Source organism: Ixodes scapularis, unplaced genomic scaffold (genome assembly GCF_016920785.2).
Source record: "Ixodes scapularis isolate PalLabHiFi unplaced genomic scaffold, ASM1692078v2 PGA_scaffold9__187_contigs__length_104089568, whole genome shotgun sequence".
NCBI classification, from domain to species: domain Eukaryota; kingdom Metazoa; phylum Arthropoda; class Arachnida; order Ixodida; family Ixodidae; genus Ixodes; species Ixodes scapularis.
Genome location: NW_024609884.1, coordinates 35,903,031 through 35,974,660, shown reverse-complemented (window position 1 = coordinate 35,974,660; position 71,630 = coordinate 35,903,031). Strand labels below are relative to the sequence as shown.

At 44.9% G+C, this 71,630-nt stretch overlaps 2 protein-coding genes and 2 pseudogenes across 3 annotated transcripts in view; 2 read left to right on the top strand and 2 right to left on the bottom strand.

Moving 5' to 3' along the window:
* The window catches only part of LOC8033005, a 71,300-nt gene extending 66,482 nt beyond the window's left edge, over nucleotides 1-4,818 (top strand). For both annotated transcript variants that reach the window (XM_029994934.4, XM_029994933.4), the window contains 2 exons: nucleotides 677-918; nucleotides 1,393-4,818. In XM_029994934.4, coding sequence (XP_029850794.2) covers nucleotides 677-918; nucleotides 1,393-1,548 — 398 coding nt within the window. In that variant the 3' untranslated portion in view covers nucleotides 1,549-4,818. The remainder of the gene's footprint in view (nucleotides 1-676; nucleotides 919-1,392) is intronic.
* A 15,704-nt stretch (nucleotides 4,819-20,522) lies between these two features.
* LOC121833773 lies at nucleotides 20,523-21,646 on the bottom strand (annotated as a pseudogene).
* A 1,711-nt stretch (nucleotides 21,647-23,357) lies between these two features.
* Nucleotides 23,358-56,530, top strand: LOC8033007 (protein PTHB1). Its single transcript, XM_029994932.4, has 22 exons — nucleotides 23,358-23,440; nucleotides 26,506-26,639; nucleotides 28,835-28,997; nucleotides 35,725-35,789; nucleotides 36,851-36,964; nucleotides 37,045-37,219; nucleotides 38,931-39,015; nucleotides 39,098-39,185; nucleotides 39,712-39,807; nucleotides 40,224-40,353; nucleotides 40,992-41,167; nucleotides 42,141-42,217; nucleotides 42,314-42,373; nucleotides 46,658-46,859; nucleotides 48,549-48,689; nucleotides 50,689-50,775; nucleotides 50,878-51,053; nucleotides 51,136-51,288; nucleotides 51,822-52,004; nucleotides 52,929-53,130; nucleotides 54,910-55,005; nucleotides 56,201-56,530. Exons 2-22 carry the CDS (start codon nucleotides 26,528-26,530, stop codon nucleotides 56,299-56,301), a joined length of 2,682 nt encoding a protein of 893 aa, XP_029850792.3. The 5' UTR covers nucleotides 23,358-23,440; nucleotides 26,506-26,527; the 3' UTR covers nucleotides 56,302-56,530.
* An 11,501-nt stretch (nucleotides 56,531-68,031) lies between these two features.
* Nucleotides 68,032-69,855, bottom strand: LOC115332539 (annotated as a pseudogene).
* Between the last annotated feature and the right edge of the window lie 1,775 nt (nucleotides 69,856-71,630).

Below are 71,630 nucleotides of genomic sequence, written 5' to 3'. Positions count from 1 at the left end.
TTGATGTCATATTGCTTCATACACAACTTAGTTAGGAAAATGAATGCATTTGCATGGATCCTTTGAAAATTGCTACTTTTCCTCTGGTTAGGAAAGAGTTAAAGGTTTGATCCTGGTATGAGCACATTAACCGTAACAAAACTGCTGCACTTCATTAGACTTTTCTTGCAGTGGAACCAAATCTGGGATTCCAGCTTGTTGAGGGGCACGCATAATCCATTAACAATTTTGATATTCAAGGAAATTAAGGCGCGATGGCTCGCATCATGGAGGTAGGAAGCTTCTGGAAGCGACATGACGCCATCAGAGGTGAAGCCTCTGATGGTGTGGAGTGTGGAGGCGCACGCCCCCAATGGTGACCAAGACCAAGAGATACTATTGGACGAAAAGAGGAGCTAAGTCAGTGCCAAGAGCTGTTTTGGTCACCCTCGGGGGGGCCCCCCGGAGGGTGACCAAAACAGTTGTTGGCGCCAAGTCAGCTCTCCTTTTCGTCCAATAGCATCTCTTAGTTTTTGTCATCGTTGGGGGCGTGTCCCTCCACACTTCTGGCTTCACCTCTGGTGGTGTCATGTTGCCTCCAGAAGCTTCCTACCTCCATGGCTCGCACAAACCAGGAGCATGCCCATTAAGTACCCAACGGTAGTCTCGCTGTACCGTTGCGATGCGTGTTCCCCAGGCGATGGCAGCTTGCGCCCGTCACCTGGCCAGAAGGGTGGCGGGGAGCCAGGTGTGGCATCGCGGGAGCGGCGAGAAGAAGTGCGACCACACCACTGGCAGAGCGGACCGGTCGACCGTTGGAGCGTCTCGCAAGTGGGCCAGTGGCTCGTGGTGCTGGGCCTGGAGGCACACGTGCCGAGCTTTGCTTCGCACGGAATCCACGGCGACGCCCTCCTGCAGTTGGACAGCGCACGGCTTAAGGTATCCTCCACAACGATTCTGCTGTCGGGCAGCGCTCGGTTTGAACGCAAAAGTGTGCAAACTTTCGTGTTGCCTTTGAGAGAGAGACATGCATCTTTCCCCTAATTTTTCGATTAAGCTGCAACTCATAACGTTGCATTGCACTGTAAATTTCAATAATTGTTTTTTTTTTTTTTTCTGTTTTAAGTTTTATTTTGGTGTGGGAATGGATCACCAAATTCCGTAAAAGCGGCACCTGCCGATGATCCGATTATGCTGGCTTGAAATAAATGCCACTTTTCATCGCCAAGGTTCATGAACAATGTATGTATACACCGAAAACGGAGTCCTATTTATGGTATCTGTTGGGAGAGCGCTTTCTTTTTCTTTTGTCTTTCTTGACTGAATGCAAATACCGTAGTCCCGAAAAAAAAAAAAAGGTTGTCTTTTTGGGAGTGAAGTATATACTTTTAACACAAAAGGTTTTTTTCACAGGAGCTGGGGGTGGTGGGGACAAGTGACCGGTCTTTGCTGAAGAAGAAAATCAAGGAGCTGCGTTCCCAACTGGACAAGGAACGTAAGGCGCAAGAGAAGGAACTTCGGGCACGGGAAAAGCTACAACGCAAAGCCGACAAAGCCAAGCGCAAGTGATGTAGCCACCTGGATTGGTGAAGTGAGTGTGCAGGGTGCTCCCTCCACCCGGTCAGAAACCCAGTTTTCTTTTAAATGCCTTCAGTTCATAATGAACACAACGAACGCCACGCTCGCAACCCACAAGGGGCAACTTGGAGAATAAACTCGCTTGCTCCTCATAGAGGCAAGCAATGCTCTTATGTATTTGGGTGTGATTCTGTTTAAATGCAAGTTTGAAAGCTTTCTTGCATTTTGTGTACTATGGGTTCAGTGAACAGATCATGTATGTTATTTAAACACCTATTTTGTGTTTTTTATTGCACGAGAAACGGCAGAGTGCCGCATGTAAATGCACACACATATATTTAACAAACATTCCTTTCTCTGCTGGAGCTCATGTGACATTGATGGGTTGTGTCCCGGTCCCTGTGGCAGCTAAGTGGTGTAACCTGTCTCAGTGTGATGCCGATCATTGTTTTTTCTAAGAAATTGGCAGTGTTTTCTTTTTCATTTATGTTTGTGTTGTCAGTTGCTCATTGACCTCTTGGGAGAAAGTCTTCCAGGAAGCCACTTGTTCGTGTGTGCCAGAGCAGTTTTTGTTTTCCTCCTTGCAAGCTTCATTTTAAATGTGCATTTTCATCAGGGTACCCTGCTTCATTTTGTATATTTTCACATGTGTACCTAATATTTGTTGTACCCTTGTTGGTTTTACATAGTCTGCAGTAGAACTGACAGTTGGACTAAGTTATACGCACAGATTTTATATTGTTTTTGTGCATGTTGTCTGGGATATGCACTTACCAATTGAATGGAATTTTCTACTGCATTGCACTACTTGGCATTGCCTGATACATGGGTCACTCTGTGCAGTCCTAGGATATAGTAGTGGGGATATATTTTAAACCAATTTTTTTTTTTTGGCACTAGACGTATGTATTTTACGAATTAAGAGTGTACTGGTAATGTCTGTTTTGTTGCTTTCCGTTTATTCTTGTAGACCTATGTGTGACCGGTAAAAGTGCAGAAGTTTAAACACTAAGTGAGTTCTATTTATTTCCTCTTCCAAGGTGCCTCTTGTGTGTATGAACATACAGGGCCACTGTATTTTGGAACAGGGTACTGTATTTCAGATGGTGATCATCGTGATGGTGGCTAACGTTTCTGCAAAAATAAGGCTTGATCATTTCTACTAGTTTGATGTTGCCCTACTTCACCAAATGACTGCCATAACTGAAATTGCTTGGTTGTTTTAGGAGGGCAACGAATCCAAAGAAACAAACCCGGTTCCGCAATAGAGTGACTCTAACACAGGTTTGACTTGAGTAGCTGTTTATGGCAACTATTGACCTGAAAGGATCTGCCATTCCATATGCACTGATTTTGATATTTTTAGACTAGAGATATCAGTAGTAGTGCATGAAATGTTTTACAAATGTCTAAAGATTCGTGTTTTAACATTTGCGTGACTTGTGAAGGGATTTCATGCTTTACTCTCGGAATCACAAGCTGGTCTCAACTGTGTCTGCCTGGTTTGTAGAACAGAGGAGTGCATTGTTGCACTTCTTGGTTCAACGGGGTAAAGTGTTCACTCAATAGAAACACGTTGCTCTTGTGACCAAGCAAGCAGAATTTAAACCCAACTTCCTATCTTGGGTAATACTGCAGAAACAGTTTCACATGCAGCATAGTTATGTGTATCTTCCACCTTGACACATGAACATGATGAGGAGCTAGGTAGATGTCAAAATCAACAACTAAATGAAATAAGCTGTTGTGAATGTTGTGAAAAGCAACGATGGTCAATTGAATTTAGAACACTGATAATGTGGATCATCCTTAACAAGGCCATCGGGTTTTCTACACTTTCTATTTTAAAAAATATGGGAAGTTTCCTTTCATTGGGTGTCAATGATTGATGTGAACTGTTTCAACGATTTTTTTGTTTGAGCAGATGTGAGCAAATGAGATTACCAGTTTGCCTAAGATTTTTAAGAGTATAGATAATGAAGTGACAGTGATGTATTACATTAGATCAGAATTCAGTGATGACAACAGAAGGGTGCTTGCTAACTGGAGGTTGTATTGTAGCACATGTGATGTACTAAATGTGCATTACTATATGATATTACACATTTGCTTAATTTTTAATGAAATGTGATGACATATTAGGCCGATTAGCACTTGGAACATTGTACTGTTTGCTTTTTTAAGATACTACTATAGTTTCATTTTTCATTTTTTTTTATTTTCCTAATATTGTACTTTAATAACAAGACTTTCTCAAGTTGCTCATCTGACTACTACTACCTTGTTCCAATATTGTTTGAACATAAAGCTCTGAGAGAACCCATCTCCATTACCACAATGTGCTGATGGTTGTGCGCCTGTTCTCGGGAATTTTCTTTTGCTCAAAGTGGCAGGAGAGCGGACGAACAAAAGTTAGGCATGAGACAAGTTCTTTGATAGAGTCCTTATTTTTGCTGTGTACAGTTTCCATGAACCTTTGTATGACAGTTTTGTTGACATGCTGTGATAGTTTGTGGAAACATGCTATAGACTTTTTACTTTAAAAAGTCCAGCAGGAATCGGTTACTTAACTTGACCCTTAGTGGACGATGAAGCTACAGAAAACAGTGGTGAGCGGCAACCTAATGCATTTGAGGCTGTGGTACCCATGGATGCCAAACTTGTGCAAGTGATGTAGTCCAAACTTTCTTCATTTTGTCGTATCGCAAACATTTCAGCCTCTTTTTTACAGACAGCTCTTCACATCGACTCAAGTGTTACGATGTCTTTGACATGTTTTAATTTTCTTACCTGTGAAGTTTTGTTTACTTGACTGGACAACTATTCTTAATTTGGGGTTGTAAATGTTGCAAATACATTATTTTTAGTGCTGAAGACAGAAAAAGCAAATGACAGTTTCAATGTTTGTAGTGGAGGCATTTGGGACTCCTGTCTCAAAGTGCCGCAATTGAAAACAGTGGTGTTGCATGTATGTCAGTGATAGTAGTGCACGTCTGCTTCAGGTGCTAGGTTGCTGACATAGCGGAGTGCTGGAGCAATGCAGATACTAGTAATCTCAGACAACATACCTACCAGTATGAGACTCTGTCAAGAGCCTGCATTCATCCTGGTGTCTGCAGAGCTCTTCACCGTCTCATTCTACTGTGAAGCGTGCATCGTCGATAAATTTTGTACGAACATTTTCATAGTGTAGTAAGCTATGTAGCTATGAACTCAACAACTGGTCTGAGTGTGAACAAATAAATTGTGGTTTTTATGCAATCTTCAGGTCACTTTTATTGCTTTGAACTTGCCATTTATGTGCATAATGGGATAAAAAGCTCTGTAAACATAGATGTCTCCATTTACTGAGCTGTTTATCCCTGTCATGTACAGTCGGGGACAAAAGTCCCCAAGACGTGCGAGCTGCGACTGAAACGCATTGCTCTGCCATCTGCCGGCGGGTCGCCTGGTTTCGAGATCATACAAAAGCGCATGCGCGCCCTGTGCCTGCAAGCATGTGTGTTTTCCCGCTTTTCTGCGTCGCGGCGCCTAACTCAGAATCGGGCGCGTGGTACCGCCTCGGAGATGGCGCTTACTGACATGGCACCTATGAAGCAAGGAGTCACGGCTGCTCAACTGAGCGATAAGCTTAGCTGGTTATAAAGCAAGATGCGCTGACACGGCGAAATGCGGCGCAATGCCGCAGGCGGTATCTCCAGTTTCGCAATGCGTAGCAGACGCCCGTCAGCCGCAAGCGCTATCTCCGAGGCGGTATAAAGCGCGATCCAAACCAACGCTTCTTTTTGCGCCTGTAGGTCGTGCGGCTGCGGATGTAACGCATTTCGTGAAGTTTTTGCTGTTTCCGGGCGCGCTTTCTGAGTCAGAACCGTGCGCTTTGGTTTGGACGGGCGAAACTTCGGGCGAGCGCGCACGCAGGCACGAGCGCACAAGCAAAGTGCAACTGCGACAGACTGGCCGGCCAGACGGCGAGGGAAAGAGAGAGAGAGATCGCGTTGTCATGTTGGAAGAGAATAAAAGGGAGAGAGGAGAGGGCAGCCAGACGGCGAGAAACGCGGAGCCGGAACTAGCTTGCCCTCCACCGATTGGCCGGGACACAGGAGCGCCCTACTACGTCACCGCGCGTTTTTGTGCGCGTTGAGAAGAAGTTGAAATTATCCAACTTTCTTGTGCGCGCCCGGAAGAAGCGAAGAAGCGGCGCGACGTCACTGTAGGACGCGCATGCGCTATTGTGTGATCTCGAAACCAGGCGACCTGCCGGCAGATGGCAGAGCAATGCGTGAAAAAACATCGAGGGACTTTATTTCAGTCGCAGCTCGCGCGTGCTGGGGACTTTTGTCCCCGACTGTACAATGTTTACCAGCTAGCCCAACTTGCTACCTTAGTAGTTTATTTCATCTTTGGTGGCTGAAATTTGTTCCTCTATCTCTAATGGGTGATCTTTACATATTTTTTTCTTATGCATCTTTTGTTTGCACTATTAGGGCAAAGGCAGAAAAGGTCACTCGTAATCTTGCGGCTTCCCTTCCCTGTACCATGAAACGGTACAGGGACAGGAAGCCAAAAGGTGCCTATGGCTTCCGGTGCCTGGGTAGCAAAACTAGCTGGTCAGGATAGAGACATTTTTCTTCCATGTGACTGATCTGATGTTCAGTAAACAAAATTTTTTTTTGAACTGTATGGAGGATCTTTGCAGTACCCTCAAAACTGTTAGGGAGATGGGAAGTGGAGGGAGAGATTGCCCCTCTTCCGAGATGAACGTCGGCAGGGGTTCTGTATCCTGCCAAGTCTCTAACCTAAGTAGTATTGTGGTGAGTGAAAATTATGTTGCATAGATGAGCAGCCAGGAACACCCACAAAACACGTTTTTATTCAAATTTGGGAGGCCTTCTCCTACCCTCCAGGTAGCAGACATAGCTGAAGCCTTGGAAGGCTTCCTGGTGACGATGAAGATGATAGGTTTTGAGAGGGTATATTACAGTTTTGCGAAATTGGTGGATAAAGTCGAGAAACGAGTGAAATTGCACGTATGAGTAGCAAAAGAGGGGGGGGGGGGGGGTCAGGAAAAATTGCCTCGTCTCTTGTAATTTCGGTCTATGGGAGCCTATCTGAGTGGGTCTTGTCATAGCCCATGCAAGCAGCTCCTCTCAGGTTCACAACCGACACCTTTGCCACGAGGTTCACCGAATATATTTTTTTTTTCCTTGTCCAATCGACTGAAGGTCGTCCTGGAGCTTGCTTCCTGCAAGTTCCTTCTCAACATGAATGTCTGGCGTGAAGCGACATGCTTATTACAGTTGGCAGCGAAAATCTCGCAGCATGACCGTTTTAAGTAGAGAAAGCTCACCGGCCTTTTGAAGGTTGCGGGAAAAAGCTCTCCTGCAAATCTGCAAGATGAGTATTCACTTGACTGAAGTATGTTTGGATGCCATACCTGTAAGCAAATGATGTGCACTTCACTAGATATTTTTTTAATGTTTTGTGCACGTCATGGGTAGCATGACAAAAGGAAAAATAATTTCTATAAAGAAAGTAGTAAGTGAAGAATAACCGGTGGAAACTATAACCAGAGTTGTGGTGTGCTGCTTAATTAGTTCCTTTCATGTACAGTCGTTTTCAAAAGTTTAGTGCACGCCGCGCGCGAGGGCTCGGTTCTGTGCAGCGGTGCTCTTATTGTCTGCAGTCGCTGACAGATTTTTGAGAGCGAAAGGGAACTTCGTTCTCGCTATTTTGCGCTACTTTGTTATTAAGGCGAGCGTAATCGCGATGCAAGAGCAAAATTCCCCCTTGCTCTCAAAAATCTCGCAGTCTGCGAGCGCCGCTGCACGGAGGCGAGCCGGCCCGCGTCGACATTTGCGCGGTGGGCTCTAAACTGTTGAAAAAGCTAGCGCTGGATTGCCAAGTCTTGCACTTCACCATTTATTTAAAAGGCACGGTTTCAATCGTAAGCTGTTCTGATTAATAGATAAAAACGTAAGTGTTTCTGCAGTGCTTTGCTGTGGACTACGTCAGAATGGGACATTACTTCAATCGAGACCATATTCTGCTGAATAAATTAAGACGAACCCTGTAGCTGGTAACTGAGCATCAAATCTGTGCACATTTTTATTCAGCAAAGATGCTTTGTTTCTTTGCTTCTACTGTCTTCATACTTCTTTACCTGCTACAGATGTAACATTGCCAATGAGACACCGGAACAGAGAAATGGCGTTCTGCCTTCAAACGAGGTGTGGCATATATGCTGTTGCCATGATTGGCACGGCGGACACTGAGCCTCGGTGTGCTGCTGCTTTTGTTCAGCAATGTCCTCATAAGTCGGTTCCTTTCTCTTGCAAGGCATGTCAAGACTGGAGCACTTGCAGCGGATGTCTCGCTTTTGTCGTAGAGTGGAGCCAACTGATGCAAGCTTATTTATCGGGACAATGTAAGGGTTGTATAACCCCCTCTCTGACTAGTCTTGCACGCCGGCATGATGCTCCCATCTCTCGTGCAAATAAATTACAATTACGTATGGCACCACCCCTCGTGTGATGGAGCACATGTGGAGCGACCTACGATCTGTGCATTAGCACAATGAGGACTGGAGCAAAGCCAAGTGAGACACACGGAGAGCAACCTGTGCATGCGTGCGATAAAGACAGAAGCCAAATTGCTGTGTTACAGACAGTCTTGTACGCATTACTGAAAAGAAGTAACCGATTACAGTTGCGATTACTTTATTGAAAAATGTAACTGATTACAGTAATCAATTACTGCATCACAGTCTTTTCACACGACTTTTTAATTTATTATACGAAATCAAAAATGCATGTATATGTTCAAAATGGTTACATTTTGTTTCTTTTTCGAGAGGGAATTGGGGGGGGGGGGGGGGGGGGGTCTTTCTTGTGGCTAGATCACGACCAAGATGAGGTCAGTGCAGAACACTTGCGTCTATGCCGTGGCAAACCTGGATACTAATTAGGGGTGTCGCGAACCGGCCGAGGTTCGAGTTCGACCAGGTTCTACTTTTTCGAACTTTTAGTGGAAATTTCGACGAACCTTGTACGAGGTTCGACTCGTGTGCGCATGCGCGAGAGGTTGGCCAGTTGGCTTCGGATTGGATGCTGATGGCTAAGGGATGAACCAAGGGCAGCGTTGATTCGTTATTTAAGTTAATAGTGTACAAAAAATTAAGTTATTAACTTCTTCAGTGATTAGAATTGGTTTCTTTTAATTGCAACTGTTCATAAAATAAAACAACCCTTTGCACAAAAAAAGTTCTTCAAACCTAGACATGCTTGCATCAAGGCCTGGCCACACTGTCCACAAAGTCGAACCGGTCGAATCTGGTGAAACGTTTCGAAGGTTCGTCGAACCGGTTCAACCCAGTCGAACCGGTTCGACCTAAGTTCGACCTAAAAATCCGGTTCGACAAAAGTTCGCGACACCCCTAATCCTAATAACCCGTGCACAGGAAAAGAGGCACTCGTGCCATGTCAAAACGTCGCTGAGCACTTTCACATTCTAATTCTTCTGGTATCTTTTTTTTTGTTGTTTAGGAGCCAAAAAAAGTGTCCAACGTTGGTGCAACATAGACGAATAATGCACAGGCAGACAGAGCAACCTTTCTCATAAAAAAACTCAATAATTATAGCTCTTTTGGAAACATAATTGATTACAGAACAATAGTAATTGAATTACAGTGAACGTTACCGCAGAAAAAAGTAATTGAAGTGTTAAAACTTATAATAAAATGTACAAGTAATCGGTTACTCAACTCATTATGTGTGGTTACAGACGAGTTTTCCGGTTTAGACGATGTAGGGGGCTTTGCAATGAAATGCTATGCGGAGGGCAAGTTCGTCTGCTTCTTGCGCAGGGGGTAGCGGTGACGTCAGAACGCTGAGCCCTGATTGGCTGATCGCGACCCCCTATCTGAGCGTCGTCTGCTCCTTTGCAACGTCGTCTGCTCGCAACGTCGTCTGGGTCTGTTCGGAGCAGAGAAGCGTAAAGCCCCTCGATGTGTTTGCGTTTGTCTTGCAAGTAGCGTCAAATGCGCGAGTGCACGAGGCCCATGTCTCGAGCGGCCCTTGGAAGCAAATGGCGGCGCAGCACTGAAATGAGCGGGCCTTGGAAGCGAATGGCGGCGGAGCACCCGCTCATGGCACGTGTCTCGCGCGCTTCCACAACAATGGTTGGCGGTACTTGTAAAAAAACGCTTTTATCAAGGGGCTTTAGAGTAGCGTAGAGTTCCTGTATAGGCTCCCTACGGGAGCCAGAGTTGCGCATTTGTTTTCCCCGCGCCGCCACGCCGCTATTCGCCGAGATCCATCACGTGAGGAGCAAAGCATCCGTTGGCGTGCAAGAAAGCCACCTTTACGGTCGCTCCGCCGACGTTTCTCTTGCCCGGCGTATGTTTCCCTGCTCTCCGCCTCCTTTTCCTCCTCTCTTGTTTTCCATGCGCGGCGGCGCGCGCGGCGCCGCTATTCGCCAAATTTAGTCACGTGAGGAGCAAAGCATCCAGCTCGTGCGGGAAAGCCGGCGCTACGGCCACGCGCCGAGGCTGAATGCGCAACTCTGCTACCGTAGGTAGCTATACAGGAACTCTAGAGTAGCGCAGAGCCGTTTATACTGGAGTAGCGCAATCTAGAACGCCGCCTCTCGGCGACTAGTGGCGAACGCCCGGAGGTTCCAACTGCGGTCAGAAATGCAAGGAGAACGTAAGAAAATCGTTGTTTCTTCAGTATTATGGGAATGTACGGAATGGCAATCGTTTTTGACATAAGAATGGGACATTTTAGAATAATTTGCGCTAAGTTTTGTGCCCCGCAAGGACCTGAATATTTTTTTTTAAAATTGCTTGAGCGGCATCATGCAGCAGACGACACGGCGACGTCACACCATTCACGTGACCCGCTCCGGCCAACCCGAAAAGCCCATCTCCGCTGCGAGCAAAAATCGTCTGCTTCAAACGCCATTGCCTTGGAAATTGCCTTCTCGAAATTTGCACAAGCATCCGATATTATTAAAACTTTGATAAAGTGTTTGGTGCTTTACTAACTTCACGACAGACTATTTTTGAAAAGTGTGAACTCGCCGTTTATTTTTTAATCAGCCGTGTTGTATCGATCTCCATGTATTGTCCCATAGGGCGGGCCGCCTCCTGGAACCCTGAGTACCACGTGACTCGCGCCGAGCCGCTCTGTCGGCCATGTTGTCGGCAAAACACGGGGTTCAAAGGATTGCGCTACTCTGCTCCGTAGGAGCTATATAGTGCTCTAGGCTCTAGTCTTACCTTTCCTGCGACTTTCGGAAGTGCAAAGGCCAGATTCACGAAACGATTACGCCAAAAATGTGCGAAAGACAAAACTTAAGAACAAATTCGTATTCACGAAACGAAATTTTCGTAAGTTTTGCGCAGGTTACGACGAAATCCTACGACAGCTCCGAAGCTGTCTTACGCACTTCTTAAGTTCAAATCAGCATGGCCGACAGCGTCGCGGTCGCGACGACCCACGGACGTTTATTTTTCTACGTACGCTTCTCACACGTCCCGACTTCAAGCAGCAAGAAAAAAGTAAAAAGTACTTGAAACAGACCACGACGAACAAGAACGCTGGATCCACAAACACCCGGGAAAAATTCAACGGCCAGGATTCCACCGAACGCGACCAAGCGAGCTTCGGCAGTTAGGCCTAGCAGGCACTCCGCGACTCGGCGACCGTCTGCCCACGACCGGCTGGCGTGCTGAATGGAATATGCCCGTGCGACCCTTGTGAACCCTTCCCGTATTATACTTTGATCGCTGACCTCAGTTTTAGATTAAGAGGTCAATTTCTTCCTCTTGTTATCTCCTTGTTTCTCGAGGAAACGGTGACTCTCGCCGGTGAAAAAGCGGTGAATCTCCGACAGACGCAGGAGAGATAAAGCAGCCATCGCTTTGACTAGCAGACGTAAAGCAGACGACGTTAACTGTGCCAACCCGCTGACGCCGTTAAAGAATGAGGGGTCTCGCCGCACACGAAAGGAGGGAAAAAGTATTTGGGAGTCAACTTGCGGACACTAACACGCTCACCTCTCGGTTCTTACCAAACAAACCTCGGCGCCTCAGGACACCTCGCCAGTGACTCCTTCGACTTCCCTCCTTGATGCGCGTCTGCTAGTTGTTAGAGAAAAACAACGTACTGCTCGAGTTATTTCGTCGGCCCTCTCTGAAAAGCGAAGTCGAGCTCGCTCGTAAAGACCTGCACTTCCGAAAGTCGCAGGAAAGGTAAAACAGACGCAGACGACGTTGCGAGCAGACGATGTTGCAAAGGAGCAGACGACGCTGAGATAGGGGGCCGCGATCAGCCAATCAGTGCTCGGCGTTCTGACGTCACCGCTATTTCCTTTCTCATGCGCAAAAGACGAAAATGAGCCCACTTGCGAGGCGTATTGCATTTAAAAGTAGCTTTCACAAAAATAGTCAGCATGAAATGGAGGGCTGCAGCAGAGTGCCTTGCTTTGAAATTTGTACCGCTTGCTTGAGAGGTGTCTGTGTCTGATAATAACCACCTCTAATTTTCGACCTTGCATAAAAATTTAATTCAAGGTGAGCTTTTCTCTGAACCCGTGCAAAAAAGGGAATGTGCTAAAAAAAAAAAAAAAACATTTGTACAGGATGTTTTAAAATAAATTCACGTTTTTTTTTTGTTTGGTTTTTTTTTCGACGCAAATTAAAACTATGCATCGCCGAACACTTCTCTGCCCAGATGTACCGCTAGCAGTTGGAACCAGTTGCTGGAGCTTCAGAATGAACCGTTATCTTATTAAAAAAAAATTATAAGCGATTTTCTGAAAATTTCACTGTGAAAATGGCGCCCATTCTCGGTAACTGGTGCCATTCAATTCCATGTATTCAATTTTCCCATCGAAAATTTCAGAACTTTTGAATAAGAGAACGGTTTGTTCTGAAACTTTGGCATTTGATTCAGACAGCTAGCACGGCTAGCACAACATCTGGACAGAGAATGAGCATCTGGCGATGCATTGTTTATTTTTGCAATGAAAAACCGTGTAAAATTTTTTGGTGGGTGCACTGTACTTTCATTGATCTAGCAATCAAGCAGTTGTATGCAGAATCCACCTTTTTCAGAAATATTGGTTCGAGAGTAAATGGATTTTGTACCCACTCTCTTCCTGCTGGTTGAACAGAAAAGAAAGATGGCTTCTTTATACCAACTTCGGGGTTGAAAATAATCCACAGTGGGGACAAAGGCGAAGGCAGGTTTGGGTGTCGAACGGGTAGGAGAGGCCTTGCGAGCGCATTGTTTTCTAGCGACTCAATCTCGAACCCAATCGAGCGTCCAGGTGACTGCACCTGTTTAGGGAAAGGTGGATTGCATTTTACGCGAGGAACGCAGCAGACAGATTAGGGAGTTTTAGAATAGCATACAAAATTTTTGAGCACGCTAGCGCCAAATTGAGCACTTGCATCTAGGGAGGCTCTACTTGCGTCTTACGCTAGCGATGCCACCAAGATACAGTAACAATTTTTACCTCGCACACAAAATGCTGAGACTTGGAGAAAAAAACAACTTTGAGCTTTTTTGTTTTGGTGAAGGAAGGGCAGTGGAGCTGTAGCTTCTGTTCTCGGCGGTGGCTTTGCAGGAGAGCAATCTGCTCTTCTTTCGCAACGGAATCTAAAGCGCTCGACGCAGTGGAACTTTAGGCGATAGCGGCCTCGCGGCGGTTGCGGAACCGTTTGCGCTGCTGCACACATCGCTGCTCATTCCGTTGCCGCACTTCTTCCTCCGAAGAAATGTTGCCGCCATCTATGAGCGACGGCGGCAAGCAGACAACCAGCAAACACAACACTCTGGACAGCTACCGCCATCTATGAGCAACGGCGGCAACCAAAGTGTTGTGTCCTCGACCACGGTAGAGCATTATGTAGCTCCTACGAAGCAGAGTAGCGCAATCCTTTGATCCGCGTGTTTCGCCGACAACATGGCCGACAGTGCAGCTCGGCGCGAGTCACGTGGTACTCGGTGGAGATCGACTCAACACGGCTGATTAAGAAATAAACGCCAAGTTCGCACTTCTCAAAACTAGTGTGTTGTGAAGTTGGTAACGCACTAAATACTTTATCAAAGTATTTATAATATTGGATGCGTGTGAAAATTTTGAGAATGCAAGGCAATGGCGTTTGAAGCAGATAATTGTTTTATGCAGCGGAAATGGACTTTATGGATTGGCCAGAGCGGGTCACGTGAACGGTCCGACATAGCCGCGTCGTCTGCTGCACGATTCCGCTCAGGCAATTAAAAAAAAAAAAAATAAACGTTATTAAATGGCACACAACTTAGCGCAAATTATTGTAAACTGTTCCTTTATTATGTCAAAAACTATTGTCGTTCCGTACATCCCCAGAATAATCAAGAAACAGCGATTTTCTCACGTGCCCTATGCATTTGTGACCGCAGTTGGAACCCCCGGGCGTTTGCCGCTAGTCGCCGAGAGATGGCGTTTTAGATTGCACTACTCTAGAGTGCCTTCATACACACTCGCGCTTTTGCTTGAGTGGTGACATCTCAGCCATTTTTCCGCCCAATAGCTTTTTTATGCATTTTGAAGTGCGCGCAATCCGGTGTCACTCAGCTCGAGCGCGTAGCTTTGGCTGATGCATAGACGCCATTTTACCGCCCAAGTCACGCACTGAGTGCGTGAGAGCGTCACGCGCTGGCACATTCAGCGCAACAATACATGTCTTCACCCTGAGACAGACAGACATGTAGGCACCCTACACTACTCCAGAGCCGCACTACTCTGAGATTCAAGGAGACGCCAGGCTCTTTAAATTGACCGCAAAATTTGGTTTCTTAACCCATCGCGCTACAACTTTGTGCAGCGTTGCCAAGCGTTGCCCACAGATGGTGCTTTTTTTTTCCTTTTTTTTTAAATTTGCAAAGAGCGAACTTACCTGAGGAAAAAGTAAAGAAAGAAAAAGGCTTAGCTCCTATGGAAACGGAGCGACGCCACCGGTCTTCAAACAACACGGCGCCGTTTCGCACGGGAGACGAGAGATGGCACAAGCGGTCGCGACACTCGTTTTCACCTCAAGAAAAAAGCAAGTTTTGCGCATTGTTCATACGCGGCGCGAAGTAGTTCTTCCGAGATTTGGTTGTCAGGGGAAAAAGCGATGCTTTTAGCGTTCGAAACGCTTACGTCTTGGTAAGATAGCATATATGTAATCTAAAATTCACCTACATATATCATAATCATAAAGATAAAGAGGGAAATTAGTAATGCTCCGCGTGGAGCCGGACTTTTTTTACTAGGCTCTAGTGAGGGTGGGCGCAACTCAAAACCTGGAGAGCGTTTGCAATTGAATGGCGGCGCCTGAGGGAGAGGATTTGAGAAAGGATATGCGTCAATGTTGCCTGCACGAGAGCAGGCGCCCGCTCTGTTGCAACTCTGTTGCTTGTTGCTCCATGCGCCTTTCCTCCTCTCGCCTCCCATTGCAAGCAACGAGCGCCTTGGCGCAGCCTCTCTCGCTTCCTTCTCGCTCCGAGAATTGCAAACGTCGAGCGGAGAAAGCAAAGTTGCCAGACAAGCAGCAACGTCCAAGATGGCGGAATTTATCATTTTTCGCGTTAAAAAAGTACTTAACCTACCGCAACAAAACTGGTAATCATTTATACCTTGTGTAAATTATTCAAGCACGTTAATGGGCCTCTATGACCTGAGTTAGGAAAGAAAATGACCCTTTGCCCCATAGACTCCCAGCAAAATTTAGCAATTAAATGGCGTCCATGTCCCGTGATCCCCGATCTACGAGTTGCACCACCCCAGGGTTTAAGATAGACAGGTGGGGAAACGGCCCATAGAAACCTACCGCAGCGCCGTGACCGGATTGTGTACCCGTCTGCTTGCGGGTGGCTTGCGGGTACCCCCGATTTGCGACAGATGGCGCTGCGGCGAGAAGAAAAAAAATTGGAATCGAATTTGCATGGAACTCTATGGGAGAGTGCGCAAAATAAACTGAGAGCACGACAGTCCTCCATTGAAAATCCACGAGAAACCTTCTCCGTCAGTTTAACCGGTCGCCAGCGTTCGCCCACCTGGAGTGAGAGTTCGCGGTGCTCCACATAGATGGCGCCACAGAAAAAGAGAAAACCGAGGGGGACACAATCTGGTCGCTCATTTGGCTCTCGTTTCACCACCTGTCTATCTTACACCCTGCACCACCCTCACTTGAGCCTCCCTAACGCCAACTGCCGCCAACGAACGAGCATACGATGCGGAGAGCCGGCGTTTTTAGCAGACAAGGAACTGCAGTTCCTTGTTGTTACCGCGCCTGTTTTTGTTTCTGCGACTGTCGCCGCCTGCGGAACGCGCGCCGCTTTTGAGTGGAAAAGATTGTCTGCTAAAGACGGCCGGCTCTCGGCGCCGTATGCTCGTTCGTTGGCGGCATTCGTTGCGCCATCTCTTGTCTCCCGTACGAAACGACGCCGTGTTGTTTGAAGACCGGTGGCGTCGCTGCATTTCCATAGGAGCTAAGCCTTTTTCTTTCTTTACCTTTTCCTCAGGTAAATTCGCTCTTTGCAAATTTTACAAAAAAAAAAAAAAAATGCACCATCTATGGGCAATGCTGCACAAAGTCGTAGCGCGATAGGTTAAGAAACCAAATTTTGCGGTCGATTTAAAGAGCCTGGCGTCTCCTTGAATCACCCTGTATTGGGGAGGTGAAGCGACCGGTGACGCCCCAAGCGGTTAACTTTAGAACTGCACGGATGGGGACAACAAATACAATGATTGAGCGCTCGGCCAACATAACCGACGCGGCGTCAGCGTTCGGCTGGAGTTCGTGTTCTCCGGTGAGGGGGAGGAGGGGCTCTTTTGTTTCCACTCCGGCCTGCATGAACAATGCAGCATGCACGGTCCCAGCTCAGCACAAAAGCCGAAGTGGGTCAAGCTCGCATTTGCTGAGGATAGATCCGGCACTTAACGTAGCTTCGTCGATTGTTAGTATTTTTTACATTGAACTGTGCCCCGCGCTCTATTGTAGATGACATGGACATGCCCATAAGGCCTGTAGGCATGTGCACAGACCTTGTGTTGATTAAAGGGGTACTCCACCGGTTTTTTCATTGTCTCCGATTTGCTTGAAATTTTGCTAAACTAACCAACAAACATTGCTAAAATAGTATCCCAAATATTAGGTCAAAATATCGTTTTTTCGCGAAGTTATTGAATTTACAGTTTTGGTCTTCACCATGTTTTTCAAACTGAAAGTCTCTACTGGCAACAACAACAAAGTGACGTCAGTGGAAGGCAGGGGTTAACTTTTTGGACTACAGAAGTTGTTCCCAGCGGATTTGAAGCAGTTTCTTGGTGTCAAATGAGTGCTTTGGAAGCTCGCTCCCGTATACGCGCTCCAGCACGGAACAAATGGTTGGCATATTCTATTTTAGACTACTTGCTCGACTGGCAAGCCTGCCTGCCACTGACGTCACGGCACTGAAAAGTGCGCGAATATTTGAATATTGGTTTTTGCACCATTTTCATTTGCCGATTTCACAATACCTATTATGAATTTCGCGATGCTAAATAGCTTACCGGAAAGGCTAAAGGTCGGGGAGTCAGAAAATGTCGTTAGTTGAGGTAGCTCAAAAAATCGGTGGAGTACCCCTTTAAACACCGAGGTGTGGGGAAACAAATGGGTCAGAGCGCCCCCTATACACCAACTCATGTTTACAAACAAACCGGAGCGCCCCTAGCGGACGCCACCGGCGCCGCGCATGCGCGATGGGGGTGTGGGCAAAAAGCTCGCCGTCGCCCATAAACAAACCATTGAAATGCGATGTTGTCGGCGTCGGTGTGAGTCCCCCTGCCCTTTTTCGCGTTCGAATTGTTGATTCTACGTCTTCCTGGCGATCTCTGACTACTTGAGCGGTGTTAGCGAAATTACCGAGGCTCGTTACACCGCAAAACTTCGCGTGAATAATGTGACATGTGGCGATTCATTCCGCGTGGACGCCGCAGTATCTACGATAAAACCTGATTCGCATGATGAGATTTCGCTCGCAATTCTCAGTCGCGACGCCGCTCGGGCTGCAAAAGCTTGTACCGTAGCTGAGATAGTCGACGTCGATACTGAAAATTGCAAGTAAAATCGGACTAAGTCAATTAGGCATAGCAAGTCAGTGATGGTCACTCGTTACAATGATCATCTCCTTGTATTTACTGTTTACATCGAGCCTACTTACCAACCTTCAAACTTAAGTCTTTTGAGGCCTGCACTTACTTCGTATAGCAAGTACCGGGCCAACATTTAATCTACGGCCGGCGTCGAGAGCAGACGGCAAGCAGAAACGTTTGAAAGAGCAGACGACAGTTCGAACGATCAGGCGGCCGTTTGAGCTTGAAGACGCACTGAACGTAGTCCACAGGTTGTCCGCACGACTTGACAGTTTTCTGGCGTTCATGTTGGAACAAAACAAATAAATCTGATGACCACAAGTGTCCGTGAATTGAACCCAAAGTGCTTCCCGCCCAAGCAATCGTTGTCCGACGGCGTCTGCTTTTCCCTTTTCACGGCACATATCCAGATTCTCGGACGAACCGAGCACGTGAAAACTGACCTTCAGACCTTTCTCGACACTTTTGGTACGGACCCAGTCGCGGCGTTTTGACGAGAAGGCAGGTTTTTGTCTGGTTCCTTTCAAAACAACGCAGGAATACACGTCTGGCATGGGGACTTCTGCCCACAGCCCCAGACCGGAAGTGCGACCGACGCGCCACCACCGCGCCGTGACGTCACAGAGATCCTGCCCAATAGTGCTCTAGACTAGGGGTGTCGCGAACCGGCCGAGGTTCGAGTTCGACCAGGTTCGACTTTTCCGAACTTTTAGTGGAAAGTGCGACGAACCTTTTATTGAGGTTCGACTCGTGTGCGCATGCGCGACAGGATGGCCAGTTGGCTTCGGATTGGCTGGTGATGGCTACGGAATGAATTAAGGGCAGCGCTGATTTGTTATTTCAGTTAAAACAGTACAAAAATAAGTTATTAATTAACTTCTTCAGTGATTAGAATTGATTTCTTTCAATTGCAACTTTTCATAAAATAAAAGAAACCTTCGGATAAAACAAAATTCTCCAAACCTAGACATGCTTGTATCAAGGTCTGGCCACACTGTCCGCAAAGTCGAACCGGTCGAATCTGGTTAAAAGTTTTGAAGGTTCGTCGAACCGGTTCGACCCAGTCGATCTCCGAAAGTTCGACCTAAAAATCTGGTACGACAAAAGTTCGCGACACCCCTACTCTAGACCACGGGTGTTGACATTTGTTTGGTACCGGACACAATCCTGGGGAAACTAACCCTTTAAAGCTCCGCTGTAAAAGAAAAAAAAAAAGTTTTTTCATTTAGAGTAACATTTTAGATTTGTTCAAATATGAGAATGCGACGGGAACGGTCGACCTAGGTCGACCGGTCGTGTCCACTTGCGTTGCCTCTGCAAGAGAGGTATCGTGCACTGATCGCACACCGTACCTTCGCCGAGAAATGTTCGCGCGTCGCAAGCATAAGCTGCCGGCGATCGTTGTTGAAAATCGCAGTCGCGAGGATGCCACGGTGATTGTTTTGCGGGTGCGCTGTTCCCCCTGTGCGAGGATGCTGCCGTCGTCGCGCTTGTGGTCGCGCTCACGACACCACCGACACCACCCACCCGGCCGCCAACATTTTTTAACTGCGCTCGTCTTGGCTTTAGCCAACTTCTCATCACGAATCCTCGTTGGAGGTTCAGAAACTTCAGAATGCGCTGCGTTCGCACGCAATTTCCGGAAAATAGAGCTCGCCAAAATAACAAATAATAATTGGGGTTGTGAGGATATTTTTATAGCGTGTAGTTGGTGGGCCATTTCAAAGTTGCGGCGAGTCACTCGCCAATGAGAAATTTAGCCAGTTAAGTACAACAGGAAGCCTGGGGTACACGACCGCACGCCGGTACAACTTTCAATTGGCAATGCAGTGGAAGGTACGTCCCGCGTCCCCTCTCCCATTTTGAGTGTGCGCGGGCTCTCCTCCTCTCCCCGGAAATGGGGAGAGGAGGAGAGCCTGCGCACACTCAAAATGAGAGAGGGAACGCGGGCCTGTACCTTCCACTGCATTGCCAAGAAAAGTTGTCGTAAGTTTGTCGTAAGTTTGAGACGTTCTCTGTGTCTGTTCCTTCTACTGAAAGTTCTTCCGATTTCTTCCACCGCAGTCTCAGGTGTAATACGACATGATTGTCGTACATCGCAACTCCAACGCCCTATAGGTGGCGGGGCGGTAGTTCCAAGATGGCTGAAGAGACGGGGATAGATTCTCCAGGATACCCCAACGTTACTAGATACCTTCAGTTATCAAACTCCCCCGGCGGCGGCCGTCGATGCGTGGCCCATTTTCGTTTCCGCTAGCCAGATGGCGCGGCGGCCACCGTTAGCCCGGTGCCCTGCGCTTCGTAGCGCGACGCGCTGGGTGTTTGTGCAGCAAATGAAATTAGTTACGAAAACGTTAGGGCGCAAACGAGCTGGTGAAGGTTTAACATAATTTTAGACAAACCCCCCGAGACTGGGGAAAAGACGAAGGCCAAAACAACACAGTCTCAACTCTGTCTGACACTCGGTGTGTTGTGTTGTCCTTCATCTTTTCCCCAATCTCGGGGGTTTGTCTAAAATTAGGGCAATCTTTGCCTTGGAATTGTGTCATGCAATGCGCCTCCGATTTTTGCAGTCATTAGGGACCTCTTCAGACGTTGGGCAGAGGCTCTAAATGAGCGGAATGAACAGGAAAAAGCAGCAGCGGCGAAGCTGCCCGGAAAGTATCACCGCCACTCTTTGCGTACTCGTTACTGAAAACGAAAAATAAGCAAGGCAAAGAAACTTTATTCTCTCGGTGGCGCGAAAAGCACTTACTGCGAGACACAAAGACGCACACACAATGCAATTGTTGAACGCGGTTTCATGATAGACGAGCTTTTTTGCTGGCGATGGCGACTCTCTCGAGAATTGCAGGCGACGGTTGATATCCCTCGCGTAAAAATGCATCCGCGTGACAAAAAAAAAGAAAATACAACATTTGGCACATGAACGTGGGCTTGTGCTGACCACAACCCAGCCGCGTTACATTGCACTTATCCAGCTTGTCCAGAACCTTCCAAAACAAGTCCCCACAGAGACCTTCCTCATCACGAGAGAGTCAAACTGCTGGGGTGCCTCAGGCTGCCTTCCTTGAAGCTCCGATATATGGTCAAGTATGCGTCAGAACCGACGACAGGAGCTGCTGAATTAATGTCATGCAGGCACAACTGGCACTCTGTGCGCTTGCTCATTTTGTGTACAACATACCCAGATAGGTAATACGCAACACTGTCGTCTGGTGAACCTCTAAAGTAGCTGTGCTCATCATTCCTTTGGTCAGGAGTAACACATGGAAATGTCATTTTCAGTAGCCTAGCCTGAATCTCATTGCTCAAGCTAGCTCTGTTTGATCGACGAGCCTCTCCAGCGGTCTTCAATGTGTCCTCCACACGAACAAGTACAACATTCGGCTCGCCTTGAACTGCTGCAATCGACCGCTCACCTTGTTCTTTTCGGCGCCTGCTTTTTGCCGGGGACAGTCTGCGAGTAGGGGCTTTGCGCTTCCGTGTCGGTTTAAAAAGATACTTAGGACGATTCGGGAACAGGCTAGGCATGGCGTCGTGCTTCAGTGCCTATTTGTCGCACGGTATAGCTACCACATCTCCACAAACGTTGTGCTCGAAGACCTTCAAGATGTCATTATCGTGGAAGTGAAGGTCGCAAACGGAAGACGAGCTCGAAAGCTTTTTGTCCAGCCTTGGTGCTGCGCGCTTCCAGAGTTCAAGGCGGTCAGCGTCGCTGGCTGGGTGGCCTGAAAAAATGTCTCTTCTCTTCCGCAAATCGCATAGAATCGTCCCCGCTTTTACACCGCTGCACGACAGCGTGGCATGCTTCATGCAGCTGCAGCACGATGCACAAACACAACACACGCGGCTACGAGCACAAACGTAACCAAACGGAAACACCGCCGCCGCACACTACCCGCAACGTGTTTCACGTGTTGCTATGCCGAATCGGCCGTGGGGTTTGGCGCCTGCCGGGCAAACTCCGTCGCGCGCGCCCCCAAGCGGAGCGCAACAGATAGGCGTCAGGCGGAGCTCCGCAGTTTGAGAACTGAAGAGTATCTAGTAGTGATGGGACGAATCACCGGAGATTCGGATTCGGACAGATTCGGAAATTTCCGAACTTTTCGCGACGAATATTCGGCAGATTCGGAGATTCGTCAGATTCGTCGCTGGATGCAGGCGGCAGCATGAAGGTTGTCGTAAACCTCGCGTATGCGGTCAGTTGTGCGCCTCTTAAATACTGTTCCTGCATATAGCCAGATATCGTCTTGTTTATTTCAACGTATGGTATGTACTGTACTGTCATTGTAAACCCTGGCACGCGCCCAGGTCCAGCTGAGCTGATCGATGTGGTTCACGTAGGCCTAACCAATGCACGGTCTCGCTTTCTGTGCGGTTTCGCGGTGACCGGTGAAATGTAGCGAAACGCTGTGTATTATATGTAATCTGGCGCAACTCACAATAAATATATATTCAGGCAAGGAAATTATTCGTCTCCTTCTCTAGAGCTGCGTATGTCTGTACCTGTAAGGCGCGAGAGCGAGATGAATGTTGGCCGCGTACTGGCACCGGTGGCAAAGAAAAACTCGTTTCTCCGTTCTCGGCAGCAAGTTTTGTGTACATGAACTTTATTTGATAAAAAAGAAACACAACACAGGGGTGTCCAACACAACTTCATTGTTCGGAAACAAACACTAAATCGGAAAGCCTGCATTAACCAGGAGTTTCAGATTGTTTCCCGTGATCCAATAGAAATACCTCAGTGGGCACTCGTTGGAGATAATCGAATTGAACATACTCACTTATGTGGTGTGTGCCACTGCGATAGTAATTATGGGCACGAAATGTGTTTGTACCGAACAGCATGTACGGCATCGATCTCTTGCGGCGATGAAAACATGCGCATGTGTTTCCACGTGCGTGCACCAACATGCCTATTTGGGCGATTTGGGTCGTGATCCGGAACCGAAACCAATATTTCCGCGATGTCTGGCTAGGCTACTGTTCTCGATAAACATCCAAAATAATATTAACAAAGCGGAACATATTATTTATTACTCTAATATTATATTACAATATTATTTCGTGCACTTTGTAGAATTGATTTAATTTAATATCACGAAAAGTTGAAACACACATCAACGTGATTTGGCAACCATGGCAACGCTCCGAATCTTTCCGAACTTTTCCGAATCGCTTGAGATTCGGCTACTTTTCCGAATCTTTCCGAATCTTCAGATTCGTCTCCGAATCTCGATTCGGATAAAGATTCGTCCCATCACTAGTATCTAGTAACGTTGGGGCGGGCCGCGTCCTGGAACCCTGAGTACCACGTGACTCGCGCCGAGCTGGAGCTGCTCTGTCGGCCATGTTGTCGGCGAAACACGCGGATCAAAGGATTGCGCTACTCTGCTCCGTATCTAGCCGGTACGATGCTCATCCAGATCGAAATGGGCTAGTACACTTTAGGCAGGCGCCAGCTTTCGCTCCACGTGCTCCGAGCTGGTGTGCGCTAGCCCACTCGGACACGCGACATCCCTACATGGCACTCCCTTGGAGGTGGCACGGCGGACACGGCGGCCACGGCTGCGGGAGGTGGCACGTGGCTGACGTGGCACATAGGCGGAGGATATCGCCGATATCGCTATATCGGAACACAACACTGGGCCAGCACTGGTGTGCTGCTGTGGTCGCTATGGCAACCAAACAAAACTATTTGCGTTCTATGTTCTGGGTCTGTATCTCGCGTGTTTCTCTTCCATTTATTCTCGTTCCTTACTGTAAAATACGTGCATGCGTCATCCATTTTGCGCAGTGTGTTTCGGGCTGCCTTGAAGTGTCTTTCTGTACACTTATTATTGTTATTATTACAGCGTTATAATGCCGTGTATGTACCATGCACGGTCCAATTCTTGAACCACGATTGCCAGCGTCCTCGTGTAACGCTGCAATATAATTTTGTGCATGCTGCGATGTTTGTGTGGCACGGGCGTTTGTGCCATGATTTATACGTCGTGTGGCGTTGCTTCTTTTCGCCGCTGTGGGTAAGCTGCATGAGGTCTTTTCGCGCATTCAAAACTCTCCATGTTTAAAAAAAAAAAAAAAAAAAAAAAAAAAGACAACCGGGGGAAGGTTTAGTGTGGACCTCGTTCAAAGGCACCGGGTCCTCCGACTTTCTCTAGACACAGCAGTTCATTTTTGCGAGATCTACGCCAGCATAGGAAGAATTAACCACAGTTGGACGTCATGGTTTAGGACGGGCGTCGGCAACCCGCGGGCCGGATCCGGCAGATCCGTGATTCTTGTTGGCATTGGCATCAGTTTTTCGAGCTGATCGAAGAAATGCTTAAACTACCCAGCTGGCATGTTGCAGCCTTATGTAGTTATGTAGTACATCACGTATACCTGGCTTATTAGTACATCACGCATATTAGTCAAATGCTTATTCGAGGGGTCCTCCACCCTCCACCCCTTTTTAATTATATATATATATATATATATATATATATATATATATATATATATATATATAGGGTGGTTCAAGTCACCAGGCTGAATCTAAAATGGACCGTAAAAATCGACGCCTGCACGTAGCAATATAAACTTTTCGTCAAAGGTGTATATCACAGGTCGGTTTTTTCTTGAAAAATTACAAAGCGTAGATCTCTTTTAGTAAAAAATAGGGCCAAGAAACTTGCCAGGGTCTACGGCGGGTGGCGACCCAGATGACAGGGTCCAGTAGCGGGGCGTGTTTGGCGTTCGTATTGATAGATGGCGTCGGGAGCAGCGCCTGAAGGTGCAGCCGACCAGCGAAAGATAGCAGACGTCACGCTGACGAAATCCGTTGGCAGCAAAAGCGCCGCCGTTATGCAGACGTTTTTTTTTTTGTACTTTAAGTTTTGCTTTTATTGTTCGCATTTATTTTTTAACTGAAGGCACATTTCAAAAATATCATTTTCATTTTTATAAACCACGGTGGTCGCGATAAGGAGGTAGCGCCATCCATCAATACGAACAACAAACACACCCCACTACTGGACCCCTATCGTCTGCGTTGCTGCCTGCTGTAGACCCTGGCTAGTTTCTAGGCTTTATTTTTTACAGAAAGAGAGCTACGCTTTGTAATTTTACAAGAAAAAACCGACCTGTGAATTGCACCTTTGACGAAAAGATTAGATTGCTACGTGCAGGCGTCGATTTTTACGGTCCATTTTAGATGGAGCCTAGTGACTTAACACTACCCTATATATATACTTTTTTTTTTTGTGGATACTTGATTGTTTTCTTGGCATGAAGAGAGTAACTATTTTCAGGTCTTGGCCGGGTCGGACAGAAATACTTGGAAATACAAATACAGGGATACATGACAAAGACTGCTGATACTGAAATACACTTACAATAAGCTATCGTGATATCTATCGGGAATACATTTAAAAATAGAAATGTATTTGGAAATACAAATACAGGAACATATTCTGCCGGGACAGAAATACGGATACTGAAATACATTTTTAAACATTTATGATAACTTAAATTAGAAACCAACACGTTCAACCATCTGCATTTTTAAACAACAATTGCTATTTGCGATGTTCTTTGACATTGTCCTGCAATTACTTCTAGTAATTGCAGGGTCCTGGCCATTAATCACCTCGGCAGAAATGGTGTTACTTAGCCATCGTGGGAGATAAGCGAACATTGCTGACTGGGAAGGACGGTCATCTTTGATTCATTGCCCCTCCCTGTGATCACAAGTTTCGCAGCTCACAAAATCTAAAACTAACATCTTTTAAACTTTTTGTATCGCACACCGAAAGTTAGCCCATTCCTTATTTTCACCCGATTTGCTTTTAGTTTCAGGTGGGCTATCTCTCGGAATATTAAGGTAGACCTTTGGGGGGAAACCAACCAACGAGTACTCACTAAGATTGAGCCTGAATATCGTCGTTAACGTTTTTGCACTTGAAATAGATTTCTCGCAGAATTAACAGAATAGCAACCAGGAAGCAAGCAGTTTTTTAATGGGTTGAAAAACGTTTTCTATCAGGTCCAGGGTGCAATCTGTCTCGGCATTTCTCATCCTTCTCGGACAAAATCATAGGGAACTCCAAATAATTTTTGTGCGCTTCCAAATAGCCTCGATATCACCATGCCCTTGTTCAGCCTAGGCGTCTCGGAGTGATCTTATGACGTCACGGTGGGATGAAACGGTGTTCTCTTAACTGTTGGTTGGACGTGCCGGCAGCTCCTAGAACTTTGGAATATTCGAGAAGAGTTGACGCCGAAGTCTGCAAAAACATTTACTATCTTTTCACATAAAGAAGTGAGTGAGTATGGTCGGGGACAAAACTTTCTTTACAAACGTTGGTCTCCTCAATACAAAGCCTCGGCGTTTCCTTAACACCACCCTCCCCCCACTCAAGAAAAAGAATGTCAGTTTGAACTTTTTATTGGAAAGCAACGATTCCTTCAAAAATGTAATGAGGTACATCGGCTCCTAATAGTATCGCTATACCAGAAATACACCCGAAAAGGTATTTCAACACAGAGATACAAAATACACTTGAAAAATTGCATTGCGCTACAGAAATATAAATAACAAATGTATTTCTAAAATACTATCGCAATACATTTGTATCGTGATACTGCTCAACCCTGATATTTGGTTATGTTTTGGAATGAGTTCTTGGCTCTCGAGCGTTTATAACAAAAATAGAAAGTATCAAAACATACAGAGCTAATTCATTTACATTTTATTTTTAGTTGTGTGTTTGACTCCAGATATGTATTTCTTTACAGCTTTTATTAGGAAAAACTTAGCATGTCCCTTTTCAAGGTACGTGAATGGTGGTCAACACATTGCGGCTCTGATGAAAATTTCGACACCAGTTGCCTTTGTATTGGGAATGCTGATAACAACCCCGCAAAAACAAGTGAGTTGTTCTTTTGTTCAAAGTAGGGCAGTATGTTTTCATACAAAATTGCAGCTTTACTTTGTCCTATGTGGCCATTCACTACCAGTGCCCTCAATTACTCAGTAGAGTGTGTTTTCCTATCAGTAAAAATTTACTTTTGCACATATTGGCTCTACATTTATGGAGTTAATATTTGAGCAAAATGAGGTGGCATTATATTGGAGTTTATTTCTTATTCAAAATTCAGAGTGTTTCAGTGCTTTCGTTCATCATGCATGAAATTCGGAGTATTCTGGATGGCTAGTGTCATTGGTCGAGGTGGAGAACAACAGTTTGCGAGTTTAGTAATGGATCTTTTTCATAGAGAGCCTTTCACCATTCATTCTACGGTTAATTAAATACACATCTGTTTCGAGATGAGTCTTCTTCAGATGGATGTGCCGATTAAAATTCTGGTATTCGGCAATGCGGAGGATGTCCCTTTCATTAGCTGTGCCAACTCATATGTGGTAGAACTATTAGAAAATAATCTCGACACTTTGAAATCTAGGTATTCTTTGGTTTAATAGGGAGCTTTTGCTTCCTGCCGATCACACAGAGGTGATGCAGTCTGACTGTATCTTTCGAATCCCTGCTCTCAGTGTAGATGACAGCCAAGTTCAATCTTAAAACAAAAAAAGGCCGGAGAAAGGCGAATGATTTTCTAGGAAAGAGACTTGTCCAGGAGGAAGTCTCTTAAGGGGGCAGCAGAGAAGGCGAGACGTGTTTTACAATTGTCGTAGAAAGGCTGCCGTCTTTTTTTTTTTACAAGGACAAGGATATTCTTTTGCAATCCTCATAAGCAAAAGTGGTAACTGTTTTATGCATAAAGCATGACGCTCAGTTTTTTTAATAAAATCTTTAATACAGGGTAACTCGTATAAACACGCCTGACCTTGGCATCTGGCAGTTACAAAATTCTGAGTTTTGCAGCCAAAATTCTGAGTTTGGAGTTGTATTTTTACCAAGAAGTTTTTTTTTGTTTTTGTTTATTAAAAAGACATAGAACCCTACATGTATTGCTTAACCTGTTTTGCACAAGTGTCCCTTTTTGCAGGATGGAATACTGGTACTTTTCTAAGACTCAGCAGAGTTCCTTTGGACTGTCGTTCAAGATATTGCACCATTGGTTGCCAAAAAGGACTGAGTCATTCATTCAAAACGTTTGTCTGAAAGATGTGCACTATAGGTTGGGTTCTGTGTCTTCGGATAAATCTGAAAAACACCCACCTGAAAAACACCCGCCAGGATTTTTTCAATAAACTCCAAATTTCAAGGTCAAAATGTAAAAAAGAATGAAAACGAAAAAAAAATAAAGACTGTGATGTACAAATAGGTTTGGTACAGGGTCATTTAGTGGTATTGAGTAGAGGCCACTTTAGTTTCCTTTCAAATCTCAGACCATTGACAAAAGAGTGTATGCTGTTTATCTTCTCAGAAGCTCATTCAGGACAGCGGGCGATTATACTTTTGCACCACGGCAAAAGCCACTGTTCCACTTCAAAGTTTGGAACCTATGATTTGGGCTTCATAGAGGTAGGAAGGGTTCTGTTTTATAAGACTGAAAGCTATGAACTCACACATTTCATTAAAGAGGGATTGGGCAGCTGAAATCACTTCAGCTCCCCACTTCACGCAGCAGGCAGGGTGGTGGGATGGGAGGGGAAGAAAACGAGTTTCCAAGTGATTATGTCCAGGAGTTTATTGATTTTAAAGTAGCAACATTTATTGAAGGAAACATTTTTTTAAAGTTTAGTCAGTTTAGTTAAGTTTCAATTAGGACAGTTAGTCACACCAATGGCAAGGGTGCCAACGCCGAATCCAACTGGAGAAATATTATTTGATATGAGCGAGTTCTAATGAACTTAGTGCAGTTTTATGTCTGGGTATTTTTATTTTAGTATTGAATTTTGAATTGGGAACACAGCAATTGTAAACTCAGAACTTCTGAAAATTGAAAGTGTAGCAAAAATATACTCCGAATTTGGGGCAAAAAATAAATTAAAAAACCCCTAAAAAATCGGTGAATATTATACCTTTACACCACAAAACATAGAAAGATTTTGTTCGACAAGATGTATTCTTAGAATGAGAAAGGCAGTCGGAATGCTTATTTAGGCATTACTTAGGGTTTTCTTAGAAAAATCTGCATAGGAAGCTTGTCATCCTTCCAGATCAAATCCTTGTGGGCAGCCATTCCGGAGTTCTACGTGTATACCAGCCCTCTTGCAACATGGAAGAAGATGGAACGTTTGAGGGCTACAAGCCAGATCACTTGCTTCTAGAATGCCAGATGTCTCAGGCAGTTTTGCAAGTTTCTTTAGGGAAGTTTGTATCGTAAGTGTTTCTTTGCTTTCCTTCATCTTGCTGCTTTGTGGCAAACACACTGCTCAGGGTAAACTTCCGAGATGTAAATTACCTTCTCTTCCTTTCAATCACATATACTGTGAAGACCGGTTGTAATGATATCAATAGGAATTGAAAATTTCTTTGCTATATCTGCTTCTTCATTATATCTAAACTCATAAAAGTAGCACGGGAAAAAAAAAAAGAAAAAGATAAGCCATCACGGGCACATGTTTATCTTGCCTTCAGAAAGTGGTCGAGGCTTCCCTGCACGCACTTTCTGCTAGATCGGTGCCGCCTCTCGCCAACTGTGAGAAGCTTTTATCGAGAAAAGATCCTGCGAGCTACGTACGGTCTGCGTCGACAGATGTGATGGCCGCCGCAGAGGATGCCGGCGGTGGACGGCATTTTTTACATTTACGCACACTTCGTCTAGGATGGCATGCTTTCAAGGAGAGTGCCTTCATCTTCCCTGTCGAGGTGCCGGCAGTGCCGGGACTCTCCATCATTGAGTGGCTATGATTTGCTGAATCAGTGCTTGAGCGAAGTTAGACTTTTGCGCGAGGGCGATTACATGGATCAGCGACTCCGACACGGAGCATGAAGCAAATGAAGAAGCGCGCACAGCACCGAGTTCGCGCTTAAAGGGTGTGGGGATCTTCACGGCGGTGATCCCTCTACTAGTAATCGTCACCCGATCAGTATGCGCTCCGCCCGTCACCCAGGGAGTGACAACAACGAGAAGACAGCGAATGGGTTTACTGTACCTCCCGGTTGCCCGTCGTCGAGAGCTGGTAGTCCGGGCCCGCCGACCCTTGTCGCCCGCCGATCAGAGCTCACAGTCGGGGTCCGTGTCCAGGCCTGCGGATCGCCTTTCCCACTCCAGCGCTGCGTAGGCTGGCTGTCCCGGGCAATCGCTGCCCGAGTCTCGCTGCGGAACCACCCCGGGATCGTCGTAGCCCAGGTCATATGGCCAGGGCTCGCCGTTTCTAGCGGTCTTGCTGCAGACCTCGCTGGTGGACCGCTCCGGGGTTCGCCATGCATGGGCCGCGCCAGGCAGCTTGGCTTCGACGTTCCTTGTCCATCTCCAGCCTCGCTCAGCTCGCACTGTCTCGCGCCAGCTCATGTCTTCTCCGCCGACCGCCTGTCAGGTGCCATCTGCCTCTTCTTTCACCCTCGGCTCCCACAAGGGGTACGGAAACGAAAATTGAAATATTCAAATTTCGTTCGGAAATGAGTCAAGCATGACGGATAATAACCGTAAATGATAATCGCACGTTTGTTTTTTGAATGCCTGGCTATATTTTTCGTTCCAAACAGTGCACTCGAGCAAGCGCTCGAAGAGAAGGGAAGGAGAGCGCGATGCGTCATGGAATATCTGGCGCAAACAAAAACAGAAAGAAAAGATTCCCCGCATTCGTGACGTAGCAAGGCTGGCGTGGTTATGAGCTTTGCCCTTGTTGGCGTTGTCAGCATTGTGGTGGTGTCAATAGCGTTGGTGCGTTACAACCGAGCCGTTCGAAGTACCTGCGGGGTGACGAGCATGTGACTGGCCCAAGGAGCACGTAGCTTCCACAACACTGTCGGCTTAGGGCTGAGCGTGGTGGGGAAAGCAACTTTTGTTCGAGTTTTGAGCGACGGGCTAATTTTCTAGGGGGAGAATGGTTGTGTCCGGTTGCACGAACGAGGGTCCGAGCAAGAGGGGAGTCCTTCCTTTCCATCTTCTTTGACTGTTTGGTACAATGCGCGATTTGTGAGTATAGCTAGGAGGAAAGCTAAGAAGGAAAATGTTGAAATTCCAAAGAGCGGCGCTGCTCCGAAGGAATCTGCTACGTCACAACTACGTAGCATGTTTCCCAACGTTGCTAGATTACCTCCCAAGTAGGCTCCGCATGCATCCACCAGGTGCACATTGAAAGATTGTTTATTTAGCTTTAAAATTGATTTTCTTGTGCCTTTCAACGGAAGACTGGTGTTTTTGAGGTTAGGGTGCAACATGCGACACATTTTCAAGCTAGAAAATGAGCGCTGGAATTTCGTTTCCCTACCTTTTTAAAGGGGCCGGCCCTGCAACAACTTTTTGACTGGTTTTTAATTTGCACTGATCCTAAGCGCACTGAACGTAGTAACTTAATGAAACTTTCCTTTTCTCAAATCTTCATGATGTCGTAGGTCCTGGCCTGAGTGGCCGTGAACTAGAGGAAGGGTAGTGAGCTCATCGAGCGCTCACGGCTGCCGCACTCCGTGTCGACGGCTTGAGAGGGCGCCACTAAAGCACGTGTTGGATAGGCTTTATGAAGCGGGCGGCCAGGGCGGCTCGCATTGCATTTGCTGCACGATTAAAGACTAATTCGGCATAACACTTCATTGGCCACAAACGACAGCAAACACGGGGTAAATATCAGTTCAGAATGGGAGCCACTTCGCGCTGCCATGCCGCCAAATGGCAAAATCGCCAACCAAGCCCGCGCCAAAAGCCTTCAGAACGCTCGGAACCGGTCGGATCCTTGCGCCAGTTTACGACTGCAGCGCCGCCGCGTACATCCTGGACCTTTCTACGCTCGCCGTTCGTCGGCGCCTCATCCCACTAGCCCTTTCTAGTATGCGCCGTTTTTTCCGCTGCTTGGTGGCGGGTATGTCGACGGGTCATTTCTTGTTTCCGTACTTTATAAACTGCATTTGCTTCTTTTCTGATCTAAAATACTGAACAAAAACTACTTTCCTACATAATTGAAACGGTTCGCGACACTTATATTTTGTATCTGACTGAAAAAAAGATTTTAGCGGTTCTGACCAGTAGTAAACCCAGGACCAAAGTCGTCACATATCGCGGGCTTTCGGCAACGCGGGTTGCCCGTGTAGGTGGAGAAGGTTTCCGTGTCGTCCGGTTAAAATATGATGCACTGATATTTAGTTACTCTCTCCGTGCCCGCTGGCTTGCCCGAACCCCAAGAGACGTGGAAACGGCAAAAAAGGTAGACGCTTAGATATGATTGCAGGGCCCCTTTAAGCTCGTATTTCATCGGTTAAATAGAGCATATAAGAGGGGGGCAGCTGCTCGATCGGGGTCACGTGGTTTCTGGGCCACATTTGCAAAACGAGGTGCAGCATCCAAGGAGTCAAAACTCAATACAGTTTCCCTTCTGCAAACGTGTCCGCCTCTCCGCCCCGTTTCCTCGCCACACTGGCCACATGACAACCAAATGCACGCATACTTGCGCCAATTTGCCGAGGAGGCGTCTGTCATTAAATTACAAATGCTCTCAATGGTTGGAGTTGCTCCATCTTTTAAATTTTAGCTCTCTCCGTCATCTCCACCGGTGCGTTGTTGCTAGCACTTAGAAAGCCCCTATCGGCATGCCACGACGGCTTCTTCGCGTGCGATGTGGGAAAACCGCTTTCCAGATAAGAGCAGAGAGCAGACATGTAGAGGCTGCCGCTGGCAGCGTTTTCAGCATCGTCTGCAGCCCGTTCTTGGTGGCTGCTCGGCCAAGGCAGCAAAGTGCGGCGGTGTGAAACTTCGCAAACTTTCCGAATTTTATTATTTTTTTAAATGATCAGAAATTTTTTTGTTGCTATATCCACGGTTTTTGCTATTAATTGTGTTTGCTAAAAACAAACACAAACGCATTGAAAAGGTGCAAACGGGAATGGGAAATCGTGATTGCTTCGGTGTAGCCGCTGTTTCATTATAACCGACTTCGTTATAACCAGTGTCGACAGTAGTCATTTGCAGTTATAGCAGGAAAACTACTCCATCAGATATTTGAACAAACTTGACAAGTAATCAGTGTTCTGACAACTTGTACTAGTAGATAAAGACAGCACTGAACCTCAATATTGTACAATATAAAACAGAATATTTCTTATAGTGTTGTCCAGAACACTATGCTTACATAAGGAATGAATAGTGTTGTCCAGAATACTATACTTACATAAAGAATGTTTATGGTCAATTCACATGGCATAGTTTTTCTCTGTGGAGAGGATTAAACATCATCACATTTTGGGGTCACATGCATGGCATCATGGATGTTTACTAATCCTCTCAATCTGTGGAGAGCCAAGGAGATCTCTGTAGCTGGCTCACGGAGTATCTGCTGGCCCCTCGGAGTGACTGGACCCCACCTTTCAATTTCGGAAATGGATTGTGGTCATCAACGTTGAACTGCAGGGTGCTTTTTTTTTTCCCTTTGTTTTGTTCGTGGAGAAAGACTGCCTTCAACAGACCATTCTGATAATTACAAACACATTCACAAGACTCAGTTAACTCAATTGCTACACGCGACTTTGTTGTTTGAATGCTCGTCCAGATTTTCTTACCAACCTCTTCCTCCTCGGAGCTTTTCTTTTATTTCAGCTCTATGACATAATTGGTTTTCTCCACACAAAAATCTCTCTCTCGTGTGAATAGAACCTTGGCAGGAGGAGGCGCTAGCATCATGTGATGAAAAATGTGGAAAAAATACTTGCAGAGTTCCGGATCTTTCTAGTTTCTTGTTTTTTTTGTTCAATATCGCTGCAGCGATGGAAGTGCTGTGCCATTTGCGCCAAATTGAGCCATGAGTGAGTCTGCTACAGCTGAGCCAAAAAGCCATTTTTGCTGAGAATTATGCCACACCTGCGCCAAGATGGGCTTGAAACAAAATAAATACTTTATTAATGGTTGATCGTAATATACAGAAAAGTGGAACAAGAAATTTTACAAGTATGAATTTCACAGCGTCTCTGCTCACCGTATAGTTTGTTTCACCTTTGGTCAGAGCGCAGTCGAAGGCTCAAACCCAAACAACCTCAAACACAGATACTAAAAGCTGAAAGATGAAAGAGCACGTTCAAGGAGATGGCAAATGGCATAATGTCACGCTTTGCTGCTGCAAATCGACCGGCTAGAGCCGTGATGCTGGGTATCAACCGCTCTGTCCGGTTGATGCACTGGCTAGTTGGTCGCCGACATCGTCTAAATTTCCAGGTGATGCCGTCACTGTCAGGAACTAAGAGTCCCAAAAAAAGTTAGCAAAAATAGTAGGATTGCTGATTGCGGCTACTGTGATAAAACAGGAGCAGGGTCTTGTACTCCTGATAAGATCACTCGATTATCATGTCTGCAGAGTAGCGTGTCACTTGCGCCGCTCCCGTCAACCTTCACCGCCTCTCACTAGCGTGCGCTCGTCGAGCTTCACCGCTTTGCACCTGAGTGCTAGGAGCAGCGACTGATCTGGGGGAGTGCCTGACTTAGCGCGATAGGCATGCAAATTATGCTCAGGATTATTACAGGTCGACCTTCTTTGTCCTAATTGTAATTTAATCTCTAATTAAAAAAAAAATCTGAGTAGATAAAGAGAGAGAGAAGAGAACACAGGTCTATATATATTTGAATAAATACGGTAGTCATGGTAGTTCCTGTGCAGCTTGCCCCCTTCAAAGGAGTGGCCAACATGTTCCAGCTTTCTGTTACCCTCTCCACTTACTACTACTACTCCTGTGCAGCTGTCGATCAAAAGAGCAGTGAACCTTGACGTAACTCTGGTTCCTACGCTGCTAAAGAGCAGTGTCAACATTGAAGCACAAGTGTATGCTTCTATAACATTTTTGGGTGGTTGTTTTTGCAGTTTATGATATTAGAGTATTGAATTTGATAGGTCCATTAAACTGTGGGACACATTTTTATTGGTAGACTTGTTAGCTTATATGCTGGTTCTTGTTGGCATTTTACAGAAATTATATTTACAGGCTAAACAAACTGTCAAATGTAAAATGGAAAGGGGGGAGAGGATTTATCCCAGTAGAGTGTTGCACTATGATTCACTTTTCAACCATTTTTTAATACCCATTGTAAATGAAACATGCTCTGTCTAGAGTCCTATTTAAGTAGACCATGTTACTTTTACACCCTGTCTATTCTTATCATAAACGGTAATAAGTAATATGCTCGAATATCAAGGAGGAACCTTTAATCACTATCATAAGTGAACTCATTTAGAGATGCAATCACTTTTACATTCTCAAGTGATGTGCTAACAGATGTTGGCATGTGCTTCAAAAGCATGAGTGGATGCTCCAAACCAATATTTTGCCTGCTACAGAACCTGCTACAAGGTCAAATGCCGCTTCTATCACTGTTGCTGTTGTCACGACAGTGCATGAGTTAACATGATGCCAGAAGCTTACTGATTGGTTCCTGTTGTGCCACGCTCGTTCCTTTAATGACATCTTTTCCTCTTTGTGCAATGCCTTTTTGCCACATACCTGCTCATTAGTGGATTAGATGCACCAACTCCAGTTATATTCAGGACAGTGGTTCTCAGCCATTGATGTTTCGCGGATCCCTTGTGGATCGGTGGGGATGATGGAGGACCCTGTTCGTGGTGAGAGAAAGAGAAAGTATAGTGTAATTATTATAAAAATTTAATAAATGAATGTAACTAAGTGCTAGTCTGAAGTAGACTTCTTTTATTCACTTATACACGAGAAAACGCACCCGAAAATTGGAACGCTTCTTCTCAATCTAAGAAAAAACAACTTTTATTGCTGGGCTTGAGTGGGGAGGTTCGGCTTCGCGGACCCCTAGAATGCCTTCACGAACCTCAAAGTGTCCGCGGACCCCCATTTGAGAACCACTGTTCTAGAAAGTGATGTTCCAATTAAAAATTTAGAAAGACAATGTGGTCTGTTCAGAGTGAATCAGATGAAACTTGTACCAACTAACCTGTTCCAGTGGCTCTGACAAGGTGTACATTGCTCTCCTTCACCCTCGGAAACTGTCCGTATACAGCATAACAGGTGATTACTATTTAGTTGACGATGCTTCTGATATTTTTATGTATCTCTATCACGGAAAGACTCATTTATTTTGTTGCACAGTATTTTATTTTCTTGCTCCATGCTAACTTCCTGTTATGAATCGGAATGTGCATGTGACCAAACTTTGTCCAGAGCTCTGTGGAAAAGTTTGCTTGTCGTTTCAAGCCCACTGGTCCATCCAGAGCTGTTGGGGAGGTAGGGGAAAGTGATGGGAGAGGGGAATATTGCCCTCCCCTTTCATTGAATTGTTTACTGGAAACCGGAAACGTCTGAAATGTTTAAGGGGGGGGGAGTGATTGCCTCCTCCCCCCCCCCCTCCCCCCCCCCCCCCCCGGTACACCTTGTTCCAATGCCACCGAGTACATGCATCAGTGGTGAGCACAAGTGCGTCGATGTGATGTGGTGCTGCTTGCCTTCTGCATCAGTCAAGCTTGCTTTCCCACATAGCTCTGGTGGGATGCTAGTGCACTGGCTACGTCCTTGCAATATTCTGTTTCCCTTTTCACGCAGAATGTGTTTTATGGGTCGTTTTCTGGGAGAAAACTTTCATGGGCGAGTGTCATGAACAACTGACACGCTGGAAGCTTTACACGGCGTTATGTTATATATAAAGCTTACAAAGGTTCATCCAAAAATCAAAATAAGAAAGACGTGCCAGTGGGGCTTGAACCTGGGTCAGTGCGGTGGCAGTCGGTTACTATAGCCACTGAGCTGCATAGCAAAGCTGCTATGGAAGGGTAAATGATCTTATTTGAATGCAAATGTGCCAGCGAGAGCGGCATGTTTTGAATAAAGGTAATAAAATAAAAACAATAAAAAAAATAGTAACAAAATTTAGCACAAATCACACAAAGTGTGGTTTGTGTGGGACCCATTTTCTGCTCACCGGTCTTTGTCAGCATGATCATTTTCCTTTAGGAAGCTGCGTACAGTTACTCTAGCATGTACCAGCCAAATAATCCTAAAGGTTTAGCTTTTTTAACTGTATGCATGATCTTTTGTCTGTATGACCTTACAAGGAAGAGTGTTATTTCCGCCAGGGAATGCTGGAGATGCCGAGCCCGGTACGCAGTACCACCTGAGCTTGATGTATGAGCACAATCTCCAATATAGTTCCTTTTCTCTTGTCAAAGGTACCTTTGGTGGTGTAAAAGGTATGTTTAAAAAAGGTATTTGGCGGCAAATTCAATGAAGCTGAATTATATTTATATTTCCATGTAATCTATTTTTGCAGACCGAGAGTTTGTATGTGTGCAAAGCGTGGATGGTGCCCTGTCATTTTTCGAGCAAGGGAGTTTTGCATTCACAAGGTTTCTGCCTGAGTTCCTACTGCCAGGGCCCTTTGCATATGTTTCGAAGACAGACTCCTTTGTTACTGTGAATACTGCTTTTCATTTTGAGAGCTACAGGTATGTACTACTTTTGTGAGCTTTTCTCTGACATGGCATTGTCCCATCCGACTTCCGTAATAATATGTTGAGATTTTGATCTTGAGTTTTGTTCTTCTGTAACTTCGTGGGGAATGTGACAAAATAGCGCACGACAAAACAGCACATATCAAAATCACATGGTGACGAGAGCATGTGACAAAACAGCACAGCATCAAAATGGCACAGCTACATAAGAGCATGTGCCAAAATAGTACATCAAAACAGCATTAGTGTTGAAACAGCATGCACATAGCTGGTGTGGCAGTAACAACAGTATAACGCAAGGTAGATGGTTTACTCGGGATCACGGTTGGTCATGGTCCGGACTTAGATTATGAAAGGATAAGGAAACTCTGGGGTGGGCCTGCCAACCCTTCCACCCAAAATGTTGTTTGCAACACAGAAGAGGCTGCGAGAAGCATGATTAAGCCTTGGTTGATTCTACATGCTGCTATGCTAATTTTGGGTGTTGTGTCATTCATAGCGAGTTTTAGATTTTGATGTGAATAGATTGGTAGAAATATTTTTACTAAGCAATGAACCAGTAATGTATCCTGCTTGTCATAACTCTTATGGTGTCTAAAGAATTGCATTTTATGCTGTGTATCGTTTCCCTTGAAGTGTAGTCCAAATAGAATATTATTGGTAAGTAGTTTACTTTAATTATGCATGTTCATATGCTGCCAAAACTTTGAACACTTCCTCGATGGTCAGTGACCATCAAAAAAGTTGTATAATGTGATACGGTGATGGCTATTTGATAACCACCAATGTCGGTAATATTTCGGGCAAAAGCTTACATTTGATGCCGACTAAGCATTCTGCCAACAAAAATACAATCTGAAATACCAAACCGCTGCACTAAAATCTACATTTGGTCCTCCAATGAGTTTGCCTGAAGCTCCGCGTCCTTTGTAAGTAACACTGTGTATACAATGACTTCGGAATAATTATAAGCTCAAAGCATGCTTCAGGAAATGTTAGGGGGCCATTGATCAGAGCCACAGCCATATACAGTGCAATCCACTTGTAACGATAATGAGAAAACCCGAAAATTCGATCGTTATAACTGATTATCGTTGAACTGAGCGTCATAAGTTCTACATCAATATTTGTGGTATCAATAAAAGTCAAAAACTCTAGAAACTGATCGTTATACTAAGTTGTACATCAATATGTGTGGTATCGTTATAAGTTGATTGCACTTTATTAGGCAAAAAGTATGCATTATGATTAACAGCATTGTTATAATATTGTGTTGTTACTTTCACCAATTGATTCATCTGAACTGCTTTGAGGCATTCATTTTATTAATGCCAGATGCTATATTGTCAGCGTGGTTTTGAGGCTGTGCTGCTTCATCGCTATGCTCTTTAGACATTCTGTTTTGGCCCATTTGCTCTTCTATCATTGCTTCGTTTTTGTGCTGTGCTGTTTTGATGCCGTGCCGTTTTGATGCATGCTGTTTTGACTGTACTGTTTTGTTACGTGCTGTTTTGTCATGTGCTATTTTGTTGTGGTGCCGATTTCATGGCAATTTCTAGAGAGAACAGTATGAAAACTGAAGGCTTAAGCATGATCGACATGAGGAGAAAAGCAAGAAATATTTAACATTAGAAGAAATGAAGTGTCCTGTTGACACTTGCATTGCATCCTGAATTCCTTGTACTTCTTTAAAATCTTTCATAAGATTTCAAACACTTGCTGTTGCCACGGAGGCTGCTAAGAGGCCAGCAGATGATGCTGATGTTATTCCGAAAGGCAAGCGCATTGTTGTGAGTGTTCTGCTCTTATATTGAGCCTGTCTTCTTTCATGAAATGGGGGTCACAGTTTTTACAAATGTTGCTTTCATTCAGGCTGATTGGTCTGTTTCTATTGGGGAAGAAGCCATGGACATAACAGTGGCAGATTTTTCTAATGCTCCAACACTTATTTTAGTTCTTGGTATGTACCATCAATTGTTTGCTACTTTTAGTCATTGATTAGTTGTATATCACAACTTATTACTTTGATAAATGACTTCAGATAAAGCTTGTGGCATACTCTTTCAATCATAAAGTTCAGAGCAGGTGGTCTGAAGAAATGCAGTCGGTAAGCAAAAGTGGGATGATTGTGTAACTGCTTTTGACTGAGTGCTAATCCCATACGCTCCAAAAAGCTGTATGTGTTGTCTGTGTTGAAGCTTGTTCATTAACTTGAGTAAACCCAAATAAATTATAGCACTTTAACCATTGACTTTAAATGTGACAACTTAATTTCTTGCCATTTCTTTGGAGCTGGGTGGGTTCTGTCAGTGAGCTCTGTAATTTATGCTGAATGCAAGAAAATGGGATACTTGAAAGATCCTGATATATTTGTGCCCCTTGTGTTCAGTGTATCTAATGTTTTGTCATAATTTCTTCTCATTCAAAGGTTTTTCTGGAGGGCAAATTACTCTATGCACTATGCTTTGAATGTCTTTTTTACTTAGGAGAAAGAACATTATTTGCATTTAAGCCAAGTGGAGAGCTCCATTTTTTAAAGATGCTGGATTATTCAAGTGCTTGTCTGTTCCCATATCCTAGTGGTAAGTCGATTTTTGGTTGACCGTACTCTACATTGAGGTTTTATTTTTAATTGGTTAATTCCAAATTCTCTTTGCAAGCCTCAAACTTGGCCCACCACACAATTCTTATTTAAAAATGAAATTTGCATTTGCAGCTTCTTATAGTACTTTAACTATAATTAATTTTTATAAATGTGATTTACTTTGAGTTGTATGTTTTGTTTTGCAATGTTCTCTGTACTTTAAGGTTTTACTATAGGGTTTTATGCTTGTGCAATCACTCTTTAGAATATAGCAGTGAAGAACAAGAAAGGAATAGTTTTAAAATCTGGCTCTCAGTTTTGCCATTTTTGGAGTAATTCGGAGTGTCAGTGATGTCAGCTTCATGTCCTTCCAAGGCCGATATTGGAACACTAAAATGTTGCTGGGGTTTTCAGCGAACGAAGGGAGCATAATGCTTTTGATGGCCACGCAAAGGAGCACACTGCTCGTTTATCAGGACACCACCTTGAAATGGGCAGCACAGCTGACCTTTGCTCCGGTTGCTGTGGCCAGGGCTACCATCCAGTATGTTGTATGTTATATGCACAACCACCTGGACTTGCTGCACCCTTCACATTGCACCATATGGAGACAGTGGGGGAGTTGTAACCTGGGAGTCAAGCCCTATCGTGGTAGTTGGAAGTCTAACTATGATTTGATTATATTTTGATGATGTTGATTCTGTCCTTGTGTGGAAGCACAAAGTTTTATTTGCCTTATTGCTCAAAGGCAAATTGTGGGTATGTTTGCCGTTATATTGGCATTGCTTGATATACCGTGAAACCCTTTATTTTCGTGGCCCCTATTTTTCGAGAATCGGTCACAGAGGACATAATTGCGGCCACTAAATTTTTCGAATTCCAGACGCCCGCATTGAAACTCTTAAAAACCGAATGCGTGCCCTTAAATTTCGCAAATATTTTAATTCGTGGAATTCACGAAAATTAAGGGCTCGCAAACATTAAGGGTTTTACAGTAATTGCCATAGCTTTATTTGTAGTTGTATATTGGACTTGCCAGTTTGGTGTTCTCAGCCCCTCTAAAATTTGTTACTGAATGTTCTAATATTCATTAGCTACATAAAGAAAAAAGCTTGTCTTTAAAATTGAACTTATGTTGCTTTCTTTAATATAGTTTCACATGGGTCTTTTTCTTTTCTGTAGGAGCATTGAGGGAGCAGTTGTTGCTCTGTCAGACGAAGGTCAGCTCCAGTGCTGCTATTTGGGGACCGATCCTTCGCTTTTTGTTGCACAAGCTCCGGAGAGCCGTGATTTTTCGTTCAGAGAAACGGAAGAAGAGTTGAAGACTCTTGAAAAGCTCATCAAGTCAGCTACAGAAAGTGAGCCTGTCTCTCTTTTTTTTTGGGTCACTATTTGTAGAATGACAATTTTGCTATAAAATCCAAATACATTGGGGATTGTGAGTTTGCAAATTAGTTTCGAAGTGTTACACACGAACAGGAAGAGAAAGTGTACATATGTCACATTGTCTATTATTTTATTTCTCCTTGCCTCAGGGTTTAGATTGCAATACTTTAACAATATTTTAATAAACTGTGGACAGCCTAGGTTTTGCATGAGGAATGTGCCTTTCTATTTGATGACATTTCATCTCTACAATGGTTCAAGGAATGTTTTCATTTGTTTGCTCGAGTGATGCATGCTTCTGGCTTTCAACATTTCAGAAGACACGGCTATTTTTATAAATCAATTGCTGCAGTTGTATTTATTTAATCTTTTTTCAATTGAACTGGCTCTATAATCTCGACTATCACTGCCAAGTGTTTGTTCTTGTGGCGGCTGTGCTCATGTACAAAATGAAGGGTGCACCTGCATTATAGCTACGGATGTAATCCTGGTCGAGATGCCTACCAGTGTGATAGAAGTTTGCTGTGGAGTAGTCACTGTGAAATTGAGATTTCGGTTGCACATTAAAAATTCCTAGGAGGTTCAAATTAATTTCAAGTCCCCTGGGGCATGCTAGGTGCCCTTCATTGGTTGGGCATGTAAACCTCTTGTACTACATTTATTTTTGTGTGAACATAGGTTGTGCTTATTTTATGAGGTACATTTTTGTGTTCTGTATCATTTGGCTTCTCTCACTTCAATCTCAACCAGGGTTTGCAATACCGCATAAATTAAGATTCCTTGTAATTAAAAATTTACACTCGAAGATGGTCCAGTCACTCACTTGCGCTTGTGGCACAAACATAGGTTTGATGTTTGACATGTAGCTCATATATGTTTAAAGCAGAGTTGCATCCAGGAATAGTTTCTTACCTTTGCTTGACAGTATAGCATTTTCTTCCTTAGGTTTCCCTGGTTCCAAAAAGGCTGAGGGTGAACTGAAAATTAAAGTCATTACAAGTACAGTATCTGAGGAGCCTTGTGTGAGTATAATATTGTTTATTTCTTTCACAAACTAATTTTTATTCTAGTGCAACGGTTTTATTTTGATGTAAATATCTGCTTAATTTGTTTTTCAGTTGGATGATGGTGTTTATAGCGATGATGGTGATACTCTTGTTCCTTCTGTTATAGTAAAGGTAAGAGGCTTTGTTATCTGTTGCTAAATTATATGTTGCGAAAATTCACTGACCCTTTTACTCCACTTTCGAAAACAGAAACGAAACATTTAAACTTCATTCTTTTTCCAATTAATTTTACTTTTTAAAAGGGTCGAGTGGGCAAAGATATTAATGTTTATAAAGCAGAGCTAAAGTGGTTTTTGAATTCTAAAAAGCTGTGAGAGCGGATGTAGATACCTTTAAGGCGGGACACTACCCAAGAAAGTGAATGCTTGAGCCACTTGTCTGATTTAAATGACATTTACAGGACTGGCTTTTGTTGATGTTGAGAAAATTTCTGCCAAATTTTGTTGATCTGGGTGAAGTACAAAAAAAATTGCAAATGTTCAAAGATGAAAGTGGGCGTGTCTACGTAGGACAACTATTGCTTTGAAATTACTTATAAATTTGTCGTTTTCATGTATTATATTGCTTTAGGATAGTTCAGAGCCAGATAGCTATGGAACTATATTTCTATATTTTACCATCTTTCATGACAAAACAGCCACATAAACACGAATACTGTTTTTTAGATTTCCATTCTTTGTCCAAAATGTTTAGTTTTTGAGCATGAAAAATGACAAAAATAAGAAATACAAGCTCATAGCTATCTTCCACTTAAAATTTCACCCCAGAAAAACTCATAAAAATTAATCCAAGTTACGTTATAACAAAACAATAGTTTTCCTGAAGTGAAATTTATGCCAAAAAGTGGAATGGAGAAACATTTTGTTCGAATTGCTCCAACCTCTACCGTTTCTTTAGCATTGGTGGACCGAAAATAATTTATAGAAAATTAACTATGCAGTGTAAACTAATGAAACTTTTTGGGAATACTCTGTAGATGTTGGTGGATGCAAATATGACATTTTTAAAAATCAACTTTTTTTGCAGAAATTGCTTTTTCTGAGTAGTGTCCCCCCTTAAAAAAAAGTGATGCCGAAATCGCTGCTGTTGCTACTCTGATTCTCAACGAAATGCATTAGCATTTTGCGCAGGGGTTTGTTGTTCTCGTAGAGCCAGTCTGTTCTCCGGGGCGTCGGTAGTTTCGGATGCAGCCGCCACAGCTTTTAGAGGAGTGCGCGTCAACAGCAGCGCATCATTGGAAGTGTGCAGAAAGACTTTTCCTCTTACGTAAGAGGGAAAGTGGGCATTACGAGCGAATGAATGGAGTGAAAGAGCAAGGCGGGAACTGCGCCGCGGCATCACAAAACCAGTCCAGTTCAGGGTCCAGTCCAGTCAAAACTAAACCAAACTGAACACGGCTGCGTGCACCAGGGTGATAAATGCTGACAGATCTAGTAATATGTGTAAAGTTTTTTTTTCTATATTATTTGTCGGAGCAACATAATCACAAATTAAAATTCGCCGTAGCTCCACCTCCTGCTGCCTGCCGAGTGCAGGAGAGGTCAGGGAACGCATTTTTGCACCAGCGCGCGAGTTGAGCTTCACCGCTTTGCTTCGGTGTGCTAGGAGCAGCGGCGGATGAGGGGAAGCATCTGCATTAGCTCGATTGGCTCTGAAATTTTGCTCACTCTTATAGAGCTGACATTTTTACAGAGGAGTCTTTAAGGGCTATTTTCCCCAGTTTCGTGTCCGTGGACAAATAAATCTCGACACAACGCTCTGGACAGCTACCGCCATCTATGAGCGACGGCGGCACATAGTGCAGCTTCGCTGCTCTTCTTTCTTCACCAGAGTGGAAAGGCTGAAAGACTTTTTTTATTATGATTATAGACAGGCCACTAGATTTAAAGAACAGTTATGAAAAGAAAAAAAAAAATGAAAGACATTTACTGATTTCAAATGCAAAACTAGAGCGCAGCTCTTGAAGAGGAGGAGGGGAGGGTATGCCCCTCCCCCTTCTCCATACCCTTTTCTCCTCCTCCTCTCCCTCTTCCGCTGAATTTGTTCATGGGTGACGTGACACGAAGTTGTGGCGTCATTTTCCCCGCTAGCGGGGAAACTAGATTGGTGTTGAGGTCATGTGATGTCAATTTCCCTGCTAAACTTAGCGGGGAAACCTAACCCGTTAAAGTTAGCAGGAAAATTGTTCCGCTAAATTTAGTGGGCAAATTTCCCCACTAAATTTAGCAGGAAAATTTCAAGCTAAATTTAGCAGAAACGTCTCCCTGCTAAATTTAGTGGAAAAAGTTTCCCGCTAAATTTAGCGGGAAATTTTTCCACTAACTTTAGCAGGGAAACGCTCCATAATGCAACGCACTGTTGCGCCGACGCGGACGCTGCTCAATCCGGAAATAGGCGCCTAAGAGCTGCGCTCTAAAACGTCTAACCTATATTTGAACAAATATAGTAATTCTCCACAACTAGAAGTCCATGGAAATTGTTGTGTAAAAGTTGCGTTCTGCCTCATCTATGGGCCCCTGAATGCATTATTGGTTGTTTGGTTTTCCTGGATCATACATTTTTTTACCATGGTTCCCTTAGAAATGTATAAATGGTGCTCTACGGTCTACTGTATTTATTTATTTATTTATAGTTAAGTTGGTTGTCTGCACACCAGGAACAAATAAAATCAATATCAGTCCGCAGCTAGGCACAGTCATGGGTGCGTTGCACTTTTCAACATAACTTCATATCATCAGCGAACAGAGACAAAGTACTAAAATGGAATTTCACCTCCTGAATGTCGTTCACAAAAACATTAAAAATGAAAGGACCAAGATTGGAGACCTGCTGCACACCGAGGGAACCGAAAAAAATGCAACTCAGCATCTCCATGGGAGATGCAGTTTTATCTGTCTCGGAGATAGCTCGAGAATCACAAACAATTAAAGTGTTTAAGCCTCAAAGTGATAACTTGTGAAGTAAAATTTGATTACTAAAATATTCAAACCGCCTCGCTGGTATGAATATCTGAGGACTGAATGATTGCACTTTCCCTCTACTCTAGGACAACTCTGCACTTGTATGTGTGTTCACCTCTGGTTACTTCAACGACAACAACAATATCGTCAGCTAAGAAAATGACAAAACAAGATTCCAGTGTATCGTAAAGTAATGGGGTGCACCCACCCCATTTTCACTGAAAAATGGGTTAATTTAGACATGGGCGCTTGTCTAGCCAAATTGGGCGGTTAACATATATAATTTGGAGAACTCCCAAGTTTGGGAAATATTAATAATGAACGAATGAGCTCAGTGGGCGCTTCTGCGGTATTTTGCGGTACTGCAGAAGTGTCTATTTGGTATGTTTTTGTAATTGTTTAATTTGTTTTATAAATATGTTTCGTGTGGTTGGTGTTTGTATTTTCAAGTTGGTCTTGTACTTGGGTTCATACTTAAGCAAATAATAAAGTGCAAACATATCAACACCAGATTGAACAGAGCATATTCAAATTGCAGTCCCTTTGTTTCGTGTGATTGTTGACTGGTCAAGATGCTTATTTAATTTTCTCTTAAGCACACATAAAGCAACAGTGTAAAAGGTGAAATGAGCCCAAAACGTGTGCTAAAGATTCTTGGAACTAAAAATTTGGTCACCTTTTTAGTTTAGTTTAATGTTTAATGTTAAATATTTAGTTTAATATTGCGAAATTCAGATTGTAAAATAAGTTGTCCCTTTGTGTTTATAGACTCCATTCCAATTTATTTGAAACCTCTGAACCCTACTTATAGCTTAGATAAGCAAACCTTAGACTGTGGCTCATCTGTCAAGTACAATAAAGGCCCGTTCACACTCTTGCGACCTCTTAAACCTGGGTTCCTTAAAACTTCTTAAACCAGAGAACACACTGGCGCCATCTATTGGGAAGCAGTGTAAACTCGGCGGTCCGGCATATTTGTTTTTGTCTTTTTTATTTCTCGCGCATTATCCTTTCTTTCTTGGCTCGAAAAACTTTTGTCAATGTTATAAACGAGCCTTTCTATGGGTATTACGCACATTTGACCTGGGAAATCCCGCAAAACCTTCGCTCTTGTGAAATGCAGTTCCAGGGTCACCGCATAGATGGCGCCACAATACCAGTGTGTTCCCTCATTCTAAAAACATTTAAGAAGTTTTAAGAGATCTCGTCTCTCTCAGTCGTACTCGGTCGCAAGAGTGTGAACGGGCCTTAATGGTCATAGCATCTAGAGTTTATTGCATATTAAATTTTCTATTTATTCTACTTTCTAATGTAACAAAATAGCTTCTGAACTCTGAAATCTTTGCTTTGAAGTATGTGCTGCAGTTAGGTTTGTTTAGTTCATCCTGACAGTCATTTATGACATTATGCCAAAGTTTCATGGATCTTCCTGCAGGTTCATCTTGAAACATCAACACCTCTGCATGATGTTCACGTAGTGGTTCAAGTTGCAAGACCTCTTGTTGCTTTGAATGGAGACTTTACATTGAGCAGCCTTCTTGATTACCATCAGATGGCCTTCACAGTGAAACAAGCTGGAGATGCACTGCCTTCTTCGTTGGAGCTGAAAGTGGTTGCTGTGTACCAGAGTAAGGGGGGTAGGTTCAACATCACTGAATGAAGCATCATTGTTTTTTCTTATTGTGCTTATGGCACTATTGAATAATGTTGAACCCATACTCAAACATGTCTCAGTCCCTTGTTTTTTTAAGTTTCAGACTTTGGCCAGAGTATGTGAGGTGCGTAAAACGGATAATTGAGCTAGTTGATGCATCGAAAGAAGCATAAGTGCCTCAAGGACAGGGGCAGAAAATAAGACAACACCAAGTGCTACTTACAACTGGATTGTTTATCTAAAGATACATTATTTGTAAAAATCATTGGACTCCCACCACAGGGGCTCATCAGATAAGTGCAGTGATGGTGCATTTACCCAGTCTGTTTGCTACAAAGAACTAATTAATTGAGTGCTAGAAGTGTTCTCTCCAAAATCGCATAGGCTTACTTTTAGCCATCAATTTGCGGTATCGGGGGAATTGCAGTTTTTAAATTTACATCTGCACTTTGAGAAAGAAATAGACCACATTTGATGGAAATATCAGCCGTACACAAAAAAGGGCTGTTCTTCCGTTTTCGTCTGCACACTCAAAACTGGTAAAAAGGATTGCTCTGTCTTTGATGATGGCTTCCCTTGACAAGCCCTGCAAACACGACATGAGCAACAGCTTCAGCGACCAGGCGGTCCGCCTTAAATTCGCAGGATATTCGGTCTCTTTTTTGGCAGAGGTTACGGAGTTCCTTATGTTGAAGCCTAAAAAGAAAAGGTGAAAGAGAAACTGCTGCATTTAGAAAGAACACTAGACCAGTGGTCATATGCCCATCAGCTTTTGCCTAATCTAAAAAGAGTTGCTGCACACTTTGAAGTCCCCATTGTTTTTTTCCACCCGTCAAAGCTGTCCGGTCGCTGCACAAGGATCAACGGCATAAAACTAAGTAAAGACACATCCGTAAAGAAATGTGCCACTCAGTTCATTGAACATTCTACGTCAGTGGTTTATGAAATCCCTATGACATATTCTAAGCTGTACGTGGGGCAGACGAGGAGCTGTTTCAATGGTAGGGCACCACTGCGACAAGGCTCAGGTGCTCCTAATCTGCAAGAGACAAAAATACTCAAAATACTCAAGAATAAAATTGAGGGAAATTTTCGAAGCATCTAACATAAGGGCGAGGGGGGAGTTGGACTATGTAAGTCACTGCAACTATCTGATAACGAGATCGCCTTCCTGTGGCAGGAGCCCAATGATCTGTACAAATGATGTGTGTTTTTCAATAAATAATCCAGCTGTAAGTAGAGCTTAATGTCGTCTCGTTCTTTGTCCCTGTCTTTGAGGTGCACAAACCTCAAGCTCGAGCGAGTGCCTCCCTTTGAGACCTTGTAATGTTAGATGTGTTCCTGTTGAGTGTTTTATGATGAGTCTAGGAAAATGATTCTTGAGTACAATGGTTTCAATGTTTGCTGTTATTATAGCCAGCTCTGAGAAAGATATAATTGTTAAAAAAATAACATACCCATTAAGAGCATGAAATCAAGACGCTGGATGCATTTCCACCTTTTTCTGAAGCCTGCTTGCAGGTTAGCCTTTATAGAAAAAAAGAACTAGGAAGCTTTCTTTGTTGACTTTAGACGCCTTTACAGGATTTACTTGGCGATTTCTTGTTGCAATTAATTTTTAACATGTAAGATAACTATATATACTATTGGTTTTTACTTCTATTTGTTCCAGGAGCCTCAAAAGTGGCACAGGCATCCTTGCATTTGCCCCTAACTCTGGTTGCTCAACCATGTATGGCTGAGAAGACATCTGAGCACAAACTAACCATTGAGACCAATAAGCCAGCTGTGCCATCTAATGAACTTTTTTCAGGTCAGTACCTAGCCATACAACCAATTTATACCGTAAGTTCCAGTCGCATTTTCTTTGGCACTTTTTACATGTACAACATGCAGAGAGCTGGTCCCTGCCATTTACTTGAAGGAGCCGAGCAAATGACAAGGCAATGATTATAGCGGCATGTGTGAATAGTGGATTTTGAGTTCGAAGCGAATTCAAAGCGAATAGTGGTTTTGGCCGTATATTTTCGGATCAAATATCGAAAATTTCTCCAAGTCTTTCACTACCGTGCACCTTGGTTAAGCAAAAACTAGCTGAATTCGAGAAGGCTGTTTCCAACCTTCCACTTGTGCATCTCTAAGCTCAATTAATTTTAATTTAACTATATTTATGAACTGGTAATGTTAACGACAGATGTTTCACAGCTATCCTAAGCAAAGGGCTTTATAAATCTTATGCATATATTCTTCTATTTCAAATTTGACAATAAGAAAAAAAAACAAGCATGAATGATGACGCGGGCTGTCGGCACATTGCTGCTTTGTATTTAATGTTTGTATCCGCTGCTGCTAAGAGGGTGGCATGGTCAAAGTGCCTTTAGCCATGTCTCCTGAGACAATTCTGTACATGATTGTCTTGAAGAAACTCAATATAACTTTTTCATAATCGCGGTGGGTTAGCCCTGTTGAGTGCGCTTCTTACAGAACACCTGTGCACTGCGGAGAAGCAATACCCGCGAGCCCGCGAGCTCCGAGGGTATTGCTCCTACGCAGTGCACAGATGTTTTGTGAGAAGCGCATTCAACGGGGCTAACCTGCCGCGATCAGGCTTTGCAGGTTTTGCTTTCCCCCAGTGCACGTGTGCTCGGTGAGAAGCGCACTCAATAAGGCTATCCCGCCGCGATCAACACTTCGAGAAATACGAATATCGCAGCTCACCTCGAAGCGAATATTGAATAGCGCATTATTCGAAAATACAATTGGAGTATTTGCACGACACTAATGTAAAATTTAGTTTAAAAGAAGGGGCATCTGCTGGGACACTGAGCATGATGTTCATATACTAATTCCAGTGCAAATCCTATTTTCGAGTCTAAACATTATTAGTGCCTCCTCGTTTGCTGCTTTCCTTTCAAAGTGGAAATAATTTGCTTCTACTTACTCTGTAAAAAAGTAGATGTACAGGTTTATTTAATAGAAATACCTTGTACTTTTTATAAGGAGTAAATATTCATGTTCATAATAGTGATGTCACTATACTGAGAGGATTTCGGTATCTATGTGTTGTAGCTGCAAGAGTCCTATGTGGTGTAATCGGAGGAAGAGGCACAAGCATATGATTTTAGAAAGTGCTTTTCTTGCACAAATATTTGTTATACGAAAGATTTTGCTGTGCTATTTTTTTTATGCCTGTGTTCTTGATAGGGCTGCGCATAATATGGGGGTAATTAATTGCTAAACACGCTGTAAATAAATTTTATGCGGTCATGTCTCGTTAATTTTACCCTTTTAATATGGATATCCCGCTATATGGACACAATTTTCCTGGACAAACTAGGAAAATACATGCATTTTTTTCTCATTATTATAGACAACTCACATTATGGACGATTTTTTGGGGGAACGGAGGCGTCCATATTAACGAGACATCACTGTATTGGCATTTGATCATAAAGTGTTTGCATAATTTGTTATCTAGTCAATATTTCTAAAAATGTACCTTCTAAAGCTCATAGTACATAACATTTTTAATATAAAATATGCTGGTTTAGCCCAGCATATTTTATTTTATCTTGTAATAAAATATACTGTTTTCTCTCATGCATTCTTTGTCTTAATGGCTTTCTTTGTGCTTTAGGCAGGAATGGTATTGTTGGTAGGAGAGCATATAAGGATGTATGGTGTAACCACAGTTTTTATTATAATGCACAATCACATGAAATCAGTTGAAAGGAGGTGATGTCAGGTCAAGCTGCCAGCAACTAGTGCTTCTTCTAATAAGGAGATTTTCATGCTATAAATATTGATTTCAGATTTTGTGTCTGATATAAATTCACAGACTGTTGGAATGCAGTTCTTGCATGGACCCCAAGTGAGCATATTAGTGTCTCGATCTTCCCGTAAGTATGTGTAATCCTGTTTCTCTAGTAAATAAATTTGTGTTTGTGGTGTATTTTAATACTGGAATGAAAGAGATTTTTTTTTTTTTTTTTTTTTTCTAGAGAAGTACAGAATTCAGAGTGACAGCTTTGCTGCACTTTGGCTTCCAACTATGGAGCTTATACGACGTTTGCATCAGTATTACAAGCGCTCCGTTAACGGGGAAGCCTTGAAGTACAGCTTCAGCTCAAACCTGCCATTACAAGAATATTTTGACATCATTGACAAGTATTTTGAGGTGGGGACAATCTGGCTACTGTCATTTTGATCTAAATCAAGACTTTACGATGAAAATGTGGATGTTATTTCTTTCCACTTAGGTCAGACAAAGGGGAATGGAACTCGAGGAACACTTAGGACAAAGGGCAGCACAGTTTAGGGTGGTTCAGAAGTGTGTTCTCACAAAGCTCAAGGATAAAACTCCAACTCCTCTAAACAATTTTGACTCTCTACTGGAAGTCACTCAGCGAGAGGTAAGTGTCGGGTATAAACAAATCAAACTGCCAATCAAAAGTGTATTGAGACACTATAGCTAAGGGTTGGATGGATTTTGGAGGAGAATTTATGCGTACTTGATGCCTTCCAGCCAGTTGTAGAATTCCAGAAAATGAAAGTGTGGAAGCTTGCAAGGACATAGGCCCAGTCAGGCATTTTATTTTTTGCTGGGTTGCTTGTAGAAGAATGCTTCTCCTTGCACTGCTCGCAATGCTTTAATGCCATATCAACCTTGCATTCAAAGTCCTCGTTTGCATTGGTTGGAGCAGTCTTGGAAAGTGATACTGTAGAAAGTTGAGGCTGTTTATGGGTTAATTTCTGCCTCCTGCTGCAGCGTTTTTAAATACAGGAATGGTAGAAAGCTATGCTAATTTTACACTTAATGTGCTTTCAGATTAAATAACAGTATGGGGGCATACTTTGTCAGCATTGGTCCAAAATCTTTCTATTAGGTACTTAACGACCTGACTAACATACTATGTATAATGAATTTTGTATTTCTGTTTCTCAGCTCCTGTCATTAGCCAATCAGCAAATGGAAGCATGCAAGGCACATGAAAATGTCATCTCCATGCTCAGCTCTGCGAGTCAACTGATACTTTTGTTACTCAAACTCAAAGTGCAGATGAATTCTGCCGATTTCAAGATCTTCCAAGCTGCATTTTCGGTTGATTTAAATTCATCTATTAAAGAGGTTAGTTTTTACATGGCATATAGTTTCTGCTATCAGTAGTAGTAGTAATATTGATCTCTAATATTTATGTAGTTTTTATATAGTCTTCTATGTATGTTGTTGAAATGTCTTTATTAAAACAGGAAAAGAGAACTTATCTTCGGAGCTTGATTAATGTCATCTTTCGGAGATGGAGGGAATAGAGGGGTGGCTAAATGTAGTGCGTGAGTCCCACAGTCTTTACATAAGTGAGGAGCGAGTCAAGCACAGCTTTGCTGTGTTGTGGGGCACCTGTAGGCAAGCACCACTCCTCAAATATGGCGGGTTTCAGTAAACTGGGCAGCTGGTTGATTGCGGCCTGGTGAAGTCTGTGTGTGCTAGGGCAGAACCAGAAGACATGTTTTTCTGATGCTGGCACCCTGCAACTCTCGCAGAGACCCTCGTTCTCGGCTGTGCTACCGTGATGCACTTGGCCTTGATTGTTTCCGTCGTCGGTCTCCTTTCGTGGCCTCTTTCGGTACTTGGCCATTCTTTGCTGTATCATTGCAATGCATGTTCGGAGTTCTCGTACGCACACCCGTTCCCATCGGCTGTACTTGTCCCACAAAAGAGGGTCCGCGTCTTCTTTGAGGTGGTTCCTGATTTGCTCATCACAGCCCACGCGTTCGGCCGCCTTGAGTTCTAGAGGGTTGCCCGCTTCCTCTTTTGGGTGTAGTCTTCTATGTGAAGGCTATCTTCTACTATCTTAAAATCTTTTTTAAATAGTTTGTTAATTTCTAAGCAGCATATTCATTTCTATTACCTATATAGAGGTGGGCTGAGTAGGGGGCAGGCTTGTCTTGAAACTTTGGCACAAGCTAAACTTTGAATCATGAAAGTGAGTCTTTTTAGCATTCTTTTCTTTGTCACTGCTAATTTTGTTTTATTGGACTTCTGCTTCTTCAGGGCTGGGAGGAGAAACTGGAGGCTGCATTATGCCACCTACTTCAGACAGGGCTGAGAAACCTTGATGAAGAGCCACCTCCAGTTCCCACAGAGCTTGTTCCTCTAAAGGATGTGGCTAGGCTGAAAACATTGATTGCTGTCACCTTTGAACGACTGCTGGATGGTGCCCAGCTCTCTTTGGATCTGCCAAAGAGAACCACAGGTTGAGTACCTATATGAAATCAGTTATAGCCTCTAGCAATAAATACGAGGCATATCCAGAAAGTTAATACCGTTTGTGCTTAAGTACTGCGAGAGCATACACTTTCGAGTTGCACATGTGCAGTTGTGTCTTTTCGTCCATTAGTCACACCCCAATGCCATTTTGTAAGACTATGATTATTTGTGTATTTCATGCTTTGCATTAATCCTGTATATAAGTGATTAGAACGGCCTGCCAACTCCAAAGTTTGGTGTGTGATAAAATTTTTGAAAATGACAAATGTCATGTGAGCAAAGTAATGTTGCAAAGATGGGTTAGAACGTTTAACGAAGAGCGGCAGAGCAGACCATTTCTGGTCACGAATGATTTGATGCAGGAAGTAAATTCAAAAGTTCTGGTATTGCAACACATGTCTCTGAAGTTTTGAAATAATTACTCCACGAACTCTTTATGATACGCTTCAGTAGCACAATTTGTTTTCACAATGGTTGCCAAAGATGTGGGTTCATGATGCAGGTGGCAGTCTTTTATGAGTGGGGTATCCAAAAACATGCGGCACCATAGGCGTAGACTATGGGGGGGGCATCGGGGCTCGTGCCCCCCCCCCCCCCCCCCCCCCCCCCGGGCCATGATCCTTAGTTGTCTTGTTAATGAGCATTTGACCTGATATTCTGCAGCCGCAGACTTTATTTCCATGTATTAAAGAGAATATAAAGACTCGTGGCCGAGTGGATTAACACTTCAGAAGCACAGGAACCTGGGTTCTACCCCCACAACTTCGCAGCTGGCACAGGCATTTTGTTTTTCAGATTTGTGCTCGCAGGCGCATGCGCCGTGGTACCGGCGACGAACACACGGTTACGCTTGCACGGTGATTGACATTGACACACAGCGACGGACACAGGGCGATATACATATGCTGTAAAATGTACCCCCTAAGATAAAGTGTACCCCCTAAAATAAGGCACCAATGTGCAAATTGCTCATTGGTGTCCTTAGAAACATTGCAGAGAAGCTGAAATCCCAGGAGAGGGATAGGTTTTAATGGAGGTGAAACCAGCTTTAAGGGTATCTCAAGCAACCTCAAACTATGAAATTATGGCACCTCGTACCACAAATGTGCAGTTTGAGTGGACACTCAGATTTGATTAGGAGGTCGGTTTAATCTGATGTGAAATTATCGGGGAATGTGATTTAAATCGTTGGAGAAACACAGGTTTGCAAAACTTGGTAACTATGTAACTGGATGCTCTTTGTTTATGTAGAATGGCAGTTTTAAATAGTTTTTTTTTTTTTTGTTTTACCAAGTTTAAAAAATTCTTTAGTTCAGTCTGCAGGTGCAATGTATCTGTCCTAAGCCCACAATTCAAATTGTGGATTTGTAGTAAAATTTTACATTGAAGCTTTCTTCTATTACCAGTATATGCACATTAATTTATGCATCAAAAAGTAAAAATTAATAAGATTTCAGCTTTCTTTTTTTTCAGCCGGGACGTGTAAGGTTTTGTTTGCTTATTTCATGTTAAAAATGTCCATGAAACGAGTACATGGACGCCTAGAAGGTTAATGCACTCTTCCCTTGAGTGCATTATGCCGTGACACTTTGGGGCCAGAAAAAAAAAGTTGTCTGTAAGTGTAGGAAAGGGTAGAAGTCTTAAATGTGTGGCCTTCTCATTTCGTTTTGGTTTCTCGGTGTATCAGTAGCTGGGGAAGTTTGTGTTAATGGTAAATATAAAGGGATTATCTTTTCCAATGAGTTTCTCTTTGTTTTTACTGCAGCTGTAAAACAAGCAGAGGATGGTGAACAAGATGGCTCTGACACACGAGAAGAAATGTTTGAGCTGAGTGGTACTGCTCTCTTATCACCTGTGCCAGGTCAGAGTTCTTAATTTGGTGTCTATTCTTTACTTCACATCACAGATTACATAGGTGCATCATAGAAATATGCAGTATGAAACATTTTGTTGCGTGCATGTATACCAACTGAAGGTGCTATCAAGTTATACAGTTTTTGTTTCTTTTCTAAGAATGCAAATAATTAAAAAGAAAAGGACACTGGAAATACAGAACTTCCTTTTGGGATATGTTGTTGTAACATTACCCGCCGCGGAAGACGACGGGTAGAGAGTGTAATGTGATAATTAGCAAATAATTAACTTAAATCCACTAATTAATTTCATCTGGATGTATTCCTGAAAAGAAAATATATTTGCTTCCAGCTGACGCATTCAAATTAGAAATTTGAATGCGTCAGCTGAAGGAGCAGGTGACGAGGAGCGCGATCACATGACCCCCAACGCAATCACGATTGTCCGAATGCGCTGCGCTTCAATCGCGGCTGTTACCAGCAAAGGACGAGGGTATCACTATTATACTCCCCCGGCGCCGAAGCCGCCTGCGATAAACGCGCGCATGCTCCGTTTGTTTTCGGCAGTGCAACACTCGCCCAATACAAGCGTAAAAAAAAAAAAAAAAAAAAAAAAAAAAAAAAGTACACACACAGACACAAATGGTTTGATTTTCTAATTTGGTCGGTAAAGTTGTCACGAAGGAATCAATTCTCTGTTTACACTGTTTTTTTTTTATTTTTTGCTATATTAAAAAAAAAAAAAAAAAAACGCACAGTATATTGATATTCACTTAAAGGTTCTAAAAGCATTTTTGATATTCAGCGGCAGTTTATGTACTCTTATTAAAAAAGCCTACTATTTACATTCATGTCAATAAAAGTATAATGTTAAATTTTACCTTTATCTCTTTTCGGGAATATGACTGGTTTGTGTTGATTGTCTGTTGCTTCTTAATCGCCTCCTGCACATTAGTGCACCTCACATTTTACTGAGTCTGAAGTAGAGGCAATATGGCAAGCAGAGTTTATTATAATCATCCTGAGTTCGAGTTGTGCCAAAAAACAGTTTGCGTGGTAATATTGTGCAAGTGCCACGATGCAAAGGTGCATCCGACGGGGAACTCTGGGATGGAGCATTTGTGAAGGCGCGAGCAAGGGCACGACCTATGCGCGGTGACTAAATTACTAGCAAATGCTGACATATACTGTTTCTGTGTCCAGGACCTTCTACAAGTAAATCAGCCAAGCAGGACTCAGAATTAGAACGTTGGATGGCTGAGTCGCAGGAGTCAGGTGATCCTGGAAATGATTTGTCACCCTGAGATCCCTCAACATGTGTACTATAGAGCATTGCTATCTTGCTATAGGAGAGGGCTTGGACTGAGTTCTGCATTGTCATTCAACTTATGCATGCGCGGAGAATAGGTCTTATAGGCTATTTTCTTACACTTTTGGGGAAATTTACGTCTAAAATATTATTATAGTCGGTGTCATAGGCGTGCGCAGGATTTTTCATTAGGGGGGGCAAGGTTTCCCCAAAGCGCCCCCCCCCCCCCCCCCGCTTTCTATCAACGCACTCCCACTGATGTCCTTACGCTCATATTGTAGTGCTGAGACGAGATATGGTTATGAAACGTTTATTTCAACAATATTGAATTGTAACATATACGAAATATTATTAAGCAGTAGGTTTCACTTTCTTGTGAAACGTCCGCAAAGGAAGGCAGTCCCTGCGCAGCTGAGGCGTCAGTGACACAACGCGCATACAAAACATTTTCATTCTTTCTAAACCACAGAAAGATACGACACATATGCCGTCTTTAACAGCACAGAATATTTAAAAATATTGCCTCAACGTGACTCTTCTAGTATGGAAAATATAGTATACATACAGGGCAAACGCATGGGTGCATGCCTACACATGGCGAAAGCTGTCATATGGCGTCTGCAACGTTCATGCAGAGGACGAAAAACGCCACCCAATACACAACGTAACAGCAAAGCTTAAAAGCACGAGAACATACCGCAGATTAAAAATACGAGAAGCAACAAGTTACAATATTTAGTAATTATTGAAGATAAACGCTATGACATGCCATTTTTTTTTTCTTCTGAGCATCCAAATGTACAGTTGATAATCTTACTTTCTGGCGCATGATAGAAACATGTAATAGAAACAGCAAGATAACACGCACGCATTATGTCATGCTCAACAAACATTACACAAACTAATGGATATGTTATGTGGTGGTAAAAATATTTTATGACTAGATTAAAAATGTGTAGCACGTGGGAGATATAGTACTTTTCACCAATAGTCTAAAGTAAAATTCTACGCGGTTTTGTCGCGAACTGTTCGATGACTGACTGCGTCGCGGCGTGTTTTTATGGTTTTTTTTTTTTTTTTTTTTTTTTTTTGCTGCGCGCATTAGAGGGAGGGAACTTTGGCGTGGGCGCCGTCGCGCGTCGAGTCGGGCCAACTTTGCGCCCCCCCCTAGATGATTGGAGGGGGCGGCCGCCCCCCCTGCCCCCCCTGTGCGCACGCCTATGGTCGGTGTACAGATGTCGCCGTTAGTAATTTTGTATGCTAACGGAGTTTGGTGCCGTGAGACAGCCGAGATTCACGCGACGGAGTTGGGCTCTCTGTCAGTACAGCGGAGCCACATTTTCATCGTCGCAGGCTTCGTTTTTACTCGTATCGATCTCGCATCACGTTGACGCTGTGAAAGTTTGCTATTTTGTTTTAAATATATTGAACTGTGGGTCTTTGTGGTCGAATTGGTTATGGAAAGTGAACAAAAACTACCTAACCTATTGTTGACAGATGCTGACCGAAAATAAAGCGTTTTCGTCATGTCTGAATACTCAACCTGTGCCTGTTAACGCGATACGCTCGGACTTTCGCTGCGTTCGGCAGTGATAGTCCACATCACTTTTCAACGTCGAAGCCAGTGACGGTAAGCCAGAAGTGTAACCGAAATCTGATACGCATACACATGTCTGCTTCGCAGCATGTCAGGATGACGCCTGTTTCGGTTATGACGGGCCCATGACGGGCCATCAGGCGGCGGCAAAGCGAACCAACCGTAATCCAATGGTTTCATGCACTAGGGTCAGCGGCACCCGGGGCGGTAGCCAGCCGCGACACCGTATGGAAAATGTCCGCCTTGAAGTTTTCAATATAAACACGCGCACCCTAGTTACAGTAATTGAAACGTGTACTATTACATTTTAGTTAAATAATAAATTGACGGCTACGATTACTCTTTTACCTATAGGTGAACGAAGGACTTCGCGTACCCCCATAGTTTATTAAAATTTTATAAATTTTGAACACCTTGTATATATTTAATTAAGGCAAATCAATATACCCGCCCTGGCACGAGTGTTCCATTTTAAATGAAACCTCTCAGGAGGATGTCATGATGGGTTGAGTGTTAGTGCAAATATTTTGACCAACTTATTCGCGCTGGAATCTAAAAATCATTATTCGCGCTAAGATCTCAAAACTAAAAAAAAAAAAAAAAAATGCTTGAGGTGTTTTAGAAATATATTTTTCTACAGATGCAGTACGCATCTTAGAGACCACATAATTTGCCATAATATTCGGGAGGACTTCTATTTAATTTATACAATCGTAACGAGTTTCTTTTATACCCAAGAATAAACTGTACACTTCGATTAACTTGGATACTATCCGTAGTGGCAATACATCAAAACGTTTATTCGACTGAGGAACCTGCAGTTTACACGTCATCATCTTGAAATTTCGGCACAGGAATAGGGGTCCATGATAGAATGGAGTAGTAGCATGACAAATTGTTCAAAGCTTTACATTTGGGTGTTATGGCCATATTTGTATATTAAATACATGGGCTTCTATGGGAGCGCTGTCGTAGCCCGCCAAGAGATGCCGCAAGCATACGATGCCATACATTTCTGGGGATGTTCATTAAACGTCCACTCGTCGGTATACAAACACAAATATGGTCATTATAGCGTACGTATAAAGGGGAGAAAGGCATCCTATTTTCTACCTCGAGCACTTCCAAAGATTTTGTTTTAAAATTCTGAGGGGCGGAATGGACCTTTCTTCCCCCTGCGCAGGCGTACATTCTCATACCCCTGGCCTTGCTTTCCGCTTTCGCCATTTTCGGAGGGCACAATCCCGGCTAAAAGAAGCGTACATGTCAAATACAGTGGGATGTATGAGCAATTTTGACACTTTACTGAAAATTGTTCAACAAAAGGAATTCCGTTAAGAGTAAAGCGGGAAGCACATGTGCGACGAAACTGTCTGAAAATCGGACGAACCAAGAAACAGTCCCACATCATTTTCGAAAAATAAATCACGCGGTTGCGTTTTACGGTGTCTTGACCGAAACCATAGTTGTGTGGCAGTGCGTCCCCGTAGGACCTCCAGAGCCTACCAAGACACCATGCTCTGAAGTGTCTGCATTCTTCAAAAAGAAGAGAAGGGCGATGAGGGACCCGAGCTCGAGGCAGCCCTGCGCGAGAGTTAGAAAAAACGACCAGCCTGACGGTGAAGAGACCGCACTGCAAGTTCCGGCTGACTGCCCGTGCCCCAGCTCTGGTTCCTTGCAGAGTAAAATATTTTAGTTAGGTTTCCCGACTCTGTTGGTTCATACCAGACATGTACAAATTACTCAAAAAAGGTAGTTAAGTTAAGTTACTGAGTATCGACGCCAAAAGTAATTGGAGTAGAGTAGAAATTACGCATTTGTAATAGTAATTGAGTAAACTACTAACTACTATAAAAAGTAGCGAGTTACTTTGAAGTTACTTTCGAAGTTACTTCTTTATATTTTTGTGGTAGCAAAATGAACAGCAGTTTTGATCAATGAAAAACCATGCGAGCCTAAAATAAATGCAGTCTATTTATGGCTTGCGTTTTCGCCAAAATAGTTTATTCGCTCGCAGAAGCAATTGACTTTCAAAGTTTTTGATAGGAGAGTTTTCCCCTTTTCCTTCTAAGGACGTCCCCAGCCAAGCTAAATAGACGTTCCACCGACGGGCTGGATGGAACGGCAGCGTTGATTTTGAGAAACAGGCTGTGCAGGGTCGGGTAAGCGAGTGTCGGTATATTAGGTGTCCATGACTAAACATGTGAGGTTTGCTCGGGTAGAGGATCTTTTATAACAAACTTTCCTCCTTTTTTCTTTTTTCTTCGTCAAGTTGAGATTGTTATGACTGTCCCCTCTTTATTCCGACGTCGTTCTGAGAGTACGCTGAGCGAGTGCACCAGACCGTCAAAGGTTCAAGTCTCGCGCCACGACGATGAGATCATCCGGACGACTGCGCATCCCGTTGTAGTGCTAGTGCTACGCTACTGAAAAAAAAAATTGTTTTGGTTTAACAGGTCCAACAAAATGATCTCCCAAGGGCAACTCGCAATCCTCCCCGGCGACTACAATATTCTGACGCGCCTGACACGCCTGACAAGTAAATCGTTTTTAACAAAGAGGAGGTCTCCCAGGCATGGATGGTCGGAAGGACGCGAAGGATTACGTGAACAAGCATCGTCGCTCGTATACAGTTGCAGCTGGAAGCGGGAACGTGCTCCCATGAACGGATTATCCGTGTCAGGCTTTGTGCGCGGGGGAGTCCGGCTTTGCAATGGCCTATGCGCTGACGACAAGCCGACCATGGGAATAGGAGCCCAGCTGCGAGGTCATTCCAGTGGCGCCTCCCGTGGAACCTACCGCTTGAGTCAGAACTCACTAAAGACAGACAACACGAAAACAATAACAACTCTCGGAGTGTCCCCGTCTTTCATGGTTGCAGCTGGAAACGCGGCGCCTGCGTGCATTACCGGATTAGGTCAATACCCGACCAAGGCTTGTTAAGCATCTCTTCCTGCGTTCGTGCGTGCCGGTGCTATGTTTTGGCTGCTCGTCGCCACCTTGGCCCAAGGACGCCTTCCCGAACAATGGGGCCCCTTGTTCGGGAATGCCACTTTACCTGCCGGCGTCTTATTCATTTCTGCCCTCAAACTTTCGTGATGGGCGAAATTAGCACTATATAATTTTGAAAGTAGTTAGTAATTTGAGTAGAAGTTACCTGAAAAAAGTAGTTAAATTAAACTACTAATTACCCAAATCAAGTTGTAATTGAAAGTTACCAAGTTACTCGAAAAAGTAGTTAAACTACAGTAGTTTGAGTAGAGTAATTGAACTACGTCCAAGTCTGGTTCATACCCGCCGCGCTGACGAGAGCAGTCCGGAAAGCCATAGTGGTGACCCGGTTTCCAAACTGCAACGGAACCAATGGAACCAGCCTTGTCATGACGGACAACGACGCGACAACTTCCTCCGGCATCTCTACAGTCACCTTGAAGCTGCCTCCCTTCTGGATGGCGGACCCGCTGCTGTGGTTTGTGCAGTTCGAGTCCCAGTTTGCGACTCGGCGCATCACAGCGGACATGTCGAAATTCCACCATGTCGTGGTGGAATTTCGGGCGCTTGTCCGACCAACACACGGCCCTGACGTCACGCCGCTGCGGTGGCGCTGTCGACGGCACTGCGCATGCGCAGACGCTTCACTTCATGCGAATTCGGTTTCTGCGCACGCGCAATGCCCACACCTGGTGTGGGCAAACGCGGGCTTGTTTGTAAATAGCGTGTCGGTCTGCGCATGCGCAGTGCCGTCGACAGCGCCACCGCAGCGGCGTGACGTCAGGGCCGCGTGTTGGTCTTATAGCGCTTCCGAGGAAAAGCGGCTCCGGAAACTGTTAACAGCTGAGGAACTGGGCGACCGTACCCCCACCCCGCTGCTTCGCCGACTGGAGCAGCTCCTAGGAGAAAAGGCGACGACGATTGACCAGTCGCTGCTCCGCGAGTTGTTTCTGCAGCGGTTGCCAAGCAAAGTGCGAATGGTCCTCGCGTCCGCAGGGGACATTGGCCTCGCCAAGATCGCCGATCTTGCTGATAAAATCATAGAGGTCTCGGCAGCACCAACGACCATCTCAGCGGTCCAGGGCAGAAGCACTCCGGACGAGCTGGACGAGCTGCGAACGGAAGTCCGTCGTCTCGCCGACATGAGGGCGAAGCTCCAGGTTCCCCGCAGACGCAGCACGTCACGTGAACGACCACGGCGCAAGCCTCGCTCATCGTCTCGTACCAACTCCGGGAAATGTTGGTACCACCAGCGGTTCGGTCCCGTTGCTCGCAAGTGTGAGCCGCACTCAGGGACGGCGCCAAAGGGAGGCGAGGGGTGGCGGGCGCCTCCCCTAAAATTTGTCCTGCCACCCCAAAAATATGCCAGCCTTTACACCCCCCCCCCCCCCCCCTCGCACTAATTTTCGCGCGCAGACCCGCATACGCTACATGGCTCGTCATTTTCCTAATTTCCTCGTCCCATAGAAAAGGCACTGGCTTGAAGGATAGCCAGCCTGAAGAGGTCTCATACCGGACGTTTCGAACTTTTTCGTGCCGTCCGCTTTATTTCCTTTACGCACCCCGTGAAGAACGATGCATGAATATCTGTATGGCTTGCCGAAGCTAAGGTGCGTCGCCTACCACTCAATTTCTCTGTCGCCAACCATAAAATACTTCCTGAAAGTAGCTTCACCCAAATGATTACTCGGAGAGACTTGAAATCCCATCTGCACTGCACCGTCGCTTCGTACCTGCCAGACAAAGGAACTCAAGGGCACTGTTCATGTTCTGACCGAGGAAATCTCCCAAAGTCCTGACACGCTCGGGCCGAATGCGGGCAGTGGGAAGGAGCTGAGCTAGTTGGTTGTACATACTTAGATTGTGAAAACCAGCTGAACTTACAGAAAAGGGTGAGGAGAGAAAGGAGGAAAAACCAGCGATCGGATGCTTTTTCCTCCTTTCTCTCCTCACCCTTTTCTGTAAGTTCAGCTGGTTTTCACAATCCGAATGCGGGTTCCCAAGGGGCGGCTTTGATGTGTCTAGGTCATCCTGCTTATTTCAAGTCTCTATGGGGTCCTTGAAGCAACTTTGGTGAGCCTGGCGGTTCGAGAACTGCCATGCTCCCATCATTAGTGACCCTGGGGCAGGCACGGAGTCCCTTCGAGGGACTATCCCTCGAGGTTGGAGGAAAGCTGAAAGTGTTTCTGTATTGCGGGGGGGGGGGGGGGGGGGGGGGGGGGGGGGAGGAGGGGGAGGGGGGGGGGGAGGAGAGAGAAAGAGAGAGAGGGGGGGGGAGGGAGGGAGGGAGGAAAACAGTGGAAGTGCTGTATTTTGACAGAGGGCTATCGAAACTGGAAGAAAGCTCTTCAGAAGGAAGGAGGACTACGATGCCACTCCAACAGTGCGGCACGCAAGATGTCCCAAACATATCGGCTTCCTTCAAGGAGATGAAGAAAAGTGGCGCGGCTAAACAGTCGCCGTGTACCTTTGCCAGGCGTATTCAGCAAAGAAGGGAGAATCGTCACTACATCTACATGATCGCTGACGTGCTCCGGTTTTAGGGGACTGCCTAAAGAGCAGATGATGAGTCACGACAAGCGTGAGCGTGCTTATTTAGTATTGCGGAATGTAAACATGCCTGAATATTTTGCAGGTGAAATGCTACATTAACCAGAGTTGTACATAGGCTGCAAAAAAATGAAATAAACTGAGCTGATTTCTATTAAAAACTCCCTAAGTGCCAAGTTATCGTCCCTGGATGTTTGTTCTTTTAGTCGGATCGAAAGCTCATGCCTCCCCAAAAATGCCGTGCGCCTCCCTACTGCCCCCTCACTAAGAAAAGCCTGGCGCCGTCCCTGGCCGCACTACTGATGAGCGGAAAACGTCAGGGCAGAGTATTGACGGTGGCAAGTGCTCCCGCCAACAGACAGCCGCCGAACTTTGAAGAGCGCCGGCTCCCCAGCATGTCACAGCTCCGGGCCGTAAACGACACGGCCATTGCAACGCATGGTGAGCGCTTACTGACACTGGACAGGATTGCGGCGCACATTTCGCTGGGTCTTCGTATGTGCGGCTGTTCCCCACGCCATTATTGGGGCTGACCTTCTGAAGCATTTTGCACTGCTGGTGGTCGTCAAGTGCAGACGCCTCCGCTACGAAACAACTCGTCTCACAGTGCAAGGCATTGCCTCGTCCCTGGCTTCCATCAGCCTCACGTTCGCGGTTACTGCGGATGAGACGCCACATTCCAGTCTCCTCACCGAGTTCCCGGAGTTGACGCGTGTAAGCTTGGACGAGCTTACACAATGTTACACACCACATCCAGACGACAAGGGCACCTGTTCACGTGCGCCCACGCCGACTGCCACCGGACAAGCTACGAATCGCCCGACAAGAATTCTAGCACATGCTCGAGCTGGGTATCGTCCGCCAGTCGGAGAGCTCCTGGTGCTCGCCTCTTCACATGGTCACCAAGTCCACCCCCGGGGACTGGCGCCCATGTGGAGACTACAGAGCCCTCAATCGCATCACATCGGACGACCGTTACCCCATCCCGCACATCCATGATTTCATCGGAGCGCTCGATGGCACTACCATCTTCTCGAAGATCGACTTGGTACGCGTACCACCAGATCCCCGTAGAGCCCTCGGACATACCCTAGACAGCCGTTACCACGCCCTTTGGATTATTCGAGTTCCTCTGGATGCCCTTTGGGTTGAAGAACGCTGCGCAAACGTTCCACCGATTCATGGACCAGGTGTTGCGGGGCCTGCCTTTTTGTTATGTGTACATTGACGACATACTCGTGGCAAGCACATCTGCCGAAAAACACGTCGCACACCTCGGACTGTTGTTATGCCGTTGCTATAAAATAAGCAAATACAGCGATTTTTCTGTGACATATGTGGTTAAGAGGTCTTTCAACACCTAAATTTGCTTCGCTGCGACCTCTGTATGCTATGGATATATATATATATATAAAATATACATACACACACATACAGGGTGTTTCAGAGAACGCAGGCCAAAGCGCTCCTGCGAAAACTACTCATCGCAACGAAAAAAGGCTTGTGGCGTTTTGGTTTTGGGCCAGGGGCCCATATAGGAAAATTATTAAAGCCCGGGATAATTAAGTTGTTAAATATTTTGCGTAATTAACTTTTTTAATATTGTGTTTAAGGGCATGGTTTAAATTAGAAAATTGCTCAGCATCATCGAAAAACACTAAATCAACAAATTGCAGAACAATAGAAGGCACGCGAAGCATTTTACGGCTTTCTGAAAAACCGCACAAAATCGACGGGTTTTTAGGTTTCGGTTTGCTTTCGGAGCGCATCTCAGCCCCGGTGGCACCGCGCCCCGTGGAGAGATAGTGCAACCAGCCTCTGCTGCGTCGCGCGATGACAGCGCAGTATATATATATATATATATATATATATATTGTGAGGAGGTTTATTGAAGTCTCTCAAGCAAATTAAAAAGTCAAATTGGACGTTTCTAGTGATTTATACAGCATAAGGTCGGTCTGCCAGAATGGGCGACACTGGTTTACACTGTAGATGAGCAATTTCGCCAGTGCAGTACGACTGCTAACCTGGGGTATTTAACGTGCTCACGCAGTAGTGATACACGACCGCACGCCGGTACGATGCTCATCCAGATCGAAACGGGCAGGGGTGGGGATGGAACCCAGGATCCCTGGGTTCTGCAGCGCGAGCTTTCGCTCCACGTGCTTCGAGCTGGTGTGCGCTAGCCCACTCGGCCACCGATCCTTTTTTTTTTTTTCTTTATTGCAATATTTCGACAGTGAACAGAGATTCACAATGCACGATAAATTTCACTTGAACATGTACAATAATAACGGCGTTAGTGGAAGCGACGATAGAACGTCGCCTGTAAGGTTTGGAGAGGCGGTGAGAATTGTTAAAATTCTCTGATCATCGACAGCTTTAAAAAGGCAGGCAACCACTCCAGTTTCAGACATACTTTCTCGTACACAGCTGCCATCAAGTTTACATTTTCAATGAAATAAAACCGTACGGGACGGGCATCCAGATCCGCGTGACGAACTGCCATCCTACATCTCCAAATAGCACGCAGGCCCAGTAAAAATACGAGGTCATATGGGAAAGGCGTCCCTTCCACAGACAAGAAACGTATTCCACGAGCCGTGAGCGGTAGGTCTTTTTTGAGAGTGCGTTGGAGCACGTCCCAGAACAGGATAGCATCCCAGCAGTCCAGGAACACGTGCTCCACGGTCTCCGGTTTCTTGCACAAAAATCAATGCTCGCCCCATGGTACAAACATGCCCTTTTTTGCTAACCATGTCTTTACTGGCAGCGTGTTGGTATGTAGTTTAAAATAAAAGGTTTTCAAAGATCCGGGAACGAGCATTCTTTTCACGCGAGAAAGCACATCACGGTCAGTACTGTCGGAGAACTAAGAGCGATACAATGGGACGGGAAACAGGCATTCAGCAAGATCTCGCTTCAGGCGCTTTCGTGTGACAGAGTTTAAGTACTCTCTTAAAAATCCCACACTAAGAAATTGGTACGCACAAACAACCTCTCGTTACTTTGCCTTCACATGTGTCACACGTCGAAACAATGAACTCGGGTAGCTCTCTGAACAACCGTACTTGGATGACAGTTCTCAGAAACGGGTCAGCCTGGTCTCGCAAAAAGAAAAACCGCGATACCAGTTGTCGCATAAACAAGTGCTACAAACTAAGCCCACCCGACCTCACGCGGCGAAAAAGATGATCTCGTCTAGTTCTTTCCCAGGTAGACTTCCATATGTACACGGCCATCACACGCTGCATGCGTTGCAAATGCACACGAGAGCAGTGCAGAACCTGTAACAGGTACCGAATCTTTGCAACACAAAATAAAAGGCACACCGTTGCCCGCGCGAAGATAGAAAATTCCTTTCCACCCCACTTCGCGGCTTTAGGACTCATCTACTCTGTTTTGTTACGCCAGAGCTCGTTGCTTTCACGGTAATTGTTCAAAGGCACTCCCAAGTATACACCGGGCTCTGTAGACCACTGAATAGATTCAAACACACGCGGAGTCACGTCCCAGTGGCCGTGCCAGATCCCCAAGCATTTCGCCCAGTTCACAGCACAGGCTGTTTGGGCACAGTATGATCTCGTGAGTTGAACAGCCGCTGAGACGCTTTCTCTATCACTACAAGAAATCGCAACATCATCTGCGTACGCTAATATTTTAACATCACATGCATTTAAAGAAAAACCACGTATGTTCCCAGTCTTTATGACACTTAGGCAGTGGGGCTCAAGAAATATGGCGAACAACAACGGCGAAAGTGGGCACCCTTGCCGAACAGAGGATAACACAGAAATGCGTTTAGTTACTTGTTTGTTAATTACAAGACTAGTCCTGCAGTTACTATAGGCCATCTTTACTCCATCAAAAATAATTTTACCCGCGGAAACATGGTTTAGAATGCAAAAAAGAACATCAGGGGACACTCGATCAAAAGCTTTTTCAAGATCGACTTGCAACAGTGCAACTTTCCAGAAATTAGCATCACATAGTTCCAACACACTACGCGCAACATGAATGTTACTCATAATCCTACGTCCCTTGATACCGCACGCTTGATGTTCTCCAATCACCGATTGCATTCGTCTCGCAAGGATTTTCATTAGAATCTTATAGTCCGTATTAGCTAGTGTAAGGGGCCGGTAATTTGCTACATTACGGAGTTTATTAGTGTCTTCAGTTTTGGGGATAAGGACTGTGTGGGTAAATAAAAAGGAAGGCGGAAAAACTTGGGTTTCATAACATTCGCGATACACTTGTAACAAAATACAAGCTAAATCTTTTTTATACTTTTTATAAAAGGCAGCAATCAAACCATCAGGGCCCAGTGATTTTCCGCTTTGCGCTTTCCGATTTTCCGCTCTTCCTACTTCGGACACCACCTATCGACTGTTCTAACCACTCTTTTATTTCACTATCTATCTTTGGCAGAAGGGGAAAAAAATTTCTGTGAAACCTTCTTCTTTTGGGGCTTTGTGACTCAGCAAGTTTTCGAAGAATTCAAGAAATGCTCGCTCAATTATGTTAGAGTCACGCGTCGTGGTACCCTGATAATCTGATAATCAATTTCAGTTATTTCGTTGGCGCTGTAGTGGTTTAACACCGTTTAATACTGAGATTACATAGGATTGTTGGAGGTTACATTGCGATGCTCCGCTTACACCGCGGGAGGCCTGTCCCAGCGTGCCTCTCGGTAGTCGATGTTCCTTCGGCTGCTTGGAGTTGAGGAGTTCAAACACAAACTGAAACTAGACACTACATCTCTCCCCCATTTGGAGGCAGTCTGCAAGAGGCTAACACTGTTCCACGAGTCTTTTCGGCCTTGTCCGCTGCCGATGTGGACGACTTGACGACTGTGAAGTTGCCTGCCTGGGCATCATCATCTCTGGGACTGATTCTGGCCCTCCAACGTAGTTGGGCATTGGCAGCTTCTTGAAGCACGTCTTGTTTCGGCAAACTTTTTTTCCTTCTTTGCTTGCAGCGATGATTGTGTTTCCCTTTGTGGCGATGACTGTCAGTTGTTCTGGGTCGTATACAGATTGATGTTTCCTTCTTGTTTCGCGCTTTTTGATGACTGCCTCCCCCACAGAGAATTCGCGATGGTGTGCCCGTCTGCGTTGATCAGCATAAGCCTTGATGCTCTTTTTTTTATGATCTTGTGTTTCTGTTTGCTGACATTCTGGTGGCATAACAGTGGGCAGCAGACCTTTGGCATCCCTTCCAAACATCATGCCGTATGGTGTGCAGCCTGTGGTGAGGTGGGGAGTCTGCCGGTAGCTGGCAAGGTATGCGTCCAGTTCCATCTCGAGATCCTTGGCCTCTATGTGAGCGGTCTGGATGAGTTTCACAAGAGGACTCATAAACCTCTCCACGGTGCCGTTGGCTTGAGGCCAATATGGAGTCACTTTTCTGTGGTGAAAGTTCAGTTCTGCAGCAAGAGATGCCATGTCCTTGCCGTTGAAAGGTGGACCATTGTCGGACTTAACCACGTCTGGTGTCCGAAGAGAGCAAAAGTCTTGCGGAGTCTTGGAAGTATCTGTTCGGCAGATGTTGACCGAACCACCTCCATCACTGGGAAGCGAGATTGCTCGTCGATGATAACAAGCAGGTATTTTCCTGACTGAAAGGGGCCATGAAGGTCGATAGCCACCTCTGCCCAGGGTCGCTCAGGAAGTTTGGTCATGCTGAGTGGTCCTTGGTGCGACCTCTCGTCACAGGCTTGACATGGAACACAGGCCTGGATGGTTTCGGTGCAGAGATTGTCCATTTTTGGGAACCACACCTTTGTTCGTAGAAGCTGTTTTGTTTTTACCGTACCCTGATAGCCAACATAAGCCAGCTGCACTGCACGTATGCGTAGAGGTCTGGGTATCAGGATCCTTGTGCCCCGAAGGATGATGTTGGTCTGTGTGGAGAGCTGCTCTCTCACTTTCGTGAGTGTATTGATCTCCTCTGTGTCTCTGGTGGAGGGGAACTACTTTGCCAGTCGATGCCAGGTATTGTTGTCGACGGCTTCCGCAATGGCCGTGTAAAGCCTGTCCGCACTTGCTCGAACCTCGTCAAGGGACAGTGCTTTAGGTCGGGCTGTTTCCAAGGTGAGGCAAACAAACTCTTCAGTCGAGCGTTGGAGGTCTTTTGGTACCTCAACAGGGTGTCGGGAGAAATAGTCAGCAGGGTTATGGTCTCCAGGCTGATATTGCACCTCAAAGTCATACAGCTGCACCCGAAGGCGCCATCTCTCAATCCTGGGAGGGGTGTTGGTTGCCTTTGTCGAGAATATGGTCGTCAGAGGTTTGTGATTCGTTACGACCACAAACGGCGCTCCATAGATGTACAGGTGGAAATGTTCACACGCCCACACTATGGCCAGGGCCTCTCGTTCTGTTTGCGAATATCGTTGTTGTGTTGGTGTCAGCGAGCGACTGGCGTACAGCACTGGTCTTGGATGGGGGTCACCATGACTGTGCTGCGTGAGTACTGCACCCAGTCCAACAGGGCTGGCGTCAACAATCAGTGTTGTTTGTGCCTCTGGGTTGAAGTATGCAAGAGTCGTTGCGTTCGTGACGGCCTCCTTGATTTGGGAGAAGGCGTCTTGCTGCTCTGGGCCCCATTGCCAGGCGGCGTCTTTGCGAAGCGAATTCCGAAGTGGTGCGGAGACTGTGGCGAAGTCTGATACGAAGGGGGAACAGTATGTCGCAAACACAAGGAAACTCCTCAGTTCCTTGACAGATTCTGGGGTCGGTGCCTTCTGAATGGTTGCCACTTTGCTGGTTGAAACTTTGAGCCCTTCACTGCCAAATACAAAGCCAAAGAACTCTAGCTTGGGCTGATAGAAGGAGCATTTGGCAGCGTTCACCGTGAGTCCAGTCTGCTTGAGTCGCTCAAGTGTTGCATGCAGGGCCTTGTCATGTTCCTTTCTTGTGGATCCATGGACGAGAATGTCGTCGCTGGTGTTGAGCGTGCCAGGTATGTCTGCGATGACATTGGTGATAGCACGTTGGAACACCTCAGCAGCTGAGCATATTCCGAAGAAAAGGCGCTTGTATCTGAACAGGCCAGATGGTGTCGTAAAGGTGGTGATCGTGCAAGAGTTCTGGTCAATCTCCAGCTGATGGTATTCGTGTCGTAAGTCGATCTTCGAAAACACCCTGGAATGTGTCAGCTCAGCAGCCATATCCTTGAGGGTCGGGGTAGGATGTCGCTCCCTCTGGATGGACACATTGGCTTTGCGCATGTCCACACAGATGCGGACCTAGGTTGGATCCGATGCCTTTGGGACGATCACAATTGGGGAAACCCACGGGGTAGGTCCTTCCACTGGTTCAATGATGTCTTCCTCGAGCAGGGCTTGAAGTTCAGCTTCCACCTTGGATCGGAGATGGAAGGGTACTCGGCGGGGTTTCTGGGCCACAGGAGGTAAGTCAGGGTTGATGTGGAGATGCACACATGTCCCTTTGAGCTTGCCGATCCCATTGGTGAGATCTGGGTATCCTCGGAGAGGGTCAGGGGTACTCAGCGAGTGCACAATCTGTAGCAAGCCCAACGCAATGGCTGACTCCCGGCTGAGTAGCGTCGCTAGCGCGTGGTTGTCTTCTTTGACGACGTGTACAACCGTCTGGCAGCGTTGTCCTTCATAGCTCAGCTGCACTGGAAATTCACCGAGAATGTGCAGAGGTTTCGAGGATCCATAAGGGAAGACCTGGCGTGTTGAAGTTTGCAGACAAGGCTTCTGAGTAAGCAAGCAAGTTGAAAGTGTGCTCACCCATGGTGTTGACAGTTGCGCCTGAGTCAATGATGGCCTTGGTTGTACCAAAAAAGCCGTAGGTGATGGATGCTTGTGGCAACTTCTTGTGCCGGTCGTCCGTCTGGAAGATAGACTCCGTAGAAGCCACTCTTGTTAGGGTGTTGGTCTCATCCAGTGGCCGTCGCTCTGGTCGTCGCGATGACCTGCCGACTCGAGCAAAATGGTTTGCCTTGCCACAGCTGTTGCAGATCTGTCCCCTTGCCGGGCTGAGTTCTGAGCGATGTGGGTATGGACCGCCGCAATGTCCACACGTGCGGTCATTTTGTTGTCGGGATGACAGGTCTTTTCCTTTGACATCTTTTCCTTTGGAGCGTGAAGATCGGTGTGTCTGCACCTGCAGGGTGACATTTGTAGTCCAGCCAGGGCTCTTTCCATACTTTTG

Bases quoted from the DNA above. Each gene is read 5' to 3' on its own strand.
- LOC8033007 (XM_029994932.4), top strand. From the start codon at position 26,528: ATGTCCCTTTTCAAGGTACGTGAATGGTGGTCAACACATTGCGGCTCT. The intron at 48,690-50,688 runs GTCAGTACCTAG...TATTGATTTCAG, and splicing joins ATCTAATGAACTTTTTTCAG to ATTTTGTGTCTGATATAAAT. The intron at 53,131-54,909 runs GTTGAGTACCTA...TTTTTACTGCAG, and splicing joins TCTGCCAAAGAGAACCACAG to CTGTAAAACAAGCAGAGGAT.